Source organism: Panicum hallii, chromosome 7 (genome assembly GCF_002211085.1).
Source record: "Panicum hallii strain FIL2 chromosome 7, PHallii_v3.1, whole genome shotgun sequence".
Taxonomy (NCBI): Eukaryota; Viridiplantae; Streptophyta; class Magnoliopsida; order Poales; family Poaceae; genus Panicum; species Panicum hallii.
The window spans coordinates 28,473,642-28,545,730 of NC_038048.1; the positions used below are offsets into that span (position 1 = coordinate 28,473,642).

A 72,089-nucleotide genomic window follows, 5' to 3' on the forward strand; every position below is an offset into this window, starting at 1 on the left:
AAGAGACATGTGATTAATTAAATAAGTAGCGGTCTTTACGGCTTCACCCAAAAAAAATATAGGAACATTCATTGTAAACATAAGGGAACAAGCAACCTCAAGTAAATGCCTATTTTTTCGTTCAGCAACACCATTTTGTTCTGAGTGTTAACACAAGTTGTTTGATGTTCAATACCATTCGAGGTAAGAAACTGTTCAAACTCATGGTTAACATACTCTATCCCATTATCTGAATGTAACACCTTAATGGTGTTGCCAAACTTATTTTAATAAGGATATACAAATATTTAAAAACAAGAAAAACATTACTTTTTTGATTCAACAGATAAAGCCAAGTATACCGACTAAAACCATCAATAAAAGTAACAAACCATCTATGTTCAGAAATAGAATGAAGTTCACATGGTTCCCATACATCAGAATGAATCACATCAAACAGTTTATCACTTCTTAAACCCAAATTAGGATAAGGAACCCTTGTATGTTTAGCAAGCTCACATACATCACATATAAGAGATTCCCTAGGACATGCATTAAAAGTGAAGGATAACGATGAGACATGGCAGCAAAATAGGGGTGTCCAAGCCTACCATGAAGTAATAATAATTCTTGATATGGAGACATCTTAGATGCAAAAGCAACCTCATCACTTCCTTCATCATGATAGTGGAGTCCATAATGCACGGTCCCAGTCCCAAGAATTCTCCTTGTCCCTAGCTCCTAAAAACCACAATGAGAAGGATCAAACCAAGCTCTACAATTAAGGGATTTTGTGATAGATCCGACAGATAATAAGTTAATCGGGAAGTCAAGAACGTGCAAAACTGGTGATAAGGATAAAGTTTTGGTGCACCGGATAGATCCACGCCCTGTTGTAGGAACTATGGATCCATCAGTTACACACACCATATCCTTACCTGAACAAGGAGTGTAGAAAGTAAAACGATTGGATGCTCCTGTCATATAGTTAGTGGCTCCTGAATCAATAATTTAAGGTTTAGGTGTGTAGGATTGAACATGTTTTATATCTTGGAAGGTGGCATGATAACTGAAATTAGTAGAGGAACATTGAGCGGAGGAAGTGCCTTTGGAGAGTTTGAGCTTAGGGTTGTACTTCTCATGAGCTTGAGAATCTTGCAATGGAACCCTTTCAGATGCAATGAGATTCGTTTTACTCCAATTTGTACCTCGAACTCCCCCCGGTTGAGATTTCTCCCCTTTCTTCCATCCAAGTGGAAAACCATGCAGCTTAAAACACTTCTCTATGGTGTGCGCCTTATCACAACAATGATCATAAATCACCTTACTAGGTGGAAAAATATGAAGTTTAAAGCACCTCTTTATGTTTTGCCCCTTAGCACCACAATAATCACAAATCATCTTATTCCTTTCTTGGACCCCTCGAGGAACAAATGTGCGGTCCTTTTATGTAGATGAGGCAGCACTAACATCAACTGCTTTATAATCATCCACCTTGGGATGTGAAAGTCTGGTTTCCTATTCTATGATGCTGGAAACTATCTCATCAAGAGTAGGCCATTCAAACTTAGAGAAGATAAACTGCCCACGAAGGTCAAATTCTTGATTCAAACCGTCAAGAAAAAGTTTGCTAAAAAATGATCGTATGATGAATAGACAAATCCTTCTTGTCAACAAGTTCAAATGGATGATAACAATGTAAGTCTCTGTATAGCTTTTTAAGTTTACATGCATACTCTGTTACTGATCTGGAGCCTTGCTTTAAGTGCAGCAGCTCATGCATAATACGAGTGCTTGAATCTTATTTGACTTTCCAACAAACTGATTTTCTACAGCTGAACACACCTCTGCAACGGTGGTCATTGATTCTACCTGTTGACGAATATCTAGTTCCATACTGCCCAACAGTCACACAAGTATTTTATCATTGAGTTGTTTGGTTGCACTATCCCATTTGATCACTGTCAGACCCGGGGCCACGGGGCTGTGTACATCAAGGAGTCCATATTGGGCTAGGGGATAGGACGTGTCCTGTACCTTGTTTATGTTGTATTCTACCCGCATGCGGAGTAGAACTAGTCGATACAGAAGGAAACTACTCGAGTTGTACTGGAGTACAATTCCTAAGCTAGTATCAGGCTAGGATTCATGTAACCCTGTCCCCCCGGATATATAAGGGCGGGCAGGGACCCCCTCAAAACCAAGATCATCAGATCAACATCAAGGCAATACAAACCATCATACAGGACGTAGGGCATTACGCATATTGCGGCCAGAACCTGTCTAAATCTTGTGTTGTCTGCACCTTCGAGTTCCTGATCTCGGCGCATCCCAACCCAAAACCTACCACCTTAGGTATACCTCTCGGTGGGCAGCCGGATAAAACCCGACAGCTGGCGCGCCAGGTAGGGGGGCGCATCAGAGATCCCCTGGAGAACTCGATGGTTCTTTTCAAGTTCCTCAGTCCCGTGCTCCCTGAGGGCACGGCGTTCGTTTTTGGCTCATGGGTCTGCGTCGCCAACGGCGCGGATGGTTTTCGTCGGCACGTCGTCGACAACGCCATCAAGCCGAAGACATCCGCCGCAGGGCTCGACAATTTCGTCGACAATCTCGGTGAGTTGCCTTTTTTGATTCTGCCAGGGAAACCGAGGCAGAGTCTGTCACTACTGTTCCTTTCTCCGCGTTGGAGAAGGACTTGGACTCTCTGCTCCAGGCTGGGGGTTCCGATGCCACCGCATGTCGGGGGGCTAAGGATCACCTGGCCACTTGTGGGCTGATGATCACAACCACCTCCGAAGGACGGATCGTTCATTGGAAGAGGATAGATCTGTCCGATCTACTCGGATATGAAGACCGCTTGGTAGCCCACCTTGAACCTTTGCCTTTTCAGGAGGGCAGGGCGTTGGCTACCATCACCGAGGGCTCGACTGAACTAGTCGAAACCTCCTCTGAAGAACTCGCAACCCGCCGGGTGCTGATGGCGGAGGAGGGGGACGACGATGCCCTCATCCCCATCAGTGCACTTGACGGGATATCAGAAGACGAAGACACTGCCGATGCTGTCGACGAGAACGACGCCGAGCGCGACGCGCGGCGTGCCAGGAACAAAGCTCATGCGGTTTGTAGAAGGCGGGCCAACGAGCGCATACGTTCTGCACAGCGCGAACTCAACGCCGAATTCGCCACCACAGATGAACGAGGCTTCAGGACTCCTGTGGCCAACATCGCTCAGGTAACAGCGCTACTCGAGCGAAGTAACGATCCCGACGTTCGACAAGCGCTCCGCTACGCCCAACGGGCATGGATCCAGCTGGACCAGCAGGCCCCGGCATTACTCCTCGGGGACGAGCGCGTCGGTGATAGCCGGAGCCAGGCCCCAAGTCGAACAACTAGCGATCGCCCGCGACCCCAACGCAGCAATAACAACGATGGTGCGGGTGGAAGTCAGGTCACCGGAGGGAGGCGGCAGCCACCTCTGGCGAACAACCTGAGGCAGCTCAACCGCCCACGTCAACAACCGGACCTTCGCCAGAAGATCAATGAGGGGCGCGACGTCCGGTCAGTCATCGACTCGAGGCGACGGGAACGCGAGGTAGCTGAGCGGGACGATGCTGACTGCAGCGATCGTTTTCCTGCGTTCACTACGAGATTCAACAGCTACAAGTACCCGGAGGGTTTCAAGCCGATCGGCATCACCAAGTATGACGGTAAGCAGGCCCCCCAACAATGGCTCCGCTGTTACTCCACTGCCATTGAGGTGGCCGGTGGCTCCAACACTACCAAAGTCGTCTACTTTCCAATGGCTTTGGAGCCTGCACCGCTGACCTGGCTGGAAAGCCTCCCCAACGACTCCATCGACTCCTGGGAGGGCCTCAAGAAGGTTTTCATCGACAACTTCCAGGGGGCGATAACCCGTGCAGGAACCCGGCACGACCTCGCCCAGTGCAAGCAGGAGCGTAACGAACTCCTCCGGTCCTACACCCGCGTTTCTTCGACGTGCGGGCCACCATCGCCAACATCACGGAGGAGGACATCATCGACTGCTTCTACAACGGCCTAACGGACCCAGGTATATATCATGATTTTAGGTGTAACAGGCTAAAGACGGTTGCAAGACTACGTGACATGATGCACTACTGGTCCGAACAAGAAGAAAAGATGCGCGAGAGGTTTCCAAGACGCACCGACCTCAACCAGAAGCGCAACAACGACAACCGGGCTGACGAAGGCCAGCGGGACTTTTTGGGTTCTTCCCAAAAACGCAAGCCAGACGATCTCGTCGCGGCTGTGGAATGTCCTTCTCGGGGCAAGAAGTCAACCATGCAGGAGCAGTTTGAAAAGCTCCTGCAGAAGAAGTGCCCATGGTGCGTCAACTCCAAACACGCAGCGATCGACTGCTTTCAGCTCAAGCGCACCTTTGGCTCCCCTGGAAACGGCAAGAAGAACAAGTCGACGGGCAAAGAGCCCGAAGACGAGGACCAAGAAGATAAATCTGAGACAGCCAAGTTCCAGGATGCCTCCAAGACCATCAATGTTATCTTTGGTGGTGATGAAGATTTTTGTTCCAAGCGAGAACAGAAGTTGCTGCTACGGGAAATTCTATCCATCGAGCCGGCGGTACAACGACCACTCCGATGGTCGGAGGTCCCCATATCATTTTCCCATACTGACCAGTGGACCAGCTTTTCCGAGCCTAGGAAGTTTCCACTGGTGCTGGATCCCGTGGTCGCAGAAGTTAAGCTCACTCGGGTTCTCATCGATGGCGGGAGCGGACTTAATCTTATCTTCGCCAGTACGCTGAAGAAGATGGGTCTGGACCTGACCAACATGCTTGCTCCGAGCAAGGCTCCTTTTTACGGTATTGTCCCTGGCAATGCCGCGCACCCGCTTGGAACGATCATTCTCCCAGTCACTTTCGGGACGAGGGAGAATTACCGAACCGAGTTCATCAAGTTCAAGGTGGCCAACTTCGAATCTTCCTACCACGCTATACTGGGGAGGCCGGCGCTCGCTAAGTTCGTGGCGGTGCCGCATTACGTCTACTTACTTCTCAAGATGCCAGGACGCAGCGGCGTGCTCACGTTCCGAGGCGACTTGAAGAAGTCCTATGATTGCAACCAAGAGGCCATCTAGTATGCATCGACTTCCCGCGTGCCAGATGCTTCCGGAGAAGTACTCGCGGCCGCACAGCAACTTTCTCATGCCGAGCTGGACATCCCGACGAAGAAGGCGAGCCAATCAGGCGTCAAGTCGACAGGCGATGTGGCTCTCAAGTCGATCCAGCTCCAAGAAGGCGACTCATCCAAGACAGCCATCATCGGCGCGGGCTTGGGTGACAAATAGGAACTCGCGCTCGTCAGTTTCCTGCGGGCTAACCGAGACATATTCGTATGGAAACCATCGGATATGCCAGGGGTGCCCAAGGAGCTGATCGAGCATAGTCTTAATGTGTATCCACAAGCTGTACCAAAGAAGCAACGACTTCGTCGTTTTGCCCCTGATAAACGGGAGGCTATCAAACGGGAAATAGCTAAACTCCTCGCGGCTGGATTCATTAAAGAAGTAATCCACCCAGAGTGGGTAGCTAACCCTGTTCTTGTATTAAAAAATAATAAAAAATGGAGAATGTGTGTCAATTATATCGATCTCAACAAGCATTGCCCGAAGGATCACTTTGGGCTCCCTTGCATCGATCAGGTAGTCGACTCAACCGCAGGTTGCGTACTGCTATGTTTCCTTGATTGTTATTCAGGGTACCATCAGATTGCTCTCAAGGAGGAAGACCAAATCAAGACCGCGTTCATCACCCCGTTTGGGACCTATGCCTACAAGACGATGTCCTTCGGGTTGAAAAACGCAGGCGCTACCTATCAGCGTGCAATCTAGATGTGCTTCGCTGATCAGTTACACCAGAATGTAGAAGCCTACGTGGACGACGTGGTCGTGAAGACCAGAAGTCCCGAGGGCCTGATCGCGGATCTGGAGGAAACTTTCGCCAGCCTACGGAAATACCGATGGAAGCTCAATCCGACCAAGTGCGTTTTCGGCGTTCCTTCGGGTAAATTGCTCAGGTTCATCGTGAGTAACCGGGGCACCGAGGCCAACCCGGAAAAGATCACTACCATCACTGATATGGGGGCACCTGCCACAATCAAAGATGTGCAAAAACTTACAGGGTGCATGGCAGCCCTTAACAGGTTCATCTCCCGACTCGGGGAGAGAGGACTTCCTTTTTTTCAAGCTCTTGAAGCGCCAAGATAAATTTCACTAGACAGAGGAAGCCGAGCGGGCCCTGCAGGACCTCAAACAGCACCTACAGTCGCCCCCGATCCTCACAGCACCATTGCCGGGTGAGACCCTCTTACTTTACATTGCGGCAACTACCCATGTTATCAGCAGTGCCATTGTTGTCGAGTGCTCCGAGGAAGGCCATGCATTTGGTATGCAGAGGCCTGTTTACTTCGTCAGTGAAGTACTCTCAGAATCTAAGGTGCGGTACCCGGCAGTCCAGAAGCTTCTTTATGGCATACTGATTACTTCACGGAAATTACGCCACTACTTCGAAGAATACCGGATCACCGTGATCACAGACTTCCCGTTGGCGGATATCCTACACAATCAGGACGCCATAGGCCGTATTTCAAAGTGGGTAGTGGAACTAGGGGCTTTGTCGATCGACTTCAAGCCACGCACTGCGATCAAGTCCCAAGCTGTAGTCCACTTCATGGCAGAGTGGAGGGAAAATCAAGTTCCAATTCCAGTCGACAAGCCAGAGCATTGGACCGTGTATTTCGATGGTTCTCTCAAGCTCGACGGCAGTGGCACTGGCGTGTTGTTCATATCCCCAAGAGGCGAACAACTCAAGTACGTCCTCCAAATCCTCTGGGAGGTATCCAACAATGAAGCCGAGTATGAAGCCTTACTTCTCGGGCTTCGTTTTGCGATATCACTAGGGATCAAGCGGCTACATGTCTATGGTGATTCTCTTTTGGTCGTCCAGCAAGTCAACAAAGAGTGGGACTGCAACAAAGAGACCATGGAGGCCTATGTACAAGAGGTCCGCAAACTAGAGAACAAATTCTCTGGCTTAGAAGTTCATCATGTGCTACGGGAGCACAATGTCGCCGCTGATGCCTTGTCTAAGCTGGGTTCAACCCGAGCACAAGTCCCAGCAGGGGTATTCGTATAAGAGTTGAAGCAACCGTCCATCAACCTTTCACCACAGGTCTCCACCGGCACTGGCTCTGTACAGCCAGAATGGGAGGTTATGCTGGTTGGCGAGGACTGGAGAGGACCCTTTATCGACTTCATTCGAGATCTCGTATTACCGGCAAGGATGGATCCCAAGAGTGCTGCTGCCGCCCGCGTCATGCGACGGAGCAAGGGGTTCGTCTTAGTCGCAGACAGGCTGTATCGACGTGGTGCACGGTCTGGCGTGCTTATGAAGTGCGTCACAACAGAGGAGGGCCAGGACATTTTGCGAGAGATACACGAGGGAGTATGCGGTAACCATGCAGCGTCATGCACGCTAGTCAGCAAAGTGTATCGAGCTGGCTTCTGGTGGCCCACCGCCGTGTCTGACGCTGAGGACCTGGTGCGATGATGTCAGAATTGTCAGTTCTTCGGCAAGCAATCACATGTCCCGGCTCACAACCTTATTACCATACCACCTTCCTGGCCGTTTGCATGCTGGAGCCTTGACATGATTGGGCCCTTTACAACGGCGCCAAGGGGTTTACTCATGTCCTTGTGGCTATCGACAAGTTTACCAAGTGGATTGAGTTCAAACCGATCGTCAAGCTTACTCCAGACAGGGTGGTCGACTTCATCTCTGATATCTTGCATCGTTTCGGCTTCCCCAACACTATTATCACTGATTTGGGTTCAAATTTCATGGCCAACCAATTCTAGGAATTCTGTGAAAATTCATCCATCGAGGTCAAGTACGTTTCGGTGGCACACCCAAGGGCAAATGAGCAAGTCGAGCGGGCAAACGGCTTGATCCTTGATGGTCTCAAGAAAAGACTTTATGACGCCAATACCAAAAAGGGCAGGAAGTGGATACACGAGTTGCCACACGTTATCTGGGGGTTCCGGACTCAGCCGTCCAAAGCCACAGGGCAGACTCCGTTCTTTCTGGTTTACGGCTCCGAGGCGATTCTCCCAGCGGACATCATGTGGAAATCCCCAAGGGTCGAGATGTATAAAGAAGGCGAGGCGGATGAAACACGACAGCTGGAGCTGGATTCTGTCGAAGAGGCTTGCTGCTCTGCTCTCGTTCAGTCAGCCCGTTACCTACAGGGGATCCGGCGATATCATGATCGCAACATTAAGGAATGGTCGTTTAGCATAGGCGACCTCGTCCTTCGTCGCGTTCAGGATGAGTCGGGTTTGCACAAGCTTAATTCAAGATGGGAGGGACCGTTCATCGTCAAGAGGGTTACAAGACCAGGATCTTATCGACTACAACACCCCGACGGTCAGGATGTACCCAATTCATGGAATATACAACACCTGCGATGTTTCTACCCTTAAGGGGACTTGTCCCCAGTTCCTGTACGCGCCACGATTATTTTCCTTTTCTGGGTCAATAGGGTGGCTTTTTGTGCCACATGACCCGAAAGGTAATTTCTCGAATACACTGCGGAGGCTATGGCCACGCCCATATTATTCAAATCGACTTCTTGCTACACGCATTTGTGTCGTCGTGATGACAATCATGTCTTTCCCAGACTCGTTGGCTTTTCCCTTCGCTCGACTTGTTCGGGTTTTATCTAACTTGTTTGGCTTTTCCCTTCGCTGGGCTGTATCGACTACCCCTGACGTCATTATACTCAGGGTAGTTTTTGACTGTTTGCTATGAGGCATCCTAGTCGCTGCGCCACATATTGCGCGCTCCGGGCAAGTTGGATCCGCTCGGTCGGACTTCATCTGGCTTACCCGACAAGCTCACGTGCAGAGCTGTATCTCGACTACCTTCTGAGCCGATGCACTCAGAAGTAGCAGGTCTTTGCCTCAGATGAGACAATACTCTCAGAGTTCTCATAAGGCTACATAAAAGATAACTGTGGTCTCTTATATTACAAAAGGTTTAAACACTAAGGGTTCGGTTTTGGACCATGTTTTCTAAAATTTTTTCAGCTACTGGCCTGGCTTCTACCAAGTACTCGCGGAACCTCTCATCAGTGCAGTCGGCAGCTACGCCCCCTGCGAGTACTTCAAGTCGAGCCCTTGGCCAGTATGATCTTACTAGCCCTAAGGCGTGACCCACGTAGGTGGCGGCGGCCTTGATGACGAAGTCCAAGATACTTTGTGGCGCTCCACGAAGACGATCTACCAGTGGGGGCTCGCCTTCGGAGTTGTCCTCCCGTGGGTCCACCATCTCAACAAGCTCTTGAGCTGCCGCCTTCAGCTCCTCCAGCTCTTTCTAGCGTTTCTCCTTCTCTTCGCCCAGAGTCTTGATCTGCTGGAGGCAGTCGACGAACTGCTTCTCCGTGTCAGCAATCACCTTCTGCAGCCTCTCGACTTCATCTGCGCGACGATTGAGCATGTTCTTCAAGTCAGTAAGTAGCTCTTCTTTATAATTTACGAGTTTCTTAATTTCTGCAGTGATGAACAGGTTTCAGAATACACAATCATCGCCAATGATACAAACTCGCGCGTAAGATCCATCATACCTTGATGCGCTTTTCGCTGCTCTTTGAGTTGGCCTCGAAGCTCGGCGTTAGCATGCTCCAGGTTGGTCCGCTCCCGCGTCAGTTCGTCAATGCGCCTTGCGGATTCTTCCAGCCTGGTGGCATGCTCTTGGGTCTTCTTGCTCGTATCCTGCACATTTCCGGTGGATCGTGATGAACAATCCAACCACACTCAGCATCAGTAGGGCATGTGACTCTTACCTGGGCAAACTTGCTAATGGCCTGGAGTATATTTTCGACTTCTTCTCCAAGGGCGGGCTGCACGCTAGTCCCCTCTACAGCTCCCACCACCTCAACGACTGATGGCTGGGCGGCTGTTGCAAGAAAGTAAGTGTTAAACAAGTGACGACTACGGCTGAGGGCAGCCGGATACTTTACCTGCACTCTCGGCGGGCACGTCAACGGCGACCTCGACTTGCTCATCGCCACCGGCTTCGCGTTCTGCGTGCTGGGGCTCGGGCGGCGGTGAGCTAGGCAAGGCTGCAGCCGCTACCTCTGCTGGTTCCGGTGCGCTGGTTAGCTCGGGCGAGGGCTCGGGGGCTAGAGGAGCCAACTCGAGTCCTGGCTCGTCCAGCACCACTGCTGTTGCGGGCCTGTTCCAGACAACATAAAGTTTTGATATTTTGAATCTCATACATGGCTAACGTCGGGATCCAGAGCAATGCTTACACGTGAGATCGGGTTATTGCTGGATCCCTAAACGCCAGCCTCAGTGGCTTCTTCACCACGGCGTTTGCAGTTGGAGGTGAAGGCGTACAAGTCGAGGGGGTTGGCAGCGCCGGTGTGATGCTTCTCGCGGTGATAGCCACAGCACTCATCGTTGGGTGCTGGGCAACCCCAGCCGAGGGCGCCAGCAAACCGGGCGTAGCGCCCGTTGTGGCGATGGCCACGGAACCCACCGCTGGCGGCGGAGCTGCCTCAGCCGAGCGCGCGACCTGCCCCGATACAGCACCCGCCACGGCGATTGTTACGTCATTTGCGGGAGAAGGCGACGGCTTCGCCCCATCAGCCCCTGTGGATCTGGCTTTTGATGCATCATTCCCTGTTGGGGGTGTTTCGACTACCCTCTGTCGCTGGGGGCTGGGCAAAGCAGACGAAGGACTACAAAACAGAGTTGTCATCAGTATTCAGCAGAACAACTCGATACCTTTATAGTTTGACAAGCACTTACCCGACGAAGTCGGCGGTGCTGGCTTTGTGTTTCCGCATCTCCCGGCGCCGCCGGGGGATTAGAGGCGCGTCGTCGGATAAATCCACAGATGATCCGAAGGAGTTGTTTTCTTGCGCCCTCTCCTCGATTGCCCTGCTGCCCTCGGCCGACTCGTTGCCAGCATTTTTTGCTCTCTCTGCTTCAGCCGCGGCGCTGGGCAACGAGTGATAGGGTCGAGGCAGATCGAGTTGCGGCGGGTAACTCCGGTACAACGCCGTTTGATCCTATGTCAAGTTAATCAATCAGTCTTAGCTCTCCATATCAAAGAAGAAGTCGAGAGGTCGAACACTTACCGACGGTGGTCGATTCTGGGCTGTAAATCCCGCTGGAACATAGGGGACGGTTTCCACATCCAGCAGAATTCTCTTGACGCGAACAAGTGCGGCGTCGTCTCCAAGTTCCTCTACGCACATACGAGATGGGTCTTCAGTACCCATGTACTCGAATCCTAATGTATGGCGCTGTTGGATGGGTTGAATTCGGCGTTTGAAGAATGAAAACATCACGGATGCCCTGGTTACCCCCATCTCTTTGTGTGTGGCGATCAACTCTAGCAGCTCATTCACCTGGTCCATCTCTGCTTCAGCGGGCACCAGTGTCCATTCGGCGCGCTGAACAGGAGATTTGCCTGAACGCACAGGGAGTTGGGGGGCGTGGTTCGCAATGTAGAATCATTGCTGTTTCCACCCGGGGGTATTGGAAGGAAATTTGTAAGATATGTATTTATCACTGGCATGTTGCCTAAGTTGGATACCAGCACCCCCTATCACAGATGGATTTTTGGCGGTTGGCTGGGGCTTCATGCGGAAAAGATAGCGGAAAAGAGCCCAATCACTACACCACGACACACTTTGGTCCACACATAGAAATGTGGGCAAAAGGTACTTGTGCAGACAAAAAAACTGTGGGCGAAAGTTTTCCCGACAGAATTATTACCGTTGCGGTAGAAGCTGTGGGCTTAGCCTTTGCCGACAGTTAGAACTTTTGCCGACAGCTAGTATGTGGGCAAAACAGGGACCTACACCGACAGTTTCTACCTTTCCCGACAGTTAGGTTTTCCCAACAGTAGAACTTTCACCGACACATGATATGTTGGTTAACCACATTTTCTACAGTAAGTAGAACCATCAGGGCACATGCACATATATATGTATATATCCACCACAATCACATTTTCTGCATTAAATAGTACCGGGGTACACCTTCCATCATCTTTTAAATCACAATTCCACCGTATACGCAATCACAACCCAAATAGACATTTCAACTTGCAAAAACTGAGCAATTTACACAGCACAAACATATCCATTAATATGCATGGTTCCATAGACAATTAACTCAGGATCCACCAGGTGGCATCAGCATAGATAGATGTCAAATACAGTACCAAAATACATGTCCAATATCAAACTGTTAGGTCATAAGTTCCAGCCTATTATATGGTGCCATATGCATATGACCCACTGGGAGAGAATATACAAGCTTCTCTCTAATAAAAAAAAATCTAACCACACAATCACACAAAATATATTCTTGTTGCACAAAAGGTCACTCCAAAGCTTGTAACATGCCTTACTGCCAAAAGATTACTACGTACTCCACCAGCTAGTTGCCTGTTCACCTATCATGATAAGAAAGAATAATGAGCACACAATGCAAGCAAGAGAACATTAATCTGTATATATTGTTGCACTAGTGATACAACAGCAAGAAACATGGACATCATTTATAGAAGTGTCAAATTTAGTCATTGGATTCATAATTTTAAATCCAGCTAATACTAATACCAATGCAAGAATGTATTACCTGTGATTGCATGGGCAATTAGTACTTAAGTACCTGTCAAAGAAATGAATTGAAAGTTAAGCAAAGTAAATAATATAAAACATATATAAGTGGAGATGTCAATATAGTTTGGACTGCTAAGGTTGCAATCGTACCAGGACCTGGACCTTTTGACAGCTTTGAAGACTTCATGTCCTCCTTGATCTGTAACAAGTAAAGTTGTTGAGCAAGACTAGAACTTTCTTAGAATTATATATGTAAGCTAAAATATTACTCTGTCATGTGGCCAAGCAATGGATCTCCCACGAGCATCTCCAACAGACTTTAAGGCTCCATAAGGGCGAGGTAGTATAGCTTCTCTCATGAAAACATGATTGACAACTACCTCACAGTATTGAACGCCAAGAGGAGTGCCCCCCACTATAGATGATGGGTTTGTTGTTTGCATAGTTCCCTTAGCCACAGGGAGATTATAGGGCCTCACAACATTATACAAGATCACATCTCTTCCACCCTAAAGCATTAAAAAGACAACACAATATATCAGGTATGTTATGGGCATAAGGTAAACAATAAATTGTAGATTTAGCAATTACCTCTTCATGATGTGGTTCCTCTGGAAAAAAAACAGAGTGCCTAGTCATGAGCAAGTTTTCATCATCACTCAAGTGCATGTTATCTATTTCATCCTCAGCACGTGATCCCATATCATCATGATGGTTCTCTAGTTGTTCCCCAATAGTAGGTCGATTCTGCATGTTGCAATAAAGATTGCAACTATGGACCAATTACTGCATTAAAAACAAAGGTATATATAATACAAAAGAATGACCAGTTACCACATGAGCGGAACTGTTTGATCCATTTGGAGTGCTAGAAGGATTTATTTGCTGCTGAAGTAACTTTTCTAGCAGCTGTTGCATATTGTCCAAACGGCTTTCTAAAGCTTCCACTTTCTTATCAGATTGTCGACGAGCTTCGATTTCCATTTGAAGCCTGGTTGATGTGCATTTTTTGGCCCCAGGCATCTCCAATTCAGCAGGTGTTGGTCCTAAGCCAACAACACGAACATATCCATTCTTCTCTGGCCCACAAACATGGAAATAGGCATCACCTTCCCCTATACTCTTCTCTACTAGTTCAGGATGATCTCTGACTGCATCTTTCAGTGCATTCTACAAAAAATAAAGATATTAGCATACAATTGTTGTTTCAGCTCCAAGTGAAATGCACTTACATATCTCCATGACTTACAATTGTTGTTTCGGCTCCCTTGTGAGGTACTCCATTTTTATGTGTGTGTGTTTTAATAAACAATTCATCTCTACGTGCTGGACGTCCTAGCTCTTCACACTGTATGACAAAACATACAATTCATTCAATTATCATATTGCAGCTAAGAAATCTGAATAACGGATACAAAATTACAAGAATAGTGCATACCATTTCAAACCCAACACGTGCATGGCTCTTGCTTCCAGATGTATGGTTTTGAGTCTTCTTTGACCGATTTGCTTTCCCTCTCATTGAACGAACCTATCATCAAGTGTCATTTATAGTACTCATGATTCATATATAATAACTCTAGAAGTAGAGAATTATAGCTTACAGCTCCATCTGGAGACATCCAATGATCAATTAACCACTTCCAATCCTCCTCATGCACTCTTTCGTCTCGCAATTCAAGCAGTTCTTCGTATTCCATATCATCATGAAAGACCTTCCTCAACTCTGCTTTGAACTCCCTCCATTTTGTAGCTGCTGTTTTCATAAACCAGTTGAAGGACCCATTGTCTATATCCCAATAGAGCTGCACAGAACATATAAGCATATAGGGTAATAACAAATCACAAGCTGAAAATGTTCATAAATCATTTTCATCCAATATCACTACCTGAGCATCTGTCCACAGCTTATATTTTTTTTGTGGGCAAACCTTCCTCCAATCATCATGTGCCATCGGAAAGCCCTTTGTTCTCACAAGTGCACCAATAAAGTTAGCAAATTCAGTGCTTGAAGGTCCACAAGGCTGGCCACAGTCATTTATCTCTAGTTTGAGTTTTGGTTTATTTTGTCTTGCAAATATGTCAGCCTTTGTAGTTGGCCCTCTAACTTTTTTCTTCTCTTGTTCTCTTAACTCTACATCAAAACAATGGACCTAATAAGACCAACAAAATACAACAATCTGTTTATATAGATCAGCTAACAAGCATACCTTCATTCCTTGGCTGTAGATGAGCACTTGCTCCACTACTCCCATTCTCTGGCTGTAGATCACCACTTGGGCCATTCCTTGCCTGTAGATGAGCACTAGGTGCACCACTCCCATTCCCTGGTTGTACATTAGCCCGTGCAGCACTCAATCTCGAGCTTGTTCGTAAGTTGTGCTGAATTGTAGCATTAGTTGTCGTCCTCTTTTCTTGATGCCTCACAGCTTCCACCTTTCTCTTTTTTCCTGTCATAAGTGATGAGGAAACTTCCTGTCCAAGCTCTTGAAGCTGCAAAGCTTTGAGCTTCATGTTATTGGCTAGGACATTTGCATTTCTTTGTGCTTCATATTCGCAAACTGGAACATCCTTTCTTTTTTCTCCTGCAGTCACCATCTTTCCTCCTGAAAATATATACTAATAATTCAGTAATTGAACAGTGTAGAGGTGTAAGTACTAAGTATAGGAGAAAAGAAAAGTACTAGAACATGTAGAATTTGTTAATGCACCACGAAATTGTTACAACACACAATTGTGACTTACTTCCTCTTTTTCTCAGCAACAATAGTCCCATCAATGTCTGTCCTGACATGAACCATATCTTGAAGAAAATTCTTTAGGTCATACACTTTTGTATGCAGATCAAGAATTGGGCTATGGAACTTATTTTGATGATTTGCTTGTTCACTATCGCTTGCTGTCATGTCATAAATTTCTCGTGGTTTTGACCGACCCACTGCACTCCATTCTCTATCAACATGATCTTGAACATAGTAAACTTGTGTGGCTTGCGATGCTAAAATAAAAGGCTCATCTAATAGTCTTTCTCCTCCATTATATAAGTGATTGAAATTAACAATTGTGACCCCAAATTGATCAGTTTTCACCCATTTATCTTGAATGCGGTTGTCAACCCAATCACATTTGAAGAGCACAATATTTCCCTTATTGCGATAGTTTAGCTCAATGATTTCTTTGATCCTACCATAATATGTCTTGTTATGCACTACCGGGTCCGTGTTTCCATTTTCAAAGCAAGAGGTTTGGGCAACTAGAGCTACTCCACTATTTTGATACGGTCTACCCTCATCACTAGAGTATGTATGGAAATCGAATCCATTTATAGTATAGCTATTGTACATTGTAGCAATCATGAATGGCTCATTGGCTAAAATTTGCATCTCTTCCGGTACTTCAATACCATTTTCAACTAATCCTTCCACCTGTGATATAGAACATTCTAATCAACTTAAATTTCAATCAGGTCTAACAAAAAGAATTGTAAAAACTAAAGTTAGGTCATGTAAGGACTTACATGCTTTCTAAACCACTCAGGAAACATTTCATGATGAAGATTATTTATTTTTCGCTGATTGTGATTGCCAATTGAGCGCAGGTAATCTTTATGCTTGCTGAAAATATTTTGTAAAATTAAAAGACCTATAAGTATATATATGCATAAGGGGGGGTCCAATCTATAAAAGAAGCTTGAGGATCTTACTTCAAATATGGTTCTATTTTGTCATAGTTGAACAACACGTATCTATGTGCTTGCAGCCATGTCTTATAGTCCAAAGATATAGTGCACCTGCCACTCAATCCTCGCCCAAGGCTTCTGAAGAAAGGATTAATATTGGACATTGCATTATCCAAATCCTCCCCATTTCTTACTTGCCTAGTAAATCTGGTCTCACAACCATGTAGAAATTGTGAGCAGAATGTAAGACTCTCATCAAATTTATAGGACTCACAGATTGATCCTTCTGGATGCCTTTTGGTGCGAACATACCCTTTTAACCTCATCAAAAACCTAAGAATGAAATTTTTTTCACTATATAAGCTTAGCAATAGTCTAAAAACTAAAAATATATACTACTAATGGAAATAATAGTATAGTACCTCTCTATTGCCCACATGCTACGGTACTGTACTGGACCACCAATTCTTACTTGAGAAGGAAGATGAACCATCAAGTGTACCATAGTGTCAAAAAATGCTGGTAGAAATATGGTTTCTAGAATACTTAGTGTCTCAGCTATTTCAGCCTCAAGTTTCTGCATATCGCTTACTCGAATAGTAGATGAGTATATTTGTTTGAAGAAATTGCTCACACGAATTAGTGCTGCAGTTACTCGTGTTGGTAATATCCTTCGTATAGCAAGTGGTAGTAATTGCTGCAACAAAACATGGTTGTCGTGGCTCTTTAGTCCAATCAATTTCATTTCTGAAACATGGACATTATTCTGAATATTTGACGCAACACCATCTGGTAACCTCACACTCTTCAATACTTGGCAAAATAACTTCTTCTCCTCTGGACTCATTGCATATTGTGCTGGAGGCATGTAGAACCTATCTTCAACATCAACAGGATGAAGATCTTCTCTAATGCCAAGATTTTTAATGTCCAAGCGAGCATTTAAACCATCCTTTGATTTTCCATCAATGTTCAGAAGTGTATTCACAATGTTATCACAAACATTTTTTTCAATGTGCATAACATCAAAATTATGTCGAAGTAATAGACTCTTCCAATATGGTAACTTGAACCAGATAGATCTTCGTTTCCAAGTAAGTGGTGCCTCATTTTTTCCTCTACGTTGTGGGTTTGTTGGCTTCTTTGTAGTTGGATCCTTTCCAAAAATTGTGTGCATGTTTTCTGTCATCTCAAAAATTTCCTCTCCACTAAGTGGGGTAGGTGCTGGCCTATGCTCCTCAGTACCATCAAATAGTTCTTTAGCAGACCTCAATATGTGATTTTCATCCAAGAACCTCCGATGGCACATGATGACATACTTGCCTCCCTTTTTTAGTTGGAGAGAACACTCATGTGAGTGGCATTCAGGACAAGATACTTTACCAGAGGTAACAACTCCATGCAAATAGCCTAGGCCAGGTAAATCTGTGATGCTACATAATATGGCAGCACGCAATTGGAAACACTCATCCTTGGAAGCATCATATGTCCTAATACCATCAACAAACATATCTACCATATCATTGACTAGTGGCTCAAGGTAAACATCCATATCAGCACCCGGTGCCTTATGACCAGGAATTACTAGAGATAGGATAAAATTTGTTTGCTTCATACACTTCCAAGGTGGCATATTGTATGGAATCAAAATAACAGGCCAAATGCTATATTTTGAATTGTAGGTCCTAAAAGGACTAAACCCATCACTAGCTACAGCAAGTCTAAGATTTCGACTATCAGAGGCAAACTCTGGATATGTAGAGTCAAAATCCTTCCAAAAAGGAGCATCTGCTGGATGCCTAAGCAAACCATCTTTGGTGCGTTCTTCATCATGCCACCTTACATCAGCCGCTGTTTTGGAAGACATAAAGTACCTTTGAAGCCTTTTCTTTATAGGAAAGTACCGAAGTACTTTCATAGGAACCCTATGCACACGTTTTCCATTAGGACTTCTCTTTTCTGATTTCCACCTTGATGTCTTGCACTTTGGACACACATTAGCCTTTTCATGTTCTTTCCAAAATAGTATGCAATCATTATCGCAAGCATGAATATTTGTGTAACCAAGACCAAGGCATTTTACCATATTTTTAGCTGCATTGAAATTTTTTGGAAGTGATGACCCTTCTGGCAAAACATCCTTAAGTAACTGTAGTAGCATGTCGAAACTTTTATCACTCCACCCCCCAAGAAATTTTATATGCAGCAATCTAATCATGAACCGAAGCTTCGAAAAGTTTCTACAGCCAGGGTACAGTTCTTTGCCAGCATCTTCTACCAATCTGTGGAAGGATTCCATATCCTTATCATGTTCTTCTTCATTACCTTCTAAGTCACCCATGTCATCTAAACCACCAGCTAAGTCTCTAAGTAAATCAGAAATGTCATCTTCTTCATTGGACTTCTGCACTTCTACTCTATCAGGTTGTTGGGTATTTGCAAAAAAGCTGGAGCTTGGTTCTCCATGATACAACCAGGTTATGTACCCCTCCGAAAACCCCTCACAAATCAAATGCTCACGTACTACATCGCTAGCTCTCCAACAGCTGTTTTTACATACCTTACAGGGGCACAATATTGTGTTTCCTTTAGCTGACTTGCTAAAAGCATACTCTAAAAAACTGTCAACACCTTTTATATATTCATCAGTTTGCCTTGGTAAATCCATCCAATTTTTATCCATGACGCTCTTGCTAGAAGCTGAGTAAAAATCTCAACTATATGAACAAATCCACCTAGATAGCAACTCCAAACCTCAGATATATCTCATTTTGCCACATTCAAACGTCTATAGCACATATATTACTTCTGAACGAAAATTCATCTCACACAATGAGAAAGTCTAGAAGAAAAGGAACATACCAATCACTGTTCAATAAAAATGAGAAAGTTGCTCCTTCAGTCCTTGGTCCAGTCCTCTCTGAATTTTGCCCCTGAAACCAAACGTAAATAAGACTATGATTAGATGAGAAAAGGTAAGAAAGAACTGATAGCACTCTCACTAAATCTTTGGTTTCACAGTACCCTTCACCAAAAAAAAGTATATCTTAAATCAATAGGATTCCAGCAAAATAATAAGTGGAAGGTTCTGGATATATAACAATTTAAAACTGCAGCCATATATATAACAATTTAAAACTGCAGACAATATAATGCAGCACACAATTTAATCTACCACATAATATATTAAAACTGGAGCAGTTAAAAGCATTAGACACAAAGTAAAAAAAATAGTGAAACACATCTAGCAGAGCAGCTCTGTTTAGAAGACACAAAGAAACACATCTAGCAGTGTGCATCATAAGCAGCCTGGTCACACATGTTCGATTAGTAGACCTTGAAATCCAACAGCTAGCGGAGCTAATTCCATAAGCAGCCTGGCAGGCAGCAGAGGTACTAATTCCATCTCATGCGCAAGAACAAATGAACCAAATCCAACAGCTAGCTAGCAGAACCAAATCCAATCAATTTCTATGGAAGAACAGAATCAAGACAGCTAGCTAGCAGCCTAGGGTTGAGGCTGCAGTGCCTGCCCGCGTGCAGAAGCTGCAGGAGGCTGCCGTGGGTGTCTTTGCGCCGAGATGAACGAGGGGGCAGGGGCAGTGGGGATTCACAGCTGCGGTGAGGGAGAAGGAGGTGGGGATTTGGGGATACGGTGAGGGAGAAGGAGGTGGGGATTCGGGGATTGAAAGTTTTGTTGTGTGCGCGGTACTTTTTTCCTTTTCCCGCGCAGCTGAAAAAATGGGCGCCAATGATGTTTTTCGCCAGCTTGGACACCCCTACGCCGACACATAAACAGTAGGTGATTCGGCCTACGCCAACAGTTGAGCTGTCAACATTTTTTCCCGACACATTATCTGTCGTCGTAGAAATGCCGACACATAAGGTGTTACTTAATACTTCCATTGCCGACAGATAATGTGAGGGTACAAGGTCTCACTATTACCCACAGATTATATGTTGCCAATAATAACCTTTTGCCCACACATCACTGTAGCCAATAGTGTACCATGGTGTAGTGAATGGGGCTCAATTCCAAGGAAGGCTTCACAAATGTGGATGAAAATTTAGATGTGGCAAATTGAGTTAGGGTTGAGGTGTTGCAGCTCAATCCCATAGTAATAAAGAAGGTCATGGAAGAACGAACAAGTGGGGAGGGCCAGACCCCGTTCAGAAAAAGAGCAAAAGGATACGATCTCGTCGACATTTTCCATCGGGAAAGGATCGCGAAGGGCAAGGCGCCAATTGATGAGATTTCTCTCTTGAAGCAGACCCCCCAGCACTAAATTTGCGAGATGGTAGCGAGAGCACTTACTAATTGACCACTCGCTGGTTGCCGCTTGCGCCTCTTTCAGTTCCTTCTAGTTGATTTTCTTCGGCGCCATTTCGGATCTGTTAAGCCATGAGTTGTTCGCGAAACGCTCGGGGGCTACGGTCGATGGCTCGAAGGATTTCGACTACGCAGGGCGGTAGAGGAGTGGCAGCAGGGTGAGATTTCGTTGAGGTTTTTGTTTTTTCTCTGGCGGCGGCGTGAGATCTGAAGGTACAGGAAGAACCCTAACTGACTGCGAGGTTAAATAACCAGCGGTCAAGCAGTGGTTTACTGTGCAAAAGGTGAAGCGTCGCACAAGGGGAATACTTGGAATACGAGTGGTTTTTTGGTGGATTTTTTGGGCAGTTATTTGATTAACCATTCTTTCAGGGTTAATTGTCCCGAAAAAAAAGGTTTTTAAATTTCGAGTTCAATTTCTGCCAATTACATCATCTTGGACTATATTTTCTCAACAGGGAACATTTTTGCCACGACTTTTGGGATCCTTTTTTCCAAAATTTGAGAGATTTGGATTCAAGGCTCGAGGGCTGTGAGACACGTGGCATCGACTACTTATTTTTCGAAAGTACTCGAAGGATAACAAGAAAAGACTCAAGACTAGTTTGACCCTCAGCTTGATTCTTCGATTCAACCTAAGGCTCGGGTGCTACTCCATATAGAGTGCGATTATTCATCACACCCCATACAAAAGAAAGAATTCGGGGCATGAGCACCTCATAGCTTCGATGTAGTCAGAAGAGTACTCGAAGAGAAATTTCAAGACGGAACTTCGAAAGAAGTCGAAGACTGCTTCAGAAGTACTTGAAGAGCCTGCAGTACTTAGCTATGAAGAGCTCGGGGGCTTGTCAGGCCAGGGGCCACGGGGCTGTGTACATCAAGGAGTCCATATTGGGCTAGAGGATAGGACGTATCCTGTACCTTGTTTATGTTGTATTCTACCCGCATGCGGAGTAGAACTAGTCGATACAGAAGAAAACTACTCGAGTTGTACTTGAGTACGATTCCTAAGCTAGTATCAGGTTAGGATTCATGTAACCCTGTCCCCCCAGATATATAAGGGCGGCAGGGACCCCCTCAAATCTAAGATCACCAGATCAACATTAAGGCAATACAAACCATCATACAGGACGTAGGGCATTACGCATATTGCGGCCTGAACCTGTCTAAATCTTGTATTGTCTACACCTTCGAGTTCCTGATCTCGGCGCATCCCAACCCAAAACCTACCACCTTAGGTATACCTCTCGGTGGGCAGCCGGATAAAACCCGACAATCACTTCTTCATCATTAGTTGCCAGTAAATTTCCGTACCCATGAGAGTTCAAAATTAATCTTGCATGTCGAGCCCAACTAATATAACTCTCCGGACCACACAACTTGAGTGGATTAGGCTCGATTGTGCATTTGAGAACATCCGAAGGTATTTTAAGTTGTTGCTGCTGCTCAAAGATTTTACTAAATATTTCACAAAGTTTCTCCATGCTAGAATCTGTTGCCTTCACTCCAATAGTATCTGTCATACTGCTTAACTAGTTGTATAGCAAGTAACAAGACAACAGTACCTCACAGGATGAACTCAAGTACTGTAGCAAAAGTAAGATTAACCAAATCAAGGCCCCCTCTCATCCAACAAACTTGCTGATGATGACGCCTCTTGATGTGGATGATGACTACGGCACCTCCACTCCTCCAGGCAAAGGTTGTAGAGCCTGATTCAAAGAATAGCAGCGGTACAGAACAGCCACCGAGGCTACCAAATCGTGGCTCACCAACATAAGAATCTCCCACAAAGTTGATGAAAATAGAGTGGAATCCACATGATTAACCTGCTCTGATATCATATTGTAAATTTAGTGGTGGATTTGAGACTTATTTTATGGAGAAGGTGGGAGAAGGAGGAAGATGAATAGTACGAAAACTGAAGGGATGATTCACTGGATCCTTCTCAGTACTGTGCCCTATCTCTTCACAGTTTTTACACTTTAGTCCCTAATTCCATCTATATTTACAACATACACCAACATATATATAATATCTGTGTGTTTGCAAACTTGTATACTATGAGGCAATAAACTTGTGCTCCTCAAGATCATGTGCAGCTTCCTGGTTGTGAAACTAAACACTTGAGAGTATGTATTTAATTGTTGATTGTGACTTTGAAGTGACCTTAATTCAAAACCTAAGTGCATTCCAGAACCATATATTTGTGTGGATGCGGTGTATACTAGAGCAAATGAGGCAAAAATGTAAGATTCAGCATCTAATAGTAAATAGAGAGATGAAAACCACCACATACTGACTCATGCAATCTGCTACTAGGAATCTACATGGCATCGATTTTAGGATTGTAACACTTGATGCAAACAGATGAAGAGAAGTAGACCAAACTCCACTTTCAGTTACAGATCCATCACATATTATACGATAAAATTCTGAACAGAGAGTCGTTTCTTCACAACTTGTGCTCCCCAAACCTATGCACAGGAGCAAGCAATTAACTACTAAGAACAAGAGACATTTTTAAAAGTTCCAAAAATCAAAATCAGGACTCAACGAACTACCAAACCAGAGAGTTCCGAAACCAGAATCTCCAAGGACTCCCTGAACTGTGAAATCAGGAGACACGGTATTATCACATCGGGGGAGGCGGCGGGCCAGGCGACTCTGGGCCGACGCGGAAGTCTGCAGAAAGCTGATGCAACACATCCGCGTCAGTGCGGAGGCCCACCACCTGATTGATCACCTGATGCATGTTGATGTCACCATTGTCCGCTCTGGTGGCGATGACACATGCGCGGGTCCCGAACACGTCGGCCGACTGCTGGATGGATCCGCCAGCCATCCTCGCCACCATCCTCTGCACCTTGAACCCCGCTCTCTTCATGTTCTGTATGGTCACGCTGTCCCACGCTCGCGGTAGAGGCGCATGATCGTGACGCTGGAGAGGACCTAGAGGTTGATGTCCAGGGTCATCGCATTGCGGAGGCGGCCGAGGCCGGGGCGGTCGACACACCAGCCGTAGTTCCGCTCCATCGGCACGAGAGCGGCGACCATCCTCTCGGCATCGCGAAGCGGGATCACCCCGTCGATCCTGATGACCCTGTGCATGTCGGGAGTCTGGACGAGAAGCTCGTCGACGAGTTAGGCTGGTGATCGGGTTCACCGCCATGGCCATAGCCTTACTCCTGTGGGAGGGGCGGGTCAGGCTCTGCTCACGCAGCTCCTCCCAGGGCTCGTCGGCGGCCGGGTGCTTCTGGTTAGGTGGGACGCTGGAGTGCCATGGCCTGACTATCCATTCCTTTTATTCAAACTATAGGCGCCTCACCCAGATCGTTTCGCCGTAGGAAATGGAGAAGCTTCCAAAGGAAGTAAGGCAAGCGGATGGGCCTCAGTTTAGCAGGCCCAGTACAAGAGCTCGGATGGCCATTCCAGAGGGGTTCAATGCATGGATTGGGCCGGTCCGCCACTGGATACGATCCGTTCGTTGAAATGCGGACTTTTTAAAAAAAAGTTTAAAAAAATAAAATTCGGAAAAGGGGTGCCGGTTGGGAACATTTTGAAAAATGCGGAAGCCGTGGGGCTGGGGACCTCCGGCACATCCAGCGGGCGGGAGGTTCGAAAGCTATTTCCAGGTCCCTCCCGAGGGCCTCTTCGTGAATAAGAAACTTTCTTATTCGCGAAGAGACCCCTGAGGCAGGCATCCCGCCCAGCCAGTGGGCGGGAGGCTTCCCGCCCGGCAGGCGGGAGGTGCCCCTGCTTATTTTTTTTGTTATTTTTTATTAGAATTTATGTTTCACAAACTATTTAAAATTCAAACTTTTTTCAAATACAAGATTTATTCGCCATACTCTTTTGTATACATTAAAAAATTTAGTTCAATTTACGAAGAAGATTACGGTATCTAAAACTCGTATGAAGATCGCTAAGCGATAACATTTTGCAATGCGGCAAATATTACAAATGGTCTACTAAAATTACAAATACACATCCAGGTCTGATACAAACTCAACGCGGCAAATATTACACATGAGCAAACAACGTTCAAATAAAATTACAACTAAACGATGCCTGATGACGTAGTAGCACTCGATCGGCGACGTCTCCCACTCCTTGATGCAACCGGAGGTCTTCCATATGTAGCATCACCTGTAGGGCCAGCTTCAGCAGAACTGGGGCCAGCATTATTGTTTGGACAACGTTTATACGTGTGTCCACTCTGATTACATGCATTGCAGCGCTGTATCCTCGGACGGTGCTCTGACTCATCCATATCATTACGAATACGCCATGTCTGACGGCGCCCTCTCTTAACTCGAGCTGATCTTGGGTCTGGAATATATAGCACAGGATTCGCTGTCTCAGTGAACGATCCAACCATACGGAATCCGTAGATCTCATACTGTCAGGTGCTGGCAATTGTCTCCTTTCTGAAGTAATGGGAAATATATATATCGACAGGATGTCGAATATCCACACAAGCAGCCATTACATGAGAACAAGGTATGTGCAGCAACTTTGGCCTCATGCATGAGCAACAACAAGTTCCATCAAATTTAAGAATGCACTCCTTTACAGGAGTTTGACGTCTCATGCCACGTCGTGCTCTGTCTTTGGGAGCTACCTCAAACTTGAGCTTCTGTGTACCACATTGCCGTACGTGGTGTAGCTGGGCGCTAGCTGCCTTCTTAGTCATATATTCTGTCATCATTTTTCCAAAATATCTATTAGGATCTTGCATGAATGCCTGATTTTTAGTGAACTGATCCCTAAAGTAATCGGTACACCTGCGGACGATGAATTCCACAATTGCAACCAGTGGAAGCCCACGAACACCTCGCAGCACCCAATTGTAAACCTCGTAAAGTTCGTGGTCATTATGCCGTACCTTGCACCATCGGTATCGTAAAGTAACGTCCACTTCTCCTTCGGTTCATTCTCAATTCATTCAGAAAAGGTATTCACCGCTGATCCAGACCTTCTGCGAGTACGTGCAGTATCTGTTGGCAAAGGACACAAAGCCTCTGCTTCATCCTGTGCAGTTCTGGTTTTGCTGCGTTCTCGCTTCTTTTCTTCCCGGTCAGTTCATCAAGTTTCTACCACTGCTTGTTAAATTTTTGCTGATTTGTTTCTTTGCATAGCCTCTTGAACATATCCATAAGGTGCTTGGTCATGAATTGCCTGAAAAAGTTTGCACCGATGTGTCTCATGCACCACCTACTGCAAACATCACGCTACTTGGGCGGCTCTCCGGTGTCCACACACCCCTCCTGCAAATCTAGTATTGGCCTCAGTATGCCGGCGTGACGATCATGAATCAGGCAGACATCTTCCCTATCCCGAACGACTGCAAGCTTAACCCGTTCCAGGAACCAGTACCAACTGTCTGTGTTCTCACTCTCAACAAAAGCAAAAGCAACAGGAAGCAATTGATTGTTTCCATCCACTCCAATAGCTGTCAGCATTGCAATCTATATTTTCCTGTGAGAAAGGTCCCATCGATGCACAAGAGAGGTCGGCAGTGTTGGAATGCATTAATGCATGGACCCAAGCTGAAAAAGACCCGCTGCAATATGTAGGGTGGACCTTCTCCTCTGTCTATCCTTTTTAGGTCATAATAGCTTCCAGGATTTCTCTGACATAGGACGGCCAGCAATTGAGGAATATTATCATATGCAGCCTCGAACGTACCAAACCTCATCTCCAACACCTTCTATTTTGCACTCCACGCCTTGCTGTACGAGATGGTATACTTGTACTTTTCCTGAATATGCCTGATAATAGACTTTGGTTCAAATGACATATTCTCTACTATCATCCCGTATATCTCATTTACGATGTATTGCGATGTAAAGTTGCGATGGATCTTCTGCACCCCCGGCAAATGACAAGTGTGCTGAGTGACAATTGAGTATTCCCAATAATCTTTTCATTTACCCTTATAGGCATGCACCCGCCACGGAAAGCCCTCCTTCACACATACCACATCGTACTTATAAGATTTGCACTCGATCGTTTTAAACTCTCGCGTAAGAGAGAGAGACCAACACTTAACAGCTTCCTTCGCCTCTTCAATTGAGTGGTACCTCGCACCCTGGATAATTTCATTCTCCCTGCAATCCGAAGGCACGCTAGATCTGTCATGTACGACAAGATGACTGAAGTCGCTGCTTACCCATTCTTCAGGCACATCATCATCATCATCAGATGAATTGGCATTCATTGCTTCATCCAATTCACGTTCTTCGTCTTGCAGCTGTTCAACAATAAAGGGTATGTTCTCGCCCTCATCAGCCACGCATTAACATGCTGCGGTGCCACCTGCCTCAATGTTTGTTTACTCAAATTCTTCATCAATATTTTCATCCCCGGAGCAGCTTCAATGTTTATCAAAGGGTTCTGGTGCACACTGACAAGGAGTACCAGTGGCCATTGCCAATGACTTGCATTTTACAAATAAGTTAATCAGTCCTCGTTGCTTGCAAGTGGCATCAGCTCCCAGATCAAAGCGTGAGTGGTACGATTTATGACACACTGAACACTCACAGTGTGTGTCGCCTGATTAATCCTTAATCCCCTCATTAACCAGTTGCATAGGGATTCAAATGTCCTCTCGTGCGGTCTGGTAATTCCTCTGACCACACAGTTGAATTCACTTAAATCTACCCCATTCGGCCCATAAATCACATTTCCTTCTCTGTAATATATACTGAAAATACCCTTCTCGGAAGACATATCTGTCAATCATTAATAAACTAGTTATACTACATATTAATACACAACGACCCTAAGTTTCAGCGATTCCCAGATTATATTTTCCAGATTCTAAACTATCCAGAATATAAATTATACTAAAAATAATTGAAAATACTAAAAACTATTCAAAACATAACTACTCTAAGAAATATTTCCTAGATTATAGTTATTTTCAAGTAATTATACGGGTAGAATGAGAATATACCTCCAAATCGACGTGTGAACAGTGTTTCGCCGCTTCCTCTTCTCTCTTCCTCTCCTCCCTTTCTTTTTTTTTTCTGATTTTTGCTGAATAAAATGGAAATTTAGGGGCAGCTGGGGGCTTATATAGCCAGGGGGGACCTCCTGCCCGACCAACGGGCGGGATGCCCCTCGGCACCACCTCCCGCCCTTTGGATGGGCGGGATACCCCCGCAGGGACCTCTTCGCGAATAAGATAACTTTCTTATTTGCGAATAGGCCCTCGGGGAACCTCCCGCCCGCTGGATGGGCGGGAGGTCCTGGGCCCCATGTCTCCTGCCCGATCAACGGGCGGGAGGTACCTATTTTTTGAATTTTTCCCAACCGGCCCCCCTTTTTCGAATTTTATTTTTTTATCTCCCTATTTTAAAAAAAATTGTTGAAATGCCTAATAAAGGAACAGGATATGGTAAGGAACTTCGACACCAATTGGCTGATTTGTGCAGGGAGCCACTTAGGCTATCTAGTGATTGCTGGTGGAAACCGGTCTCCAAGTAAGGACCGTCACAGCCCTAAAAAGGCCAGAACGGCCCCTGCCCTCAAACCTGAACCTTCTCTACTTCTACTCTACCCTTCACTAATTGTTATGTAAAAATAATGAAGGCACAAAACATTACTTAATATTCAATAGTTTCGTATCAGTAAACCTTTATGGGGAGGTGAACCGCCATTACAGGTAATTACAGATGAATATGCCTATGTTCTTGGTTCTAAAATGTTAGTGTAATTACAGGTAACAAGACAACCCTATTTGATTCTAAAATGCCCATTTTGTTGTCGCTCCGGTTTGGTAATATTATTGTAGCCAGATAGGAAAAACTCCACATCTGTGCAGCCCTAATCATTCATTTTTACACCAAAACAAAGGTCTTACCTCTTTATCCACCTGCAGCAGTTTATATATTCATTTCTTCCACAAATATATGTTCAACACAAACTCAATTTTGTAACAGATATGGTGATCATTTAAGCTAGAAGCTGATATCGCCTATCACAATGATAGCAAAAATAAATTGCTATTCATAACAAAAAAAAAGCAAGTGCACATCTTTTTGGTACTTTTAACACTGACATCACTTCACAATCAGGAGCAGATAAAGTGCATAACTGTTGGCATTTCCTAAAGAGGGAAGATTGCTAATTATCTCCAGTACAACAATTAGAAGAGATTTCCATATAGCACTAAGATCTCCTCCATGATAAGAATCTGAATCATTTAACGTTTGCATATCGAATAGGCATTCAAATTATGAGCTTCTTCACACAATTTCTTCCACAAAATCGAACTCCTCAACCCTGTACAAGTGAGTTTTAGTCAACCAGAATAAGAAAGGAGAACTAAATTAAATAATCACTTCTTAAAATTACCCTTTTTGGAAACCCATTGCACAAGAGGGGTTCAATTAGTGAAATGCAGGACGGTTCCTTTAGACATCCATAACTTACATGAATCTCAGACTATAAATGCAATCAGCTATGCATTAAAATTTATCAAACCAATAGTTATCTTGTATCTTGTTCTCTAATGGATCCTCACTTTGCAAATGTGAGCAAAAGGCAGAAATCTATTCCCTTATTGTTTCTGTAGAAGCAAACAGGTTTCACGCAGGACTCCTGGTACCTGTTCAAACAATCATTTAGTTACCGCTCACTAATATTTGAACAAAAAAATGATCCGCTGATCTAAAAGGAGAAAAAAATGGTCAAAAGTATTTGTCAAGGATTCAAATCAAAGAGCAGACCTTCCAACAGAAACCAACATTTAGAATCATGGGAAGGAAAGGACTTTTGCCATCTACAGAGCAAATAAATTGGTCAAAGTATTTATCAAGGAAACAAATGAAAGAGCAAACCTTGCAACAGAAACCAACATTTAGAAGCATGGGGAGGAATGGACCATCATTGCCATGTATGGATATGGTGGCTTTGAGAGAGCCATTGCCTCAACCTTTTTATCCCCAATCCATGCATGGATCATAATCAATTCACTATCTGGCTGTGCATCAAATATGTTCACCATAAAAAATGGTGCAGAAATTACCAAAAACTGTGTAAGGACAAAGATATACAATAGATACATCAATAGCGAAACACAACTAACGTTTGGCCACACTTTAATACTGGGCATTTTGGATGAACTGCTAGGCCTATGAACTGCCCTCTTAACTATCTATTGGCCCATACCTAGTAAAAAACACAACCAGAACTAGAGAGAATAAAGAATTTCTGTAGCAATCTTAACTAGCAGATGAAACTTGGGTGGTAACTCAAGAAAAAATAAATAATTTCCTCTATACAACTGAATTAAACTCAGATAGCACAGCAATCCAGTGATAATGAAATTCAACCTCTGCTAGCAAAATAAATAGTGCAAAGATGTTCAGAAGTGTTTAAACTTGCATAATTGTTCGTTGCGGCTTAATGACCTCTTTGTTAGATTGATCTCCTAGCCCATCGGACCCTAACGGGCCGATGGGCTACCTCACCCACGTGCCCTGATCGGGGGCGCGCCAGCTCAACCCTAACTGGTGGGCCCCCATCGCGCCGCGCTATATAAAAGGAGGTGGGGGCCAGCGGCTCAGATCACGAGGTTCACCGGCCGCCGCCACCCCACCAACAAGTCAACCTACCCAATCTAACTTGAGCGCGGTAAGCGGCGGGAAGCTCCTCCGGCATCGCCCTTGACGCAGCTGCATCGACCCCGAACTCCCGGACGCATCCACGCCGTCGGCCACCGCAACCCTGTACGCCTACGGCCGGACCGCCCCGAGCTCCCCGCGCTGCACCACCATGGCGGGCACGTCTGCATCCGCCGCCGGCCTAGGGCACGAAGGTATACTCCGCGCCCTCCTCTCTCTCTCTCTGTCTCTCTAATTCTCTCTGTCTCTTGATTAAGCCATTAAACAGAGCTTTTCCTAGTCTAATCAATGCGGTAGCAGATACTTAGAATTAACAATGGTATCAGAGGTCCTAGCTATTTGCGTTGATTAGCATTGGAAAATGAAGTAGAAAATAACCCCAAAAAAGATCCCAGAGAACACCCAGTGCAAAACCCGCGAAACCCTGAACCCCTAACCCTAGATCCAAACCCTAGCAACAGAAAACAGAGAAACAGAGGCCGACCAGGGGAGGAGGTACTTTACCTCGGCTTTTGCCGGTTTGCCCACCGCCGGTGAGCCTGCTGCGAGCGGCTCTCGGCCAGATCCGGCGCCACTACGCCGGAACCGAGCCCGACCCGAGCCTTGGCACCGTCGCCCTCGGGCACCACAGAGAGACACCTCGACGGCGACCCGTTCACCTTTCGGTGGACGCGCGCGCCGGCGAGGCGCCTCACGGTGGCGCTGCCACCGCGGCTGCCGCCGCAGCCGCCACCCGCCGGTCGCCGCTCACTCGCGCGCTTGCGTGGGCAGAAGGAGGCGCCGGGGGATCGGGGAGAATGAAATGGATTAGGGTTTGGGGGATCGAACGGCGACGGGGTTTTGTTTCCCCGAAATCGACGCGTAGCTGTCGATCTTGATCGTGCGGCTGCGGTCCTCCCGAGCGTGACCGGGCCTCTTTTGGCCCAGGCGGGGAGGGGAATGCGCGGCCCGGGCCCAGGTTGCCTTGGCCCCGAGCGCAAGCGCCCGCGCGGGGGGTGCGCGAGGGGACGCGGGCCGGGCCTGAGCAGGCCGCGCGCGCGAGAAGGAGCCCGCTGCAAAGATTAAATATTTTTATATGCTTTTGTTTACTTGTCTCGTAATTTTAAATTTAAACCAACGGGATAATTTAAATTTTTCGAAGGCAAATAGATGATTTTTCTGAGTTGTAATATTATTATCTTTTGACCAACGTTAACAAGTGATAATATTACAATTTTACTGAATTACCTTTTATAGATAATTTTCATGTATTATTTCTATTTATGCCCAACGGTATTCAAGATTTAATACAAAAAGAGATTATGCCTCAATTTTAATAGATAATTTTTTATTAATTCTAATTCTGCCCAACGGTGTTTTAGTTTTAATACACAAGGTTATTGCATATTTTATTTTATGACCACCGTCGTATTTATACATATGCAATAAATTTTATTTGACCTTAATTTAATGTTTTCACCGCTTATGGATGTTTTTCAGGAGGAGTATCAATGATGTTTTCCATCAATGATATTCCAATATAAAGGGAGATAATTACAATGAATGGTACAGAAAGCTGGATCTCTATTTCATCATGGGTGAATTGGATTGGGTCCTAGCTACACCGACTCCTACAGAGCCTGTGCTTCCTGAGAGAGAGGACACAGACACAGATGCTTCTTGGAAGCAAACAGAGCTTGCTTATAAGAAAGCAAGAGCAGATTATGAGAGGCTTTATGCAAAATGGTTCCCTGCCAACAAGAAGTGTTTGGCAGTGGTAAAGAACACGATTGAGCCTGCAATTATGGGCTCAATCCCAGATTGTGCCACCGTCATAGAATATCTTGAAAAATTAAAGAACCAATACACTGGTTCTTCAAAGACTTATGCAACCCAGTTAATCAAACAACTGGTTTCAGAAAGATACACTGGCGGTGGCATTAGAGAACACATTCATCGCATGGTCAATCAGAACAACAAGCTTAAGTCATTGGACCTTGCCTTTAAGGAGGATCACATTGTCCATCTGGTTTTTGCTTCGTTGCCAAAAGAATTTGACACTTTTGTTGTCAACTACAACACCCAACCACAAACTTGGGACATAGAAAAGACTATTGCGATGTGTGTTCAGGAGGAGGAAAGGATCAGGTCCACCACTGGAGGATCCTTAAACTATGTGAACAAGAAGAAGCATGCCAACTTCAAAGGCAATTTTTCATCTTCTTCTTTATCCTCCTCTAAAGGTAAAAACTCTCAACAACACAGACCGCAGGAGGGACAGGCTCTAGTAGATAAGGATTAGTGTCTCTACTGCAAAGAGAGGGGTCACTACAAGAAGAACTGTCACAAATACTTAAAGATGATCATGGAGAAAAGAGGTGAGAACGTTATTTCATTTGTAAATGAATCCTTGTATATAGAATATTCAAAATCTACTTGGTGGATTGATTCAGGAGCAACTGTTCATGTTGCAAATTCTTTACAGGGATTCCGTTCGACGAGAACCACTCAAAGAAGCGAAAAGCAAGTTAGAGTGGCGAATGGAGATCAGGCAGACGTTGAAGCAGTAGGAGACGTTCATTTGGAACTCGACACTGGCTTCATTATTGTACTTAGAGATGTTTTATTTGTTCCTTCTTTACACAGAAACTTAATTAGTGTGTCTCGCCTGGATACAGATGGTTATTCTTGTCTATTTGGAGATGGGAAATGCTTGATCGAATGTAATGATACAGTAATTTCTATTGCATTTAGAAAGAATGATCTTTATTTGATATCGTTACGCGAAAGTGTTAATTCCGTATGCGATAACAATGCGAATGTATCCTCGCCTACACTCGCAAATAGAAAACGTAAGAGAACTCACGATACGTCGTCGAAATTATGGCACTGTCGTTTAGGCCATATTTCGAGGGGGAGAATAGAAAGATTAATTAAAAACGAAATTCTTCCTCCATTAGAGTTCTCCGACTTAGAACAATGCATTGAATGCATAAAAGGCAAATTCGTTAAGAAAATAAAGAAAAATGCTAAGAGGAGCACAGGTGTATTGGAAATAATTCACACAGATATCTATGGTCCGTTTAATGTAAAGAGTGTGGATGGTTATGACTCGTTCATAACATTCACAGACGATTATTCCCGTTATGGATATATTTATCCAATTAAAGAAAGATCGGAGGCTTTGGATAAGTTTAAAATATTCAAGGCCGAAGTAGAAAATCAACACGATTTAAAGATTAAAATCGTAAGATCCGATCGTGGAGGGAATACTACGGTCGACATACCCAATATGGCCAAGTTCCAGGACCTTTTGCCAAGTTCCTGATAGAACAAGGCATAGTAGCCCAGTACTCGATGCCGGGCGAGCCTCAGCAGAACGGAGTGGCTGAAAGACGCAATCGCACCCTAATGGATATGGTACGAAGCATGATCAGTTACTCTACGTTGCCAATGAGTTTATGGATGGAGGCCCTGAAAACCGCCATCCACATTCTCAACAGAGTTCCAAGTAAATCGGTGCCGAAAACACCGTATGAGATGTGGACAGGCAGAATACCCTCACTGAATCACCTGCGGGTGTGGGGGAGTCCTGCTGAGGTAAAAGTGTTTAACCCGACCATTGCAAAACTAGATTCGAGAACGGTATCTTGCCATTTATTGGCTATCCAGAAAGGTCAAAGGGTTTTCGTTTCTACTGCCCAGACAGATCGACGAAATTTGTAGAAACAAGGCATGCAATTTTTCTTGAGGATCAAATGATCCGGGGGAGCGGCACAGCAAGGAAAATTGATCTTGAGGAGAAGAGGGTGTACACACCCAATCCCGTGATTCAGGAATCTTTTTTCCCGCTGCTCGTTGTGTCTGCACCACCAGTGCAAGTCACTGCGATGCCGACACCTGTAATGACTCCTTCTGTGGTAACGATGAATGAGGAAGAAGAACCCATTCATCAGGCTCCTGATGAGCCAGTTGCCGCACAAGAAGAGGAGCACCAGCAGCCCCAAATAGATGAGGCACCGCAGGCTCAGGCTCACGGGAGACCTCAAAGAATAAGAAAGCGCGCTATTTCTAATGACTATGAAGTCTATAATAGCGAAGAAATTCAAATGGAGGATGATCCCACTTCATTTGAAGAAGCCATGAGAAGTGAACATTCGTCGAAATGGCTTGACGCTATGGAAGACGAAATAAAATCGATGAGTACCAACAAAGTGTGGGACCTAGAGGAAATTCCTAAAGGAGCCAAACAGTAGGCTGCAAATGGGTCTACAAAACCAAATATGACTCCCAAGGGAATATAGATAAGTTTAAAGCACGACTCGTGGCTAAAGGATACACACAAAGAGAAGGAATTGATTACAACGAGACGTTTTCCCCAGTCTCTTGTGAAGATTCTTTCAGAATCATAATGGCTCTTGTAGCTCATTACGATCTGGAATTACATCAAATGGATGTGAAGACAGCATTCCTTAACGGGGACTTAGATGAAACCGTCTACATGGCACAGCCGAAAGGTTTTGTCGTGGAAGGCAAAGAAAAATTGGGATGCCGTCTGAGGAAATCGATTTATGGGCTAAAGCAAGCTTCAAGACAGTGGTACTTGAAGTTTGATAAGACAATAAAAGAATTCGGGTTTAAAGAAAATGTCGAGGACAATTGCGTTTACGCAAAGTTCAAGAATGGGAAGTACGTCTTCCTAATTTTGTATGTGGACGACATTCTACTGGCAAGTAGTGATGTTAGTCTGCTGCTAGAAACGAAAAAGTTTTTATCCTCGCATTTTGAGATGAAAGATCTCGGTGAAGCAAGATTCATCCTAGGAATCGAGATTCACCGGGACAGATTGAAAGGGGTATTAGGACTGTCGCAAAAGACATATATAGAAAAGGTCCTAAAGAAATTCAACATGCACAAATGCAGTGCCTCACCTGCACCTATAGTTAAGGGCGACAGATATGGGGAATTTCAATGCCCCAAGACTCAATATGAGATCGATCAAATGAAAATGGTACCATATGCTTCCGCTGTGGGAAGCTTACAGTATGCACAAGTGTGCACACGCCCTGACATAGCTTATGTTACCGGGTTGCTTGGCAGATTCCAAAGTAATCCAGGACCAGAACACTGGAAATTGGTAAAGAAAGTTCTGCGCTATTTGCAAGGAACAAAAGGCCTCATGTTAACGTACAGGAGAACAGAATCTCTGCATATCGTAGGATACTCAGATTCCGATTACGCAGGAGATGACAGAAAATCCACGTCAGGATATGTGTTCACCCTAGCTGGGGGAGCAATATCGTGGAAAAGTTGCAAACAAACCGTCACTACATCGTCCACAATGTATGCCGAGTTTGTTGCGTGTTATGAGGCTACAGGGCAGGTGAACTGGCTAAAGAAGTTCGTACCCGGTCTAAGAATGGTTGATAACATATCTAAACCATTACAGTTGTACTACGATAACGAGCCCGCAGTAATGTATGCTCACAACAACAAGACAAGTGGTGCTGCCAAACACATAGATATAAAGTATTATGTTGTGAAAGATAAAGTCCGAGATCAGACTATAAATCTTGAGCATATAAGCACAGTGAAAATGCTTGCGGATCCGCTAACGAAAGGCTTACCACCCAACGTGTTCAAGGAACACGTCGCCGGCATGGGGCTAAGGGACAGCCTGTGATCTTCGGACTACAAGGGCCCAAAAGGTTAAAGAATCCGTTTCTGAATGGAAGCGTGAATTGTGGCTGCTAAATCCATCGACAGATGATCATGACGATGAGGCATGCTCTATACACAAATCTATGACGAAATGCGAAAAAGGTAAAAGTAAAAGAAAAGTACAGGGTGAGATCAAGGGGGAGACTGTTAGATTGATCTCCTAGCCCATCGGACCCTAACGGGCCGATGGGCTACCTCACCCACGCGCCCTGATCGGGGGCGCGCCAGCTCAACCCTAACTGGTGGGCCCCCGTCGCGCCGCGCTATATAAAAGGAGGTGGGGGCCAGCGGCTCGGATCACGAGGTTCACCGGCCGCCGCCACCCCACCAACAAGTCAACCTACCCGATCTAACTTGAGCGCGGTAAGCGGCGGGAAGCTCCTCCGGCATCGCCCTTGACGCAGCTGCATCGACCCCGAACTCCCGGACGCGTCCACGCCGTCGGCCACCGCAACCCTGTACGCCTACGGCCGGACCGCCCCGAGCTCCCCGCGCTGCACCACCATGGCGGGCATGTCTGCATCCACCGCCGGCCTAGGGCACGAAGGTATACTCCGCGCCCTCCTCTCTCTCTCTCTCTGTCTCTCTAATTCTCTCTGTCTCTTGATTAAGCCATTAAACAGAGCTTTTCCTAGTCTAATCCATGCGGTAGCAGATCCTTAGAATTAACACTCTTTACTTCTTTGTTCATTCTCAACAATCAGTAATTCATCAAATATGAAGAACAAAACTAAAATCTGATGCTAACTCTTTTTTTCACAAACACGCAAGAGAGCTGCGTATCTTTGTATTAAGAGAAAAAGGGGCGGTCCAATTACATAGGACAACGCCTCACCTTGGACAAGAGTGAGGGCTGCAAGAATATCGTGTTAAAACTATTACAGAAAAAAGGTGAAACAAAGGACCTGACCACACAAAAAACTGCCATAGGAGAGAGTCATCATTGTACGCCTGAAGTGCCCGCTGCAGATTTGGGGCCACCCCATCAAACACACATGCATTTCTCTGTTTCCATAAAGTCCAAGCTCCAAGAATACATAGGAGTTAAAACCCTTCCTATGCTTCATCTATACTTTCTTCCAAGACCTTCTCCACCATTCTGCAAAAGAGCCAATGCTGCTTCCGGGCGTCAGATGGGCTAAGTTCAGGGGCTGCAGGAGAGAGAACCAGAACTGACGTGCGAAAACACAAGAGCTAAGGATATGTTGAACATTTTTTCATCATCTTGGTCGCAAAGAGGACATCGTTCCGGGTAGGGGAGACCTCTTTTTTGCAGTCGGTCTGCTGTCCAGCAGCGATTTCGAATTGCCAACCAAATGAAGGTTTTGCATTTGCTAGGGGCCCATGAATTCCAAAGCCACTTCAATGGTTCGAAAGAGAAGGAGCCGACAAAGAAGTTCATGTATGCTGATCTTGTAGAATAAAGGCCTGAAGCTTCAAACTTCCAATTATGAATGTCATCCGTGGCATTAAGAACAAAGCCAGATAAGAGGTCCCACTGTTAGAATTTGCCAAAACTTAATATTAGCGGCACGTTATCCAGAATCTTAACATAACCTAGTTCATGACAAATCAATCTAATGCGGAATAAACGGTAATCATTATACCAGCATTAGCAGTAGCAGCAACCATTTACGCCTGATCCGTAGAGGAAGTAGGCGTTCTTGTCGGTGTAGGAGATGCAGCGGCGAATCGGCATCCTCCGGGCGCCAACGGGAGTGCTTGGCCTTCCAAACCCCTCCAATGCCCTTAGCGATCAGACTAGCGGTGGCTAGGGTTTTAGATTGAGATGATTAGATCATTTAGGTGCTAACCACGACCTTATGTTTATAGGCACCTGTGGGGCTGGGGCCAGCCTCTGTAAACAGGCCTAATGGGCCTGCTGATCACAGTCCATTAGGGTTTTATCATTAGGTTTCCTTAATCATATTTAGATGGTTTAAACGTTTCCTTAACAGTGAAGATCACAAATATCTTAACTGAAAATTTATTTCCAACATTCTCCCACTTGATCGAACGGTTAAGGCTAATGTTCGTATCATAATAATGTTCACCCTTAGTAGTAATATAAAGTACCGGACCAATGCGTCGTCAGTAGCTTGATGCACTACTGGGACCCCATTACCCACAGTCTCACTGAAACACCTCGGTAGAATGCTTATTCGTTAGTTGGGAGTTATAATGGCCCTAAAACTAGGACCTAAAGACTATCCACCAAACCCATATTAGTAACGTGCTGCTTAAACACATTCGGTTCGGTGGTAAGCCTTTAGTGAGCGGATCCGCTAACATAGAATTAGTTCTTATGTGCTCAATCTTAATGGTTCGATCCTGGCATCTTTCTTTCACAACACGATACTTAAGGTCAATGTGTTTGGAAGCACCACTTGACTTGTTGTTACTCGAAAAGAATACTGCAGATTGATTATCGTAGTATAACGTTATAGGTTCCGTAATGCTGTCAATTACCTTGAGGCCCGGAATAAAATTCTTAAGCCAAACAGCTTGTCCAGTTGCTTCATAGCATGCCACAAACTCAGCTTGCATCGTCGACGCTGCAACTAAACTTTGCTTAGAGCTTTTCCATGATATAGCTCCACCAGCTAACGTGTAGATATATCCTGATGTAGATTTCCTACTATCCACACATCCAGCAAAGTCAGCATCAGTATAACCCACAACTTCAAGGTTATCTGATCTTCTATATGTGAGCATGAAGTCTTTAGTGCCTTGGTAGTAACATAATGCCTTCTTGACACCAACCCAGTGGACCTTCCCGGGATTTTTCTGATATCTTCCAAACATTCCGGTAGCAAAAGCCAAGTCAGGATGCGTACAGACTTGTGCATACATCAGGCTTCCGACAGCTGAAGCATAAGGTATGTTCTTCATCTCATCTGATTCCAATTGGTTATTAGGACATTGGGCTTCATTAAACTTATCACCCTTCGCTAATGGAATAGGTGTGACCTTACTCTTATCCATATTAAATCTCTTAAGCATTTTCTCAATATATGCCTTTTGAGACAATTCTAGTACTCCTTTGGTCCTATCTCGGTGTATCTCAATGCCCAGAACATAAGAGGCTTCACCAAGATCTTTCATATCAAAATTGGATGAAAGAAATCCCTTTGTCTTATGCAGCATACTCTTATCGCTGCTCGCTAATAGGATATCATCCACATAAAGCACTAGAATTATAAATTTACCACCCTTTATCTTAATGTAGATACAATTATCCACATCATTCTCCTTGAATCCGAATTTCTTAATCACTTGATCGAATTTAAGGTTCCACTGTCTTGACGCTTGCTTAAGCCCGTAAATAGATTTCTCAAGTCTACATCCTAAATGTTCCTTGCCCTTCACAACAAAACCTTCCGGTTGTGCCATGAAGATGGTCTCATCCAAGTCACCATTCAGGAACGCAGTTTTGACATCCATATGATGTAGCTCTAAGTCATAATGAGCTACTAGCGCCATAACGATTCTGAATGAATCTTTCTTAGACACAGGGGAGAAAGTCTCATTATAATCAACCTCTTCCTTTTGTGTAAAACCTTTGGCTACAAGCCTTGCTTTGAATCGTTCGATATTCCCTTTAGAATCATGTTTAGTCTTGTAGACCCATTTACAGCCTACTGGTTTGACTCCATTAGGAATATCTACCAGATCCCAAACATCATTGGAACTCATGGACTTAAGCTCTTCTTCCATGGCCTCAACCCATTTGGCAGAGTTCTCACATGATACTGCCTCTCTAAACGTGTTAGGATCATCCGCTTTCCCAATATCATACATATCTTCACTTAAGTATGTCTCATAATCAGGGAAAACTGTCTGTTTCCTAGCCCGCTGTGATCTTCTTAATGGTTCAACAGGCTGAGGTGCTGGTTGAGGTGCAGCCTGAGGCACCTCGACAGGGTTCTCATCTTCAGCATTAGGCGCCATTTGCTCAGCTTGTTGTTCGCTCGCAGGCTCAGGAGCTACTTCAACAGGCGGAGTAGCGCTAGTACTCTGAATAGGAGGCGTAGTCTGAACAGACGGTGTACTCTGAATGGAAGGAACAAACAGCGGCACTAACTGAGGTGTTACTGTTTCTTGAATTACCGGGATGGGAAGCTCAGCCCGTATTTCTTCAAGATTAATTTCCCTCCTCGGAAAGCTCCCACTGATTCCTGCATCCTCTAGGAATACAGCCTGCCTGGACTCAACGAACTTAGTGAGGCGATCAGGACAGTAGAATCGGTATCCCTTAGACTTATCAGGGTATCCGATGAAATAGCAGCTCACCGTCTTATTATCTAATTTTTTTGCTGTGGATTAAATAACTTAACTTCGGCTGGACAGCCCCACACACGTAGATAATTAACCGATGGTTTCTTCCCAAACCACAACTCATAAGGTGTTTTTGGCACGGATTTGGAAGGAACACGATTTAGTATGTGCGCAGCTGTTTTTAATGCTTCCATCCACAGTTCTACAGACAAAGTAGAATAACTAAGCATGCTACGTACCATGTCCATTAGTGTACGATTACGATGCTCAGCAACTCCGTTTTGCTGTGGTTCGCTTGGTATACTGTACTGGGCCTTTATACCATTCTCTTCAACTTAGCGAATGGTCCGGTTACTTGGCCGAATGAAGCATGTCTCCCATAATATTCACCACCTCGATCCAATCTCACTAATTTAATAGTGACATTATGCTGATTTTCCACTTCAGCTTTGAATATTTTGAATTTATCTAATGACTCGGATCGATCACGAATGGGGTAAATATAATCATAACGAGAGAAGTCATCTGTGAAAGTAATGAAGGAGTCAAAACCATCAACAGACTTTACTAGGAACGGGCCACAAATATCAGTATGAATTATTTCTAATAGGCCCGAACTCCGAGTAGCTCCTTTCTTAATTGTCTTAGTGAATTTCCCCTTAATACAATCAACGCATTGTTGATCTAAGTTTGAGAGATCTAATGAATGGAGTATCTCTTCTCTTATGAGACGCTCAATTCTCCCCCTCGAAATGTGGCCCAAACGACAATGCCACAATTTCGAAGAAGTCTCATCATCACGCTTATGCTTATGCGATACATCATCCACATTCATTGCAGAATAAACATTATCAAGAGAGAGCAAATTAAGATCACCTTGCAAATGAACAAGGCCCACACTTAAATTATGAAATTTAATGTTGCGCACAGAGTTGCCAAACTCACAAATATGTCCCGACTTATCTAAACGCGAAACAGAAATAAGGTTTCTCTTCAAACTGGGAACATAAAGAACATCATGCAAACTAAGGTTGAAGCCGCCTGGTAACTCCAAATCAAAGCTCCCAATGCCTTCAACCTTCACTTCATTGCCATCAGCCACTCTTAGGCTTCGCTCCCCCTCTCTTATAGTTCAGATCAAACTGAATACCTGCAGTGAATTGGAAATGTGCACAGTGGCACCTGAGTCAATCCACCAAGTATTAGGATAAAAATTCACTAAGAACGATTCATCAATAAAAGATACATAATCAGTAATTGTACCTTTGTTCTTAAGCCACTCCTTAAATCCATGGCATTCCTTCTGCTCATGTTTAGGTGACTTGCAGAACTTGCACAACCTCTCATTAGAGGTCTTCTTATGTGACACGGCCTTGCTCTTATGGCCCTTAAACTTTTTCTTATGCTGCCTGCTGCTGCCAGACTCAGCCTGATGCTTAGGAGTGTTGCTCATGCTAACACGCCTAAAGCGCTCGCTGACCATGTTGATAGCATCCTTCATCCTTTCAGCTTTCTGCCTTTCTTCTTCCTCAGCACAGTAGCTAATGAGCTCAGCCATGCTCCAAGTCGCCTTCTGAGTGTTGTAGCTTATTTTGAAGGGACTGTACTGTACTGGCAGAGAAGTCATGATGAAGTGCACCAGAAAACCATCAGAGATAGCCATATCCAGTGTCTTCAGCTTATTTGCCATGTCACACATGCTCATAATGTGCTCCCTGATTCCACTTTGCCCATCATACTGTGAAGTCAGCATCTTCATGATCAGGGTGCTAGCATAAGTCATGTAAGAACTCTTAAAGTTCTACTCCACCTTGGCAAGATATGCCTTGGCGCTCAGATCATTACCATCCTGGTCCTTATCAGGAATAGCACCACAGATGGCCGGAGTGATCGTGTTCTTAATGATCATGTTGGTCATCCTGTCAGATCTCTCCCACTTCTCAATGGCAGTACGATCACCATCGGGATCAGCGGGCTCTGCTGGCTTGTCTTGACGTAAGGCGAGATCATACTCGCACACAGCAATGGCAACATTAACATCTTTATACCTGCTTGGATAGTTGGTGCCATTCAGTGGCTCAATGGATTTCAGGTAGCCCGTCACAGTGTTCACTGAAAATCATGGGAACAATAACTTCATTAAACTTACAATTAAGATGCGCATAAGAAGTATGAAATTAACCCTACGATGGTCTGATTAAAATTATACATAAATTTCAATTTGCATCACCGATGGGGAAAAGAAATGAAATTTATCACTAAAACTCATAATTAAATCAACGATGGTCAGAATTAATTACAAGTGCTCTAAATAAACTTCCCGATGGTTCCATTTAAATAGAGTGCATCTTAATTGCTTATGGTGGATGAACATAATTTTCAGCGAATAAATGCAACTAAAACAGGATTAAAAAACATTTACATAACTCATGGAAATTAATTAACATAATGCTGGTAATAATAAGTGCAACAGAAATAATTAAAACTTTAAACATAACAGCAATTAACTTGAGCTTTAAACATAAGAAACAGTAAATAAAAGACTTCAAACATTAACTGGGCTAAAACTCATAAACAGCCCAAAACATCTCTCTATACGCGCAGCCCAATCTGTGCAATTGGCCCATTTGGCCCATCCCGCGAAAACACTAATGCGGGTGAATCTGGACGCTCCATTCCGATCGGACGGCCAGGAACTCACGGTACCTCACATAAATATATGTGGTCGGAATGAAACCCTAACATACACCCTCACTTCACTTCTTTCTTTTCCCCGGGCACAGCCGCCGCTCAGGCAGAGAGGCAGCGCTGGCGCGTAGGCGGCGCGCAAGCCGCGCGCGGCACAGAGGCCGAGCCGCGCAGGGGCGCGCAGGCTCACGCGCAGGTGAGCTGGCCGGGCGGCGCAGCGGCGCGCGGTTGGCGCGCAGTGGCGGGCGGTGCAGCGCGCAGGGTGCTGCGCAGGCTGCCGCGTGGCCGAGCAGCGCAGTGCAGGTGGCGCGCGCACGGGCTGGCGTAGGCGCAGGCGGAGGTGGCCCAGCAGGGCAGGAGGCGCGCGGGTGCGGGCCGGCCCAACAGCGCGTCACGCAGGGGCCGCGCTGCGCACGGGCGCGCGCCGCCGGTGGGGCCCGGCGGCGCCGCAGGCTGGCGCCCATGTGGCGCGCCCGAGGGGGGCTGCGGCGCGCGGGCGGCACTGGCCGCGGGTGCGCCGGCGCGCAGGAGCTGAGGCGCGCGGGCGGCACTGGGTAGAGTAATTTCTTCTTCAATTTTAAGGTTAGGGTTAGGGTTCATCACGGGATTTAGGATTTTCTTAAATCGATCTAAGATTTGTATTCCCTTTCCTCTCAATGCTTACTTATACATCTTGTTCATGATTTTTAGATCTAATTTTGCGGAAATTAAACATGAACAGAGATCTAATTTGGGAAACAAATTAAGTAGCAGTAAGCCCTAACCTTAATTGCATAGCTAATCATCAATTTTGTCTCGGTTTAACCATGAATTAGAATAAATGTTAAATATTTGCATCTAATCCGAGACACTTAGCATTAACAGATCAAGATTAAACTTAAACTTGACATAAACCGAATTAGATTAGATCTAATCTCGTGATCAGAAATCTAATTAACCATGATTTAGATCTAATCAAGCATGATTAACACAGAAAAGCCTTTCTGCTGGAACTAATTACGTCTAAAACATGAATCAAACTTAACTGTGCAATAGGATCTAATCTGCACAGCACCTTTGTATCTTAAACCGACGAAAAACAGAGGCATAAACATGGCTCAAAAATTGACCGTGCATGACCAGGTTAAGATGGCTCATGATACCGATTGTTAGAATTTGCCAAAACTTAATATTAGCGGCACGTTATCCAGAATCTTAACATAACCTAGTTCATGACAAATCAATCTAATGCGGAATAAATGGTAATCATTATACCAGCATTAGCAGTAGCAGCAGCCATTTACGCCTGATCCGTAGAGGAAGTAGGCGTTCTTGTCGGTGTAGGAGATGTAGCGGCGAATCGGCGTCCTCCGGGCGCCGACGGGAGTGCTTGGCCTTCCAAACCCCTCCAATGCCCTTAGCGATCAGACTAGCGGTGGCTAGGATTTTAGATTGAGATGATTAGGTCATTTAAGTGCTAACCATGACCTTATATTTATAGGCACTGTGGGGCTGGGGGCCAGCCTCTGGAAACAGGACTAATAGGCCTGCTGATCACAGCCCATTAGGGTTTTATCATTAAATTTCCTTAATCACATTTAGATGGTTTAAATGTTTACTTAACAGTGAAGATCACAAATATCTTAACTGAAAATTTATTTCCAACACCCACAGCTCAAGATACTCCGCAAGACCACGCCAGCAGAGAGCACTTCTAATGTCTATCACCCAAGTATGATGCTGCATAGCCTCAAACATCGTTCTTGTTTTCCTTACTTTCAAAGGCACACACTTGAGAACATTTGGAGATAGGTCCTCCATGTAGCCAATGGTCGAACCAAAATAAAGTATTCCGTCCATTGCCAACTGTGGTCACGACTGATAAAGCAAACATGGCGGCAGTATTTGGGTGTACTAGGACTTCTAGACCAGCCCAAGGTCAATCAGGTTTGGTATTCTCTATCCGGAGCCAGCGCATTTGAAGAGCCTATCCTATGATTTCAAGATTGTGAATACCCAGCCCCCAAAGATCAACTTAGCAACTGCCACAATTGATATCCTTCCTTCTTTTCAACACAAAACTTCTCCTGATCTTGTCTATTGCTCGTATAAACCACTTAGGAACTTTGATAGCCACTAGCAGATAGATGGGTATAGCAGTGAGCACGAAACGTACTAGAACCACGCGACCAGGCAGTGTCATTAGTGAAGCTTTCCACCCTGGCAGCTTATTGGCTACTTTTTCAATCCAAGCCAGCAGATCACATCTTCTCAGCTTCTTGCTATATATGGGTAATCCCAAGTATGTGGTAGGAAAACTGGACGTTTTGCACTGTAAAGTGGTGCTGACAATCTCCACAATTTCACCTTCACAATGAATAGGGATCACATAGCTCTTCTGTAAATTGGTGTGCAAGCCCGAAGCTTCAACAAAAGCTTGCAGCAGGTTTTTCGTGAGGTGCAGATCTACTTCTTCTGGATGAATAAAGAGTGCCACTGTAACATCCCGGATTTTTCCAAAATATTCTAAGATGCAAAAATCGTGAATTTCAAAAACTTTTTGTGTAAGTGTTAGAACCTAGGGATAATATAAGGATATCTTTCTTGTATCCCAAATTCCTAGCAAAATGAAACCTAATATAAGTGAAGGACTAATTTGTTAATGTGAATTAATTTGGAGATATTCGAGTTTCTCCGAATCTGCTTGTTTGAATTTGTTTGGCTTGATTTGGTTTAAGGATATTCTTGTTAATATATTTGGAATTGTTGGGATTTAATTGAAGCTATCTTGTTTATTTTAAATCGCTTTGGGATTTATTTTCTTAGTTTGAAATTGTGTTGAATTTAAATTTGAAGTGTTCCCTTCAAATTTAAATCCAAAAGCTAACCTAACCCTAACCCGAAACCAGCCCGGCCTGCTACCCTAGGTCCTAGCCCTAACCCAAACCCTAGCCTGCAACCTAACCAGCCCAGTTGGCCAAAACTAGCCTGCCAGCACACCCCGCACGGCCCATTAGCTAGCCCAGCCCGCAGCGCGGCCCAACCTAGCGCCCCACGCTAGCCAGCTACTCATCCCAGCCCGCGATCTCGCCGGCCTTATCCCTTCTCCACCGCCTGAACCACTGACGAGTGGGACCCATCCGTCAGCTTTCTCCCTCACCTTCAGCCGCTCCACCTCGCTCCTCTCCGCCTCGCCTCTGCCCCACTCTGCTCGCGTCAGCGTCTCGCTGTGCTGCACCTAGGCCACGCCACCCCCGCTCCACGACATGCGGCGCAACCACCTACGTGCCCTTTTCTACCTGGCCTTGACCGCCTGTGGCAGAACCACCTGAGTTATTCCAGCTCAAGCGCTCTAGTCATCGCTATACAAACGATACTAACTCAACGCACTTCAAATGGAACAACCTATTGGTCCGCCCGATACAACCACGGTTCAACAGGATCGAAGTAGGTTTACCTCACACGAATGTGAGTTTACAATCACACCACAGCTCATCAACTGTTAATTTACAGACCTATTGAACATTATTACAGAACTGTTTCGAAGCTTAAGGTAACTTATACAAATATTGTTTTAAAACAACAAGCTCAACAGTTTGTTCCGAGTCACAGCGGAAGAAATTCACACGCGACTACACATGTCGCGAAAGTTGACACCACGCTCAGCCCGAAATATGGCATCATTCCGGAGGGTCATTGCCAGCCGGGGACGGATCCCATTCCACGGACCAGCTAAACGGAACAGAGAATGGCCAGGCTGGACTACCCGTTTGGTTCTCACAGGTCACACCTGAAAGATAGACTAGCAAGACTGAGTATGCTAATACTCAGCAAGACTTAACCGGGATTGGGTATACTTAGCCCATAACAAAACCATGAAGGATTGAGAGGCTCTGATTTTCTTTTTGCTGAAAAGCAACAAAGAGTATGATCTAGCTTTCATATTTTAGCTTTAGATTCTAGTTTCATTATCCATACTAGGTAAGCACCTATACTAGACAAGCAAGATAGAGATTAACATCCATTAAGATTGTTCCAACAATTGTTATAGTTCTTACTCTATGTGGCAGAAGGAATAAGCAGTCTCAATCTCCGCGAGAAACGGACGATTCTGAATCGAGTTTCATAACCTTGCAAGGGTAAACCTAACTCACACGCTTGGAATATTCAAAGATCATTCCGAAGCAACCGTTTGCCTTTCATTCCGACTCGTGGATCAGGGCCACCACAAGCGACTGTAGGACCATACGCATATCCAATATGCAGGACATACGTTTGTAGCACAACTACATTACTGTACTTCCGTCCGCTGCTCGGAACGTACTCCCGCACATCTGTGTGTGTGAAAAACCAAATTACGAGTGGTGGGAGTATGTCCACTCCTCGGGCTGATTGGTTACTAGACTTACCGCTTTCCATATTTCACGGCATGTGGCTAGTACTTTCAAACGTTTAACCACAGCTACCACACACTGCGACCTTATCAACTTTTACCAACACCGACGGGGTAACCATTCATGTTATGATACTGCACATGATCCCATCCATCATCCTTATAGTGATTGCAGAATAGTAAACATTCAACTCCTATGTCGTGCGAGTGATAGGAAATCACTCGACTTCTGTCGGTCCTATTAGCAAAGCATCTATTCGATAAGGACTCAGGCGCAATACAAGTTCCTAAGATTCATGCATCTAGGGTTCTATTTCAACTCCTAGACTTAATGCATAATATAGATATATAAGTAGAAAACTGTATAAGTGTAATAATTTAAAATACTGGGTTATGCATCGGGGCTTGCCTTCTTGAGCGGGGCTAGGGGCAGGGTTGTCAAAAGCTTCCGAACCTTAGTTTGGGGCTTCAGTTAAAGTCTCGATGACGTTCACCGGGTCTTCAGAAAACCCTTGCTCGTTTTTCGGGACTAGTTCGTAGTCTCCGTCGTCAAGTGTCACTGACTCTACATGATATGCAATCATTCGAATTAGATGGTTCTTGAGTTAAGAATTTTACTTCACGATAAAGTTACAATCTAACATTGGATAAACACAACTTCATAATCAAGCAATTTGAATTTAACCCCACTATTGGTATCTTAATTTAATTATCATAATTAGTTAAATTAATTGAATTGGATTAACAAGTTTGATTTTTATTTTGAAATCCACAAAGGCTATGGACTTGAATTTTTGTGGGTAAGCTTACTTCTAGCAGATGAACTTACTATGAATTTTTCATAATTTTCTGAAAACAGAAACTAAAGCATTTGAATTAAGTTCCAATTTCAAGTTTTAATTTTAAATCTTAAGCAAAACAGTGTTATAAATTCTTAAAAAAATTTATTATGAACTACTCTATTACAGAACATCACATGGTGAAAAGATCTAAGCATGAAACCCTTAGTAACATGCTTGAATAAATTTAAACCATTTCAAGCTTTATTTGCATAAGTTTAAATTAATTCAAGCTAGGGTTTAGTACTGCAGGTGAAAATTTTACACAAGCTCACTCATACCCTAAACAGATTACTCCCCAAAATTCACAAGCAATAGAGCTAACATGCAAAATTTATACTCAAGATACCCCTTTTGTTAATCTTTAAAATAACTCCAAAAACATTTTGTTTCGATCTGCACTTCAATAACAAAAGTTGTAGAGCTAAACTTCTGGAATACAACAAAACTATTTTGACAATTTTTGGATTTTTCTATAATTTCCTATAGATTTTCCAAGTTGGCTAATTTGAATTGGGGGTTCTGATTTTCTACAGAAAGTCCCCTGAAAAGATTTAAATCTTTGCAATTGGGTTCTTAGCCGGGCTACACAGGGATGCCGATCGGTGGCGACCGAATTCCAGCGAGGGGACTCACCGGCGGTGAGGGGAAAGTGAGGGGAAAGGTTCAGGCGCTCACAGCGGTCACGGGGTTGGCCGGTGTTGGGGAAGAGAGGGACTGTGGCGGCGGTTCGATGGCGAACAGGGGCGGGCAGCGGTGCTCCGAGGGGCGGCGACGGCGTTCTGGTGGCCGGAGGGCATGTTAGACCCAGGGCCACAGGACTGTGTACATTGCATAGTTTAAAGAGGTTTAAGAGATTAAGTCCGTCTATCTCTTATTCATCTTATTTATCTTATTTATCTCTTATTTATCCCGTTTAAATAGGAGATAAAGCTAACCGATATAGAAGGAATCTACTCAAGATATGTTCTGGTACGATTCCTTGGCCAGTACCGGTTAGGATTCATGTAACCCTGACCTCCCGGATATATAAGGAAGGATAGGGACCCTCTCAAAACAAGATCATCAGATCATTCTACACCAAAAGCAATACAAATCACCACACAGGACGTAGGGTATTACGCACCTCGCGGCTCGAACCTGTCTAAGTTTTATGTTCCTTGCACCTTCAAGTTCTTGATCTCGGTGTCTCCTCATCTAAACTTACCACCTTGGGTATACCCTTTGGTGGGCAGCCGATAAAACACCGACAGCTGGCGCGCCAGGTAGGGGAGCGTGTCGAAGATCCACCGGCGAGCTCGATGGCATCTTTCCAATTCACCAGTTCAGTTCCCTCTCAGGGCACGACATTTGTTTTTGGCCCGTGGGTCTGCATCATAGAAGGTGCGGGCAATTTCCGTCGATTCCTCATCGACATGAAGCCAAAGACTCCCACGGCGGGTCTTCACAGCGACCTCAACAAGTTCGTTGATGATCTCAACGACTTGACGATCCATGCTTCCGCTGAAAAGATCAAGGTGGAGTCAGCTCCTGGTGCGACTTCATCCGGCGCTGCGGTAACTTCCTTTGGGTTGGACTCGTTCCAATCTAAGGATTCGCGTAGCCGATCCCGACTCGGTTCACGCAATTTGGCCACTGATCTTCAGGAGGCCGACATCTCCCAGTCCCTCTACGCGTTAGAGAAGGACCTGGATTCTTTGCTCCAACTTGGAGGGCTAGAAGCCACCGCATGTCGGGGGGCTTCAAGTTGTTTTTGCTCTAGTGATCTAATGATCACCTCCACACCAGAGGGGCGTTTTGTACATTGGAGGGGCATGAAGCTCTCCGATCTACTCGAGGCTGAGGATCGACTTGTGGCCCACCTCGAGCCTTTGCCTTTCCAGGAAGGCAGGCCGTTGGTGTAACACCCTAATGTAAAATTCTGAGATTTATAATGAATTCAATTTGGCTCAAGTAATTTTCTAAGGATTTATCTTGCCTAGCTTGCATTCGATTTAATTAAATTCCACAAAGAATTAAAATTTATTTTTTAGGTTCAACATGTTTGTGCATTCATGCTGGTGCATAAGTTTTATTTGAGTGAGTGCATAGGAGTTTGAATCCAAATTTGATTTGAATTCAAATAGATTTGAGTTGGTTTGAAAAGAAAAAAGGAAGGAAATAGGAAAGCAACCCTAGCTCCCAGCCCAGCCCGGCCTGCTCCTCTCTTTCTCCCCTCGGGCCGGCCTCTTTCCCCACGGCCCATTCTCCTTCCCTTCTCCCACACGCGGCCCAGCTGGCACGGCCCGCTCTTCTTTCTCCGCGGCAGCTCCGCTCGGCCCACCTCCGCCTCCTCCTGCGCTCAGCCTAGCTCGCTCACCCCGCCTCCCCAACGGCCCGCGCTCTCCCCCTCTCTTCCTCTGACACCCTGACGCCACCTATCGGCGCCCATCTCCTCCTTTCCTTTCTTCCTCCCCGCTCCACCGGCCGCGCAACGTCCAGCCTGATCCTCGCCGGCCTTCCCCCGAGCGCGCGCCTCCCCGAAATCCCCGGTCTTCCCCTTTAAACGCACCCGCAAACCCCCTGCACCCTTATCCCCTACCCGTGGCCACCCCCCCAAACCCTAAGCCTCTGCCCGCCTTGCTTCGCCGCACCGAGCTCCCTGCTCCACCGTGGACCGGCCGCACCGCTGCACCCCAGCCCTGGCCAAGGCCCACATCAGCTTCGCCTCACCGCCAGGAAGCTCCCCAAGCTCGCCACTCACGACCCCGACCCGTGTAGCGCCGGAATTTCACCCGAGGACCGCCGCCGGTGAGTTGCTCCGCACCCTCGATTCCTCGCCACCGGTAGCTCTCCGACCTTCTTGACCCCCGTAGCATCTCCACAGTAATACCATGAGTAGACCCGTGGTGATCAGAAGCCCGGAGACGCCCTGCATCGGATCCCTCTACGAGCTCCACGCCGACCCGCCGCTCGGACCTCGCCGCCGGCCACCCTGTGCTGCCTCTCCGGCCAATCCGAGACCTCGGTGAGCCTCAGCACGTCCCCCTGGTCCTTTTGCGCTAGATGTCGTAGACCTTTGTCCCGTCCCTAGGCCGGAACGCCGCACGCCGGCGAGCGCCGCCGTACAGAACCGCCCCCATCGCTGCGCGCGCTTGCCCAGAGCACCCCGAGGCCCGCCAATGCCCTTGGTCGATCACGCATGGTGTGGTGAACCTCCCTGGCCCAAACCCCGGTCGATTTGACCCCCGGAGCATCGATTTTGATGAACTCCGGCGAGCCCCGAGCCGCGCCACCGTGGAGTTAGGTCGCCGGCGTTTTCCGCCGCCGCCCGCGACCCCCGACCCATCCTGAACCGCCAGATCCAAGATCAACGCGTGAGATTAGATCCCGCGTACCGCTTCGCCCAGAGCTGCCAGATCAGAAGCCAACGCCCGAGATTAGATCTAGGTTAAGATGGGGTCCAGATCGTCACATCAAGATCCAACGGCTGAGATCCTTGGATACCGGTTCGCGAGTTAGATCGGGTCCGAACCATCTGATCCAGATCTGATGGTGCAGATTAGAAGGTACCCCCTTCGGCCTGGTAGCTTTGCTAAAGAGACCCTGAGTTTCTTTGGAATCAACACGCTGTCCACCCCCGTTCAAAATAATTGGCTGGTTGGTCCTATTTTTATCATTTAAGCCCCTGAGCTTTGTAGAAATGGAACCCGCCGTCCAGTCCTGTAGTTTTTGCACGTTAGACCCTGCGTCTATAGTTTAATTGTGTATAAGTCCCTAGTTTTCTCGCAGTTAAGTCCCTAGACCTTGTTTTAGCCCTAGTTTTCGCGTCTTAGCTCCATTTTTTAGGTGGTTTTCATGCTCACGCGATCGTTGTAACGCGTAGAATAGTTTTAGCTCAGTTCTGTGTGCTGTTTTATTGTATTGTTGTACTGTTTCTTATCTTTTGCCCTTGTTTACATGTATGTGCCTGTGTGGACCATGCTTGGACGTTACGATCGTGAGTAGACGTTGAGCCACTGGAGGAGTACCAGGAGTCACCTTCTTCAGACGCATTTGAGCAGCAGCCAGGAGAGTTTGAGGAAGGCAAGTATAACATGAACATCCTACCACTTTTAAATATAATTTCATACTGCATTTTAATAATGTATGCCTATAAGGATTCCCTAGCCACTTTTATCCTTTATATATATACCTTGGGTTGCATTTTGGTTAGTTGTGCTAGGTGCTGCGCTCTCACACATTATGGTCCTTTTTAATTAAATTTGATTAATGGTATATGCAACATGATTCTAAGAGTGGCCCTCTGTGCTGTGTGCTTGAGCGGCTCACGTTAAAATATGTTTTTATTAGAAACATAGTTTAGGGGGCCAGCACGGTACTTAGTGCTTGGTTGGCCACTCTCCCTAAGGATCGGTTCATAGAGCGACAACCTGGGACAACCGCGCAACCACAAGACTGGAATGGGACAGTCTTGACTTACTAATTAGGTCATTTTGGTTTGGGAGTAACTTACCTGCAGGGCAAGTGGGGTGGTAAGCTTCAATGGTCCCTGCTCCTCCGGCTTGGTCTGTGCTGTGTGCTTGTACCCCCATGAGGTGGGCCCTATCGTAGCCCATCCAGAAACCTTAGCAGTTACACCTTACTAATGTGATCCTTTGTAATGGTCTCATAGTGCGCTTGCTAGTCATCTCACCTAGGAAGTGTGATGAACAACTAGCGTAGCTCACGACTTATGGGTAAAGTTGTGCAACCTCTCGAGAGTGTAAAATTGGTATACTAGCCGTGCTCACGGTCATGAGCGGCCCAGATCCTCCGTCTGATTAGTGGGGTTTATCTTTGATGGTTTGGCTTGAATTTCAGTAGACTCATGAGTAATTTTAATTAATTATTCAGTAACTTGGGTTATGGTAATTCATTCACTTGTAGTAAATAGCTTTAATAAAATTTGCCCAGATTAAAAGCTAATGCAGTTGAGTCAGCTAACCGTAGAGCCTCATAATTCGTATTATACTTGTTGAGTACAAGTTGTGTACTCACACTTGTCTTCTCTACTCTTCTGTTCTCTTTGGGATATCTTCGACAGCTGCTCAGTACCAGGTGACGTGGAGGACTAAATTAGCGAACTCGATGATTTCTAGGCGTTTGTCTCCCAGCCGACGTCCCTGTGGCGCTCTGTTCTTCATGTATTCATTTTAGGCTTCCGCACTTCTTGAACCGATTCTTGATTCGGTTGTAATAAAGATATTCATTTACAATTTATACGCTTTTATTTCATGATATGTGTTGTGATATCTTGGTAATTCTGTTGTATATATGCGTGACTTGATCCTGGCGCATATATGATTGCTCGGTTTATGTCCTTGTAATTCGGGTGTGACAGTTGGCCACCGTGGCGGAGGAGTTGACTGAACTAGTCGACGCGAGCTCTGATGAGCTCGTCTCCCGCCAGGTGCTAATGGCAGAAGAAGGCAAGGACGATGGCGATTTTACCATCGCCGAATTTGATGTGGTCTCTGAAGATGAGGCCATAGCCAACGCCAGCGATGAGAACGACGCCGATCGTGAGGCACGGAGGGCCAGGTACAGGGCCCGCACAATCCGGCGGAGGAGGGTCAATGAGCGCAGGCGATCTACGCATCGCGAGCTTGACCCTGAATTCGCCGCCGTAAGCGAACGGGGCTTCAGGACGCCGGTGGCCAACATCGCCAGGGTTACGGCCATACTCGAGCGCAGTAATGATCTGAATGGGCACCAAGCACTTCTTTACGCGTAGAGGGCCTGGATCTAGCTGGATTAGCAAAACCCGGCGTCTACTATTAGGGAGGAGCACGTGGGCGAGAGTCAGAGCCAGGCTCACAGCCGAACGGCTGGTGGTCGCCCTCGACTTCAGCCCAGCCACAACAACGACAACGCTCGCGGGAGCCAGGCCCCTGGCGGGAGGCAGCAGCCATCTCGAGGGGGTAACCCGCGACAGGCCAATCATCGACCTCCTCCAAAAGACCTGCGCCAGCACATTAATGAAGGCCGCGATGCGCGGTCCATGATCGACTCCAGGTGCAAGGTTCGCGAAGAAGTCGAGACTGAAGGTACTGACTGCAGCGACCATTTCCCAGCTTTCTCCGAGCGGTTCAGCAGCTACAAGTACCCTGAGGACTTCAAGCCCATCGGCATCACCAAGTACGATGGCAAGCAGGCTCCTCAGCAATGGCTACGTTGCTACTCCACGGCCATTGAGGTCGCAGGAGGTTCCAATATCACCAAGGTTGTCTACTTTCTGATGGCTTTGGACCCTGCACCGCTCACATGGTTGGAGAGGCTCAGCAGCAAATCGATCGACTCCTGGGAACGGCTTAAGAAGGTCTTCATCGACAACTTCCAGGGAGCGATCGCTCGCGCAGGTACTCGTCACGATCTTGCTCAGTGTAAACAGGAACGTAACGATCGTGAACATCTCAGAGGATGACATCATCGACTGCTTCTACAACGGCATCACCGACCCAGGCATCTACAGAGACTTTGAGCGGAACACGCCAAAAACTGTTGCGGGCCTTCGTGACATGATGCACGACTGGTCCGAACAGGAGGAGAAGATGCGGGAGCGGTTCCCGTGGCGCCAAGATAGCAATCTGAGGCATCCAAATGACAACCGCAACGACAAAGGCCAGCGGGACTATTCGGGTCCACCCCGAAAGCGCAGGCCAGATGATCTCATCGCGGCTGTGAATCGTCCCTCGTGAGGCAAGAAGTCGACAACGCAGGAGGAGTTCGAGAAGCTCCTGCAGAAGAAATGCCCATGGCACTCAGGTGCCAATCACGCGGCCATCGACTGTTACCACCTCCGGAGGACATTCAGCAACTCCGGTGGTGGTAAGAAGAACAAGAAGCCTGCAGACAAGGAACCCGAGGACGACGACCAAGAGGACCAAGGGCGCAACATGAAGTTCCAGGATGCTTCGAAGACCGTCAATGTCATCTTCGGGGGAGTTGGAGACTTCGGCTCCAGGCGGGACCAGAAGCTGCTTCTCCGGGAGATCATGTCCATTGAACCGGTGGTACCACGGTCAATTTGTTGGTTGGAGGTCCCCATCTCGTTTTCCCATGACGATCAGTGGACGAGCTTCTCGGAGCCCGGCCAGTTCCCCCTGGTCCTGGATCCAGTGGTGGCAAAGGTCAGGCTCACTAAGGTGCTCATCGATGGTGGGTGTGGTCTCAACCTCATCATCACCAGCACTTTGAGGAAGATGGGTCTGGACCTCACGGGCATGTTGGTCCCGAGCAAATCCTCCTTCCCTGGTAACGCGGCGCACCCACTTGGTACGGTAGTTCTTCCAGTCACCTTCGGCACGAGGGAGAACTACCGCACCGAGTTCGTTAAATTCAAAGTGGCTAACTTCGAGTCTTCTTATCATGCTATATTGGGTCGTCCAGCACTCGCCAAATTCATGACAGTGCCACATCATGTTTATCTTCTTCTCAAGATGCCAGGACTAAGTGGAGTGCTTACTCTCCGAGGTGACTTGAAGAAGTCGTATGATTGCAATCAGGAGGTGATCCAGTATGCTTCGACTACTTGTGTGCCAGATGCTTCAGGGGAAGTACTCACGGCCACGTAGCAGCTCTCCCAGTCCGGGCTGGAGATTCCTTCAAGAAAGGCCAGCAAGTCGAGCATCCAGTCGACTGACGACGTGGCCCTCAAGACAATCCAGCTCCAGGAGGGTGACTCACATAAGACCGCCATCATCGGCGTGGGCTTAGGTGAGAAATAGGAACTCACGCTCGTTAGTTTCCTTCGGCTAACTGAGACATATTCGCGTGGAAACCAGCGGATATGCCAGGAGTGCCCAGGGAGTTGATCGAGCATAGTCTGAATGTACACCCAAAGGTTGTGCCCAAAAAGCAACGCCTACGGAGGTTTGCCCACGACAAGTGTGAGGCAATCAAATGGGAAATAGCTAAACTCCTCGCAGCTGGATTCATTAAAGAAGTAATCCATCCAGAGTGGGTAGCTAATCCTGTTCTTGTAAAGAAAAAGAATAACGAATGGAGAATGTGCGTTGATTACACCGATCTCAACAAGCATTGTCCGAAGGATCACTTTGGGCTACCGCGCATTGATCAAGTCGTCGACTCGACGGCGGGTTGTGTGCTCCTCTGTTTCCTTGATTGTTATTCAGGTTATCACCAGATTGCGCTCAAGGAGGAAGACCTAATCAAGACCACGTTCATCACCCCGTATGGGATATATGCTTACAAAACTATGTCCTTCGGGTTGAAAAATGCAGGAGCAACCTATCAGCGTGCGATCCAGATGTGCTTTGCTGATGAGCTGCATCGGAACGTTGAAGCCTACGTGGATGATGTGGTCATCAAGACTAGGAATTCTGACGATTTGATTGCAGACTTGGAAGAAACGTTCAGCAACCTCCGCAGATTTCGGTGGAAGCTCAACCCCACCAAATGCATTTTCGGAGTGCCATCAGGGAAATTGCTCGGTTTCATCGTCAGCAACCGGGGAATTGAAGCCAATCCTGTGAAGATCACGGCCATCACTGATATGGAGGCTCCGGCCACAATCAAAGATGTGCAGAAGCTAACAGGATGCATGGCAGCCCTGAACAGGTTCATCTCCCGACTCGGGGAGAGAGTACTACCCTTCTTCAAGCTCTTGAAACGCCAAGATAAGTTCCAGTGGATGGAGGAGGCTAAGTGGTCCCTGCAAGATCTGAAACATCACCTTCAGTCTCCATCGATCCTTATAGCACCATTGCCAGGGGAAGATCTACTACTTTACATCGCGGCAACAACTCATGTTGTCAGCAGTGCTATTGTAGTCGAGCGAGGCGAGGAAGGCCATGCATTTGGAGTGCAGAGGCCTGTATATTTCATCAGCGAGGTACTCTCCGAATCCAAGGTACGATACCCGGCAGTTCAGAAAATTTTATATGCAATTCTAATTGCATCAAGAAAGCTGCGCCATTATTTCAATGAATATAAGATCACTGTGATTATGGATTTCCCTTTGTCGGATATTCTTCATAATCAAGATGCCACGGGGCGTATATCAAAGTGGGCAGTGGAACTGGGGGTTTTGTCTATCGACTTCAAGCCACACACTGCAATCAAGTCTCAAGCTCTAGTCGATTTTATGGCTGAGTGGAGAGAGAACCAAATTCCAAATCCAGTCGACAAGCCAGAGCATTGGACAAAGTACTTCGATGGATCCCTCAAGCTCGACGGTGGCAGTGCTGGAGTCCTATTTATTTCTCCACAGGGCGAACAGTTGAAGTATGTCCTTCAGATCCTTTGGGAGGTATCTGTGGCAGAACCAACCTGAATTATACCGGTTCAAGTACGCGAGTCCACTTCCGAGGGCTCCAACGTGCTTCAAACGGTATAATCGCTTGGCCTATCGGGTAACGTCCCGATAAACCACCGATACACAGGATCAATAAGGTTACCTCACACGAAGGTGAGTCCAGAGATACAATCACCATCACATTTTACATCACAGAGAATTACATTACAAGAGTTTCCAAATTTAGAGAAAACATTACAAACTGTTAAAGCTATGATTTTTGGCAGCGGAAAACATACGCGATGATTTCCAGCACGTCGTCAAGACGGATGTCATGCTAAGCCCAAGCACGACATCATTCGGTATCGTCAATGTTGACCGGGGACGGATCCCATTCCACGGACCAACCTTCTGGATAAGCACAGGACCAAGGCAAGGGAAGAGTAGAGTCTTCAAGGGCTTTACCTGAAAAACATAAAACTAGCAAGGCTGAGTATACTAATACTCAGCAAGGCTTACCTGGGATTGGGTATACTTTAGCCCATAACTAGACTCATGAAAGCTTGAAATGGTTCTGGGTTTATTTTCAGCTGAAAAGCAGCAAAGAGTATAACCTACTTTCAAGTTTTAGCTTTCAAATTCTACCTTGATTAGCCATTCTAGGTAAGCACCTATACTAAACAAGCAAGATAGAGATTATCATCCATCAAGATTATTCCACCAACCATTACACTTTTTACTCGATGTGGCAAAAGGGATAAGCAGTCTCAATCCTCGTGAGAGGCGGACGATTCGAATCGAATTTAACCTTGCAAGGTAAACCTAACACACACGCTTGAAATACCAACAGGGCGTTTCAAGCAACCGTTTCCCTCATATTCTGGGTTATGGATCAGGGCCACCACAAGCGACTGCAGGACCGTACGCACATCACTCGTGCAGGACATACGTCTGTAGCGTGACTACAAAACCCGTATTCCTATCTGCCATGCAGAACGTACTCCCACACGTCGGTGCGTGTACACATAAAATAAAAGTCGAGTGGTGGAAGCGCGTCCATTTGCCGGGCCAATCGGGTACTAGGCTTACCGCTTACCATATTTCGCGGCATGTGGCTAGTACTTTCAAACGCTTAGCCACCACTACCACACATTTCGACCTTAAAACTTTTATCAAAACAGACAGGGTAATTCCTTAGGTCATGATACAGCACATGACCCTGTCCATCATCCTTATAGTGGTTGCAGAATTGTAATCAAGCAACTCCTATATCGCGCGAGTGACAGGAAATCACCCGACTTCTACCGGCCTTATTAGCGGAGCATCTATCCGATAAGGACTCAGGAACGTTACATTGGATTCCTAGTATCCATGCATCTAAGGTTTCATTACAACTCCTAGACTTAATGCATAAGTATAGATAAATAGACATAGATTGCAGTGTAAATAAAGTAGTGGGATATGTCCGGGGCTTGCCTTTACTGGTGAGTCTGAAGTCAGTAAGTCAACATCTTCCGAACTTTGGTTCAGGGCTTCAGTTAATCCTTTGGTGACATTTACTTGGTCTTTAGAAACATCATCTGCAGACTTCTGGGAGATTTCGTAAGTACCGTTTGTAGAAGTAGTCGTATCTACATGCAATGCAACATTACATTCAAAGTGCGCACATAAAACTATCTTAATTCATAACAAGATTGCAATCCAGCACTCATATAACACACTATTCACACCACAACCAAAAAGATCTGAAACTAAACTTAGATAGAGTTTTAGGTGGACAACTATTTAGAATCGGCTACTTGTTGAGGGTTACAACAGAGCCGACTGGAAACAACGAGGGTTTAGCCGATAGATGTGCTGTGGTTGTGCCTAATAGAGGCGTGTATACTGCACTATCTTACTGATCTAGGGTTGTGTATTTTGGCCTGTGTAGCTGATTGAAGTGTGGTTAAGGGTATGTGGTCGATAGATATATAACCGATTTCTCAGCCGATAAATCAGCTGATGGAAGTGGTGGACAAGGATGGGGAAGCTAAGAATTGATCGGCCATATTTGACCGATACGGAAAACGACTAGAATCGGCTTGGGTCGGCCGATAACAAGAATCTTAAGGTCGTGCGTACAACTCCGATACAACGTCTAGGTGTAGCTGACGTAGGATAGAATAAAGGAATTGTATCGGCAGCAGCCGATACTAGGAAGGTAACAACTGTATCAGCTAACCAGCCGATGGTAGAAGTATCGACCGACAACTGTTACACGGAAACATCATAGACCTAAAGAAACGGATACTTAGCAGCTGAGCTAAAAGCCGACGCTAAAGCATAGCTGCAGAGAGGTATTGGCTAAGTAGCAGATACACACAGATTAACAAGGATCTTTATACGAAGAGAACCTTAAGGAAAAGACAATCAAGACAAGGATAACGTCCTGACGGCAGGGATATAACATTCGTAATAAAGGATTAACTAAACATTACACATTTCTATTTAAGACATATATTCTATGGCTTATTTTTCAGCTATAGCACAAACACACAATATAAAGTACAATAAAACATTCATTCCCTAACATTTGACCTAAACCACACATCAAAGATTTTAACTCAAGATCACAATATAAAACTTGTAGAGTTTGACTTAGGGTTTCAAACAAAACTAATTTTACATTTTTATGAACTTTCTACAAAAATCTATGAAATGTAGAAGTTCACTGATTTGATATATAGAAGACTCTGGAAAACTTACAGAAAACACCATAGAACTTTCTAAAACATAGCAATCAAGTCCCTAGTCGGGGAAAACAGATAATAGGAAGTTAACGACGATATTCCGGCAAAGGAATCGCCGGCATTAAGAAGGTTCAGTAGGTCAGGGCAAACCTTGGTTGTGGAGAAGAACAGACGGAAAGCGAGTTTCCGTGGTGAACAAGATCAGTGATAAGATAAGCTCGACGGTGATGAGATTCCGTAGATGACGAAGAAGTTTGCCGGGAATGGTTGCCGTGGGTGGAAGATGGCCGAAGGGATAATCCCCGCGGTGATTTGTGGTTTTGCTCGGCGACCGACGAGGAATAGGAGCTGCTGGATGTCGTGGATCCCTGGGGCGAAACTACTGAGCCGGATTGGTTTGCTAGGGCAACTCCTCCACGAACCTCCCGGGTCCAACTGCTCACGAGCTAAGCCTTCTTTTGCTCATGCACGCGTGCCACTGAAACACGGCCGGCACACCCGCGTAGCTTCCTGCAGGACTACCATGTTTGGTTGCATCGAGGTTCCTCTGAGCTCGTCACACCTGGATACAGCCTCCGCTTCGTCGCATTTCCTTTCGGCTTGTCATGCCATAATCACTCCTCCGCCTTCGCGAGGACCGTGGTTTGCTTGCATTAGAGCCGTGCCTTCCGTTGCCCTTTCCTTGACGGCCTCTAATGTCCATCATGTGCGACCCTCCTGCACACCAACTCGGTCGCGGTCTAAGCTCGCCCAGTGGAAATACCGTCATGCGCTGCACGCCGCCGCTCTGCACGTCGTTGCCCTGCATAGCACTTCCTCCTTCTTCCGTTGTTGGTCACGCGCTCGCTTCGGCCTTGCCGTGCCTTGGCTGCGCGCTGCTCTGCTCTACTGCTGCTTGCTCGGGGAAAGGTGGCTCCGGTCATCTCTGGCCCTGAGCTTCGCACACCGCCAACAGTTGCGCCCCAGGCTCACCCAAAAAATCTGCACGCCGCAGCTCCCGTGTTGTCGGCCCATTCTAGCACCTGTGCCGCGCTCTGCTCTGCCGCGCACGCGTTGCTCCACCCCGGCCGAGCCACTCGCGCGCGCGCCGCCAACCGTGCCTCCAGCGCTCTCCGCATGGCACTGCTCGCTCCGGGCTGCTTGCCTCCACATGGTTCCCGCATCTGCCGCACTCACGCACATTCTTCTGTGTTGCGTCACGCCACGCCGCCGCTTCAGCGTCGCCCGAGCCGTCCTGCACTGGCTCGCTCCTGCGCAGCGTCGCCCTACTCGCTCAGCTCGGGTCTACGCGCGCCTGCACACCCGGCTCCCGCTCGCGCCAGCACCGCCCACTTGGCTCCTGCGCGCCGCCTGCCTCCACTGCGCTGCTCCCTGCACCTCCTGCGCGCGTTCCACGTCTGAATCCGGCCGTGCCTCCCTGCATCTCCCTGCACCTCCTGCCGCATGCGCCCGCGCACTGCTGCTTGCTGTGGCCGCTTGAGTCGCTCCCTCCGAGCACCTGCGCCGAACCCGTCAGCCCCGAACGCCCACCGCCTGGGCCGTCCCGCCAGCGCTGCGCCGCCTACGCGTGCGCAGAGCCGCCGCCAGCACCTGCTGCCGCGCGCACCTCACCGGCGCGCCCACGGGCCAGCGCCGCGCGCCGCTCGCCCCGCCTGGGCCGCGCCGCCTGGGCCCGCTCGCCCGCCTGCGTGCCTCCCGCAACGCCCGCCGGCTGAGCCGCGCCGCCAGCGCTCGCACGCGCGCGCCCCCGGGCCGCTGCCCCGCCTGCGCCTGAGCCCCGCACCTGGCTCAGCGCCGAACCGTGGCGCCCGCTCCCCCGATGGCCGCCCACGCACCTGGGCTGCGCCCCTCCGCCCGCCCAGTGAGCCGGCCGAACACCTGCCGCCCGTGCTCTGGCCGCACTGCCGTGAGCTGCGACTGCCTAGGAGAGAAGGGAAACAGGAAGAAATGGAGATGACGCTGGTGGGGGAAAAACGCAGGGTGCCAGACAAGATAAGGCAGAAGAGGAAAAGAACAGAGGAGAAAGGGAAAACAGATTTCCCAAGGACTTATACGCGATTTCAGAAAACTGCAGGGACTCTTTTGTAAAGCAAAATTTCCTGTTGATTTAAAACCCTAATGAAGAGATGCCCAAAACGAAAGTTGGAGAGTTTTTCAAACTCTACAACATTGCTTTAGGACCCAAATTCAAAAACTCAAAATTTATATTTTTACATGTGAATCTTTGAACAAAAGTCGGATTTGAATTGCTTTTGTCCTAAAAGTGTAATTTTATAAAATTCAGGACTTAAATGCAAGCATTTATGACATGTCATGATGACGGGATAGAATCATCATAATGATTGGATAGACATGTCATGATGACTTGCACTTTTGCACTTTAGCCCTGAGTAAATTTGAAAGTTACTTTTGTAAATCCAACATTTGCATAAAAGGACTTGTACTTTTATAAAATCACATAAATACCCTTATTTTTACCACTTTACCCAAAATTTTTACACACTTTAACACACACATTTCAAATACAACTTTTGGATAAATAATATATATTTTTACAAGACATAAAATAAGAAAAACATGTTTACAAAAGCACCTTTCGCTTATTTTAAAATTACCCTTATCCAATACATTTTACAAAAACAACCCTAGGTTTTTCTATAATTACAAAAATACCCCTTTTTACTTGCACTTCAAATTTTCAAAAGTTTCACATAAACATACACAAGCTTTACACTTAACAAACACATATTTCACACTAACAAAGTATATCTAGTATTACAAGTACACGAACTGTCACAGTATCCAACAACGAAGCCGAGTATGAAGCCTTGCTTCACGGGCTACGTTTGGCGATATCACTTGGGATCAAGCGACTACTTGTATATGGCGATTCTCTTCTTGTCATTCAGCAAGTCAACAAAGAGTGGGACTGCAATAAGGAGACGATGGATGCCTATGTGCAGGAAGTACGCAAGCTGGAGAATAAGTTTTTCGGCCTGGAGGTTCATCATGTGGTACGGGAGCATAACGTTGGTGCTGACATGCTCTCCAAGCTAGGATCCACCCGTGCACAGGTTCCAGCGGGGGTTTTCGTCCAGGAGCTAAAATAGCCATCCATTAAATCCTTACCTCAGGTAACCACTGATGATGGCCTTCAACAGCCTGATCGGGAGGTTATGATGCTTGGGGAGGACTGGAGAGAGGCTTATATCGACTTCATTCGGGATAAAAAACTTCTAGCAGGGGTGGACGCAAGAAGCGCAGAGGCAGCTCGTGTAATGCACAGAAGCAAGGGTTTCGTCCTGGTTGACAGCAAGCTCTATCGGCGTGGTGCACGATCTGGGGTGCTCATGAAGTACGTCACGAAAGAAGACGGCTCTGGCATACTGCGGGAGATACATGATTGCGTTTGTGGCAACCACGCGGCTTCAAGAACGCTAGTGGGAAAAGCATACAGAGCTAGTTTCTGGTGGCCCACTGCAGTGTCCGATGTTGAAGACCTTGTAAGGATATGCCAAAACTGCCAATTCTTTGGAAAGCAATCTCATATGCCGGCTCAAAGTCTCATCACCATACCGCCCTCTTGGCCGTTTGCTTGCTGGAGCCTAGATATGATTGGGTCCTTCACAACAGCGCCAGGCGGTTTAACCCATGTACTGGTGGCTATCGACAAGTTTGCCAAGTGGATCGAGTACAAGCCGATAGCCAAGCTCACACCAGATCGGGTTGTTGATTTCATCTCTGATATCTTGCATCGCTTTGGCTTCCCCAACACCATCATCACGGACCTAGGATCAAACTTCACGGCTAACTAGTTCTGGGAGTTCCGTGAAAATGCATGCATCGAGGTCAAATATGTCTCTGTTGCACACCCAAGGGCCAATGGTCAAGTCAAATGGGCGAACGGCATGATAATTGAGGGCCTCAAGAAAAGACTTTATGATCAAAATAGCAAGAAAGGAGGAAAGTGGATACATGAGTTGCCACATGTTGTCTGGGGGCTCCGAACTCAGCCGTCCAAAGCCACAGGACAAACCCCGTTCTTCCTCATCTACGGCTCTGAAGCTATCCTGCCAGCTGACATCATGTGGAAATCCCCACGGGTCGAAATGTATGATGAAGGCGAGGCGGACGAAGCGAGGCAGTTAGAGCTCGATTCTGTCGAAGAGGCTCGCTGCACTGCTCTTGTTCAGTCAGCCCGATACCTGCAGGGGATTCGGCGATATCACGATCGCAACGTGAGGGAACGGTCATTCAGCATCGGTGACTTGGTCCTACGTCGCATCCAAGACGAGTCCGGCCTACACAAGCTCAACTCAAGGTGGGAGGGCCCGTTCGTCGTCAAGCAGGTTACAAGACCGGGGTCGTATCGACTACAGTATCCCGAGGGCCAAGATGTTCCAAACTCTTGGAACATTCAGAACCTGCGCAAGTTCTACCCATGAGAAAATGTTCGGAGATAGCCGCTCTCCGGGCACTCAGGTGGTCATTTTTTTCCGAACCACTTTGGAGGCCTCGTGCCCAAGATTCGGATTGCAAATTTCACTGCGAACAAACGGAGGCTACGACCACGTGCATGTTATATAAATCGACTTCTTGTCATGAGTGTTACGGAGGCTACGGCCACGTGCATGTTATATAAATCGACTTCTTGTCATGAGTGTTACGGAGGCTACGGCCACGTTCATGGTACATCGACTTCTTATTGCACGTTTGACGGAGGCTACGGCCACGTTCATGCTTTATCGACTTCTCACCATGACCTTTGATGGTTGTTTGCGATGATGATCGCATCTTTCCCAACAAGTTCGATCCGTTTGATTGGTTTACACCTAACTTGTTTAATGGGCTCGCATACGGAGCTATGTCGACTACGCCCAGAGTCGTTGCACTCGGGGCAATCTCAACTCCTTGCCTGAAGCATGGCAGTTGCGTGATGATGCTCGCGTTCTTTCCCAACATATTCGATCCGTTAGATTGGTTTATACCTAACTTGTTGGACGCGCTCACATGAGGAGCGATCTCGACTACACCCAGAGTCAGTGCACTCGGGGTAGTTTCATTTTTTCTTTGCCATAAACACGGCAATTTCGCGATGATGCTCGCGTTCTTTCCTAACAGGTTAGACCTGCCTGATCGGGTTATGGCTAACTTGTTACTTTGTTACCTACTCGGAGCTACTACGACTACTTCCAGGGTCGGTGCACCCGGGGTAGTGTCTACTACTTAGCCTCTAAGCCTAGATGGCAATTCAGCTAAGGCACATACAAGTAGAGACATCAAATAAAATATATATACAAGACAATGAGTACTTGTTCTTTACACCCTAATCTTGCAGTACACTTTGTACTATCTGTTCTGCTACAGGTTGGGCTTCTTGGAGGTACTCGTTGAACTACTCTTCCGTGCACTCCGCAGCCACTCCCTGCACGAACATTCCCAGCAAAGCTTCTGGCCAAAAGGATTTTACAAATGCTAGGGCATGGCTGACGCATGCGACCGGGGCCTCTGCAAGGAACTTGACGACTCTTTCTGGTGCCCCGCGAAGTCGTTCCAGCAGGGGCTGCTTGTCTGCTTCACCCTCTTTTGCTGGATCCACCATATCCACGAGTGTCTGGGCGGCTTCCCTAAGAATCTCCAGTTCCTTCTCCCGCCGCCCCTTCTCCTCACCCAGCGTCTTGATTTGCCGAAGGCAGTAGGTGAACTGTTCTTCAGTATCGGCGACTACCTTCTGCAGCCTCTCGACATCATCTATATTTTCAGTGTCCAAGGAAACCCGTTAAGGGAAAATGCTCGAGGGAAGCAATGGTTTACCTTGGTGCGCTTTCTTCTGCTCTTTGAGCTGCTCCTAGTGCGCTGTCTTTTGTTCCTCGAGTTGTTTTTGGAGCTCGGAGTTGGCTTTCTCAAGGTTTCGCAGGTCATTCTTCAGGAGCCATGTCTCTCGAGTCCGTTCCTGCTTCAGCATGTCGAGCTCCCTCTGAAGATAGCAGTTCTTTGTCAGCTCCTCGGATATGCACTTGTCTTTGGCAGCAAGCTCCCGGTGACCACTCACAATGGCTTTCAGCTCCTCTGATTTCTTCTGTGAGTGAGTGATCAAGTTCTGCATAGGGGAGAGATTAAAAACAAGCCATTCGACAACGACTACAAGCAGAGGAGTTGTCATGCCTTACCATGGCATAATCGTATAGTTCCTTGTATGCCTGCTTGAAGGTCTTTATATTACTGGCCGTTAGCATTGGATCATCCACCAGATCCATGGTGATGACGTTTTGGTACCCGGGCCCGGTCATCAGCAGCTCTCTAGGAGTCGAGGTCCCCACGGCTTCTTCAGGAGGCGATTGCTCGGCACCTGCAAGTCAGGAGGTGTTCAGTACATAACACCTGGGGTCTAAGCAGCCAACCCGGGGCGGTCCGACGCTTACCTGTGCCATCCGTAGGAGCGGCATCAGGGGCCTCGACTTGTTCCTCGCCACCAACTCCGGCTTCGCCTTGTTGGAGCCCGGAGGCGGCAAGTCGGGCAGCGTCGCGTCTGCCTCGGGGGCTGGCTCCGCGGGTGTCATCTCTCCCGGGGCTGATGGCTCGGGGGCTGGAGTAGCCATGGCTAGCTCCGTGGGCGTGGATTCCCTTGGGGCTGATGGCCTGGGGGCTGGAGTGGTCGTGGCTGGTTTCGACTTGCGTGTAGCGGCGCTTGCAGACCTAATAAAGCAGATTTAGTTATATCGTCATACAAGTCGAAAAAAGCAGAATGTTCACTATGCTACAAGACGCAAACTTACAGCGTCGACTTATTCATAACAACCTTCTTCACCCGCATAGCCCGTCGCGGGGTGCTCGTCGGCGGTGGCAGGGTCACACCAGCTGATGGCGCGGTGCTCGCCACGGCAATGGTCACAGCAGCAGAAGATGCTAGATCTATTCCCACTTCTTCATGCTCGGTCCTGGGTGGAGAAACGGAAGGACAACAACTGGACACTGTCAGCGTGCAATCTCGGTGATTCAACAAGGCAGTAAACTCATACCTGGAAGACTCGACTACTTGCGCTTTCCGCTTGCGTGTCACCCGACAACCCTGCGGGACCTGAGGCAGAGTTTCGGTCAACTCCACGGTTGGTCCAGGGGAGTTGTCCCTCCTTGCTTCCCCCTCGGTTTCCTTCTCTGCCAGGGGGCTCCCGTCCTCCGTGGACTCACTGCTGTGCAGAGCCTGGGCTATCCAAGCCCTCTTTGCTTAGAAAGCAGCGCTGGGGAGAAGGTGGTCTGGCTGAGGGATGTCGAGTTGCGGCAGGTAGCTGCGGTACAGCTCTATGTGCCCCTGCAGAAGGTTTTCGGTTAGTAGCGGCAGAACAGAGTTTGCTTCCAACAAAAAGTAGTCGAATACTCACCGGTTTCGGAAGACTTCGCGAGGAAAATAATCCTGGGACGTAGGGGATGGCGTCCACGTCCAGCAGCACCCGCCTGAATCGGAGGAGTGCTGTGTCGTCTGATAGCTCCTCTGTGCATAGGCGAGACGGATCTTCAGCGCCCGTGTACTCGAATCCAAGTTTGTGGTGTTATTGGATTGGCTGGACTTGGCGTTTGAAGAAGGAGAACATAACGGACGTGCTGGTCACTCTCATCAGCTTATGAGCTTCTATGGTGTCTAATAATTCCTGGACTTGATCCATGTCCCCCCTGGAAAAGCTCGATATTCCACTCCAGCCTCACAACACGTGGATTATTTGATTTTTCTGGGAGTTGGGGGGCATGATTTTTGATATAAAATCAATAATTTTTCCATCTGGGAATGTTGGAGGGGAATTTGTATGATAGGTACTTGTCGCCGGCCTGCTATCTCAGTTGGATGCCAGGGCCCCCTACAACGGAAGGATTCTTTGAGGTGGGCTGTGGTTTGACGCGGAAGAGGAAGCAGAAAAGATCCCAGTGGGGTTCGATTCCAAGGAAGGGTTCACAAAAATGGATAAAAATCGAGATGTGGCAAATGGAGTTCGGGTTGAGGTGATGGAGCTCAATCCCGTAATAGTAAAGGAGGCCACGGAAAAAGGAACAAGAGGGGAGGGCCAGACCCCGTTCGGCAAAATGGTAAAATGTGACAATTTCATCAACATTTTCCATGGGGAAAGGTTCGCGGAATGAGGGGTGCCAATTGACAAGATTTTTATCTTGGAGCAATCCCTCGGAAACTAGCCTATTGAGATCGTTGAGGGAGCACTTACTGTGTGCCCACTCTCCGGTCGGCGGCTGCGCCTCCTTCTTCTTCCCTTCTTTCTCTGATTTCTTGGGCGCCATCTCCAGAACCGCTCGCCACGAGTTGCTCGGGGGCTGCGGGGAGAGGGGCGGGGAGATTTGGGGGATTGGGATTTCTTTGGGAGGATGAAGGTGGAGCGCGGCTCTGCTTGGGGATTTTGGCGGCTCTTGGCAGATTGCAGATTGAAAGCATAATTTTTACTTAGAGTTACCACTGGGTTAAATAACCAGCGGCTGGGAACAATTCTACTGTTTTGAAGTTGAAGAGTCATTTCACGGAATATTTGGAAGTTGACAGGTCATTTGGTGGATTGTTTAGATAAAATATTTGTTTAACCATTTTTTCAGGGTTGATTGTCCCGAGAAAAGGGTTTTTCGAATGTCTAATCTAAATTCCATCATTTGTACCATCACTTCATTTCTTCTTTTACCATATGGACATTTTTACACTGCATGCCACGACTTTTGGATCCTTATTTCCAAACCTGAGAGATTTGGATTCAAGGCTCGGGGGCTGCGGGATACGTGGCACCGACTACTTATTTTTTCGAATTTATTTTGAAAAAGTAAGTAAGGAAGATTCAAGATTAATGCGACCCTCAGCCTGATTCTTCGATTCAACCTAAGGCTCGGGGGCTACTCCATATGGAGTGCGATTTTTCAATCGCACATCATATATAAAATATAATTCGGGGCATGAGCACCTCATAGGTTTGATGCAGTCAAGTAAGTACTCAAAGAAGGACTTCAAGATGGAGCTTCAAAAGAGGCCGAAGACTACTTCAAAAGTACTTGAGAAGCCTGCAGTACTCAGCTACGAAGAGCTCGGGGGCTTGTCAGACCTGGGGCCACGGGACTATGTACATTGTGTAGTTTAAAGAGGTTTAAGAGATTAAGTCCATCTTATCTCTTATTCATCTTATTTATCTTGTTTATCTTTTATTTATCCTATTTAAATAGGAGATAAAGCTAAACGATATAGAAGGAATCTACTCGAGATATGTTCTAGTACGATTCCTTGGCTAGTATCAGTTAGGATTCATGTAACCCTGACCTTCCGGATATATAAGGGAGGACAGGGACCCTCTCAAAACAAGATCATCAGATCATTCTACACCAAAGGTAATACAAACCACCACACAGGACGTAGGGTATTACGCGCCTCACAGCCTGAACCTGTCTAAGTTTTGTGTTCCTTGCACCTTTGAGTTCCTGATCTCGGCGTCTCCTCACCTAAACTTACCACCTTGGGTATACCCTTCGGTGGGCAGCCGGTAAAACACCAACAGGGCAGGAGAGCGGCGAGGAAGTAGCTAGGAAGCTTCCTCGCGATGATGTGGTACTGATGGTCTACTTGGCTAGAGTTGAGAGGCGGTGGATCGTCGGGACGACGGTGAGGCCGAGCAGCGGCGGAAGCTCAAGCTCACTGGCGTAGTGGTCCGGTCAATCTAGTGCAGGAGAATGAAATTGGGTGGGCTTGTGAGCATCAGTGGGTGGCGGCGGTGCTACTGGAGCATTGGATCGGGGGTGGGAAGTGGCAGAGGCGGCTGTCGACGACGAGCAGGAGCTGCGGCGGAGCTCCGGCGGGGCGTCGCGCACGAGAAGAAGAAAAGCAGTGGAAATGCAAGTGCGTGAGTGCAAGAGTGAGTTCATGAAGAGCTCAGGGACGTGCTTTAGGTCCAGAAGAAGGCACGAGCACGCGGGAACAGCTGCTGGCAACCGGCGGGATGCGTGGCACGCTCAGGCGGCGGCGGCGCGACGTGGAGGAGCAGGGAGAGGTCCAGCGCGGGGTGGGGAGCGGCGGCGGGGTGCTGTGACGGCACGTGGCGCGAAGAGAGGCGGCGCAGGGCAGCTGGAGCTCGGGCACATGGCCGGCGAGGGCGGTGGGGTCGGGCGCAGAGAAAACAGAGAGAGGAGGACTGGAGGTAGACGAAGGAGGACCTGGCTGCAATTTATTAAAAGTGCAGGGACTCCACTGTAAATCCAGGTTAACTTTCAAACCATAGCTCAAATGAAAATGTGCCCAAAAGCAAAAGTGTAGAGCTCAGCAAGATCTACAACTTTGCTTTAGGGTTTAGTTTCAAAAGAGTTAAAGATTTGAATCTAATTTAAAATTTGGTAAAGTTTTAAACTTCGGAGAAATCCTATTTAAAATCTACACTCCAATTGACTCCTTAGGGTAGTTTTACTTCTATTTGTGGTTTAAAAGTAAGTACTTGCTTCTTGCAAAACAACCCTTTACATAATTCGATTTTACCTCCCATTATCACCCATTTTGCACCAAAGGACCAAATTTTTCCAGAATTACAAAAATACCCTGTTGCCTTTACATTCAAGTTTTAGCACACATACAAAAGGTCAAACACACAAACTTTATACTAGAATCTAGTGTGTTTTAATCCTAAGTACCTGAATGTCACACGCCCCATGACCGAGCCCTAGCGAAACACTAGCCGCGCATGGTCTAATGCGCGCCACGCATTCCGGCCCGCACGCCAAGGTCCGCCGGCCGTCCACGCACCCCGGCCCCACAAAACCCTAGCTAGCCGCCTACAAAAGCCCCAGCCACCGGATCCAAAACCCTAGCCACCCTTGGGGTTTTCCCCTTGTCCGTCGCTGCTACCCGGGAGGGAGAACAGGAAGAGGAGGAGACGGAGAAGGCATGTCACACCCTAAAATATTTAATTTTAGGATGTGACTATCTTTTACCATGTGTTCATCTATCAATAGGATTTTTCCGAGAATTTTAAAGATTTTTCTGGCAATTATTCTATTTATCCAAGAGCTAGATCCATTTTTTTACTAGGAAAGCTCTAAAATTCTTTTTCATGAGTCCCAAATATTTTATTTGGAATCCTCGTGACCCAAATTACCTCCCGAGTTTTCTCGGAAAATTTTGGGATTCTTCCGAATATATTTTTCTTGGTTTAAAATATTTATCTGGACTTTTCTAGATTTATTTTAAACATGAAAATGTGTTCTGGAAAATATTTCTATTTTGATTCTCATCGTAGTCGGACCGAGCTGTATCATGTTGTACATCCCTTTTAACCTTATCCTCTCCGAATCATTAAGAAGTTCTATCGAGCTCCCGATCCTCTAACAGTTCTCCCCGATCAGGTCATGCTCGAAAACGACGTCTCATGGCTCGTCTTCAGTGTTTTTCCGACGATGTTCGATCGCCGTCAGCCCCAACGACTTGGCCTGATCTCTCTTTTCTCTTTTTCGCATTCTTGAACAGCTCGTTCACGTTCAACTGGCTCTGTCAGCTCGTTTTCGTATTCAGCCCTCACCCGAACCTGTTTCGGCGCATAACCGAACTCGCTTGGTCAATCTCGTTTTCTTTTTCCGTTACCTCCTCTATCCTCTCTGTGCTCGCTAAATTGTGGAACCCGCTGATCAACCTAATCTCGCTCTCCGTGAGCAATGCGGACTCAGGAACGAGCCCTAGTCCGATGCGCCGCCTCGTCCCAGCCTGCCAAATCCCACATCTCCAAATTCCTATAAATGGTGCAGCCTCCTTTTTCCCTGTTGCCTCTCTCTCCCCCGGGTGCCCCAGTTGCTGCTGCCGGCCCTAGCCCCCGTGCATCCTCATCCTCCTCCTGCCCGCCGTGTGCCAAGCACAGTTGCCGCCGCCTCGAAGC

The 72,089-nt window shown here is 46.7% G+C and overlaps 2 protein-coding genes across 5 annotated transcripts; both read right to left on the reverse strand.

Moving 5' to 3' along the window:
* Positions 1-12,391: 12,391 nt before the first annotated feature.
* Positions 12,392-19,285, reverse strand: LOC112901234. 3 transcript variants are annotated; one of them, XM_025970096.1, is made up of 12 exons: positions 19,216-19,285; positions 14,885-15,280; positions 14,564-14,808; positions 14,279-14,479; positions 14,113-14,205; positions 13,924-14,022; positions 13,509-13,844; positions 13,266-13,421; positions 12,944-13,183; positions 12,825-12,873; positions 12,691-12,723; positions 12,392-12,505 (listed from the first exon to the last, which is right to left on the reverse strand). In XM_025970096.1, exons 2-11 carry the CDS (start codon positions 15,270-15,272, stop codon positions 12,716-12,718), a joined length of 1,815 nt encoding a protein of 604 aa, XP_025825881.1. In that variant the 5' UTR covers positions 15,273-15,280; positions 19,216-19,285; the 3' UTR covers positions 12,392-12,505; positions 12,691-12,715. The 3 variants fall into 3 exon arrangements, with proteins under 3 accessions (XP_025825881.1, XP_025825882.1, XP_025825879.1); XM_025970097.1 differs by lacking the exon at positions 19,216-19,285 and adding an exon at positions 16,378-16,492; XM_025970094.1 differs by lacking the exon at positions 19,216-19,285 and adding an exon at positions 15,420-15,538.
* A 21,968-nt stretch (positions 19,286-41,253) lies between these two features.
* Positions 41,254-44,439, reverse strand: LOC112901285. 2 transcript variants are annotated; one of them, XM_025970163.1, is made up of 3 exons: positions 44,239-44,439; positions 41,560-42,408; positions 41,254-41,446 (listed from the first exon to the last, which is right to left on the reverse strand). In XM_025970163.1, the coding sequence occupies exons 2-3, from the start codon at positions 42,077-42,079 to the stop codon at positions 41,391-41,393; spliced, it is 576 nt and encodes a 191-aa protein (XP_025825948.1). In that variant the 5' UTR covers positions 42,080-42,408; positions 44,239-44,439; the 3' UTR covers positions 41,254-41,390. Both variants share the same exon structure in this region, with proteins under 2 accessions (XP_025825948.1, XP_025825949.1).
* Between the last annotated feature and the right edge of the window lie 27,650 nt (positions 44,440-72,089).

Excerpts from the sequence above, each read along its gene's own strand:
- LOC112901234 (XM_025970094.1), bottom strand. The coding sequence starts at position 15,468 with ATGTCAGGACAGACATTGATGGGACTATTGTTGCTGAGAAAAAGAGGA. Across the intron at positions 15,281-15,419 it reads GTTGCTGAGAAAAAGAGGAA|GAGGAAAGATGGTGACTGCA; the intron begins GTAAGTCACAAT and ends ATATATTTTCAG. Across the intron at positions 14,206-14,278 it reads GGATGTCTCCAGATGGAGCT|GTTCGTTCAATGAGAGGGAA; the intron begins GTAAGCTATAAT and ends ACTTGATGATAG.
- LOC112901285 (XM_025970163.1), bottom strand. The coding sequence starts at position 42,079 with ATGACTTATGCTAGCACCCTGATCATGAAGATGCTGACTTCACAGTAT. Across the intron at positions 41,447-41,559 it reads GGAGTGGCTTAAGAACAAAG|GTATTCAGTTTGATCTGAAC; the intron begins GTACAATTACTG and ends AATTCACTGCAG.